The following is a 66,265-nucleotide window of genomic DNA, read 5'->3' as shown; positions in this document are numbered from 1 at the left end:
GTTCAAACCCCCACTGGCAGTTAAAAGGAAGAAACAGCTAAGACCACACATTGCTGCTGGAAGCACGAAGCTGAAAACACCAGCCTGAAGATGACGAATGGGACTTCGTCAAAACGTCGCATATATATATATATATATATATATATATATATATATATATATATATATATTGCAGTTTCCTCAGAAAAACAGAGGGGGAAGGGAGCCAAATTTTGATTTTATTTTTTTTAAAAAAGAAAATGTATCAGTTGTGAATTCTTCTAGCACAGTGGTTCTCAACCTTTTTAATGCCGCGACCCCCAACTGGTCGTAAGTCGAGGACTACTCAATCGGTCGTAAGTCAAGGACTACTCAACTGGTGCAGCACCATTTGCAGAATGGGACTTTTGGCAGGCTCAGCAGGGCAGAGACAGCCTGGACAATTCCTATTGGCTTTTGAAAGCCAATACAATTAGATTCTATTCAAGAGAGTCTATTCTATTGGCTTTCAAAAGCCAATAGAATAAAAGGGAGTAGCACAGCTAAGGAAAAGGGGAAAAAATGGCGGACTGCATTGTTTGGTGACCCCCGTGAAATGGTCATTCGACCCCAAATGGGGTCCTGACCCACAGGTTAAGAACCACTGTTCTAGCAGTTGTCTTGTTTGCTCGCCGTCCGCATTTTTGAGAGAGAGGGTGCCGACGGTCAGGTTTTATTCCCTTCAAAATTGCCATTCCTGATGTGCTATCAAGATGGATGCCTAAGACAAAGGTCCCCAACCTTTTGGGCACCAGGGACCGGTTCCGAGGAGATACAGTTAGTGGCCAAAATTGTGGAAACCTTTTGGGAAAAGTGTACAGTAGAAATGCCACCTTTGATTAAGTTTCCACCCATTTTTCTTCTAATTTCTTTATCACTGTAGCCTTGTTCACTTAATCATACTATTTTACATTGCTTTCTGGGCAACCAGTCAACTCTTTGCACCATTCCTTTAATTTTATTCGGTCTTACAAGCTCACTAAATGAAAGAACACAAAAAAACCCAACCAACTTGATAGTGATCACATAACACACTGACAAATGTCTTCCTCTCAGCTTCAATACGTGACATCAATAACTGAATCTGATCTGATTGGCTCATGGCCAAAACAAGATGACCTGATTGGCTCTCTAAACACTCATGCTCATTGGCTACAATTGGATGAAGGAAAGCTACCGGATATCAACCAAAGCAAGTTGTGCTTCCTTTTTCTGGTTATTTGGCTATACCTTTTCATAGAATACAGTACAGATAACTGAACAAACTTTGTTGCATTACATTCTTGATTAAATGATCTTTCCATTGATATATAATTTTATGATGGCTAATAACCTGGTGTTATTAGCCATCAAACCTCAAAAATACACTTTTCCCAAAAGGTTTCCACAATTTTGGCCACTACTGTAGGTTTTTTCCACGGACCGGAGAGTGCGTGGTTTTGTGTGCTGCCTGCATCCCATGGATGGGGCTTTGCTTGTTTGTGCAGACTGGTTGCTGGCATGCTGTGGCCCGGTACCGGTCCATGGACCGGGGGTTGGGGACCCCTGGTCTAAGACGTGTTTTTCAGTGGCAAGAGTGAGCATCCGAATTTTGATCACATGACCACAGGGATGCTGCCACAGTCATTAAATGTGAAAAACGGTCACGTCACTTTTTTCAGTGATGTTGTAACTTCAAACGGCCACTAAACGGACTGTTGTAAATTGAAGACCAACTGTATCGGCCGAAAGGCTTAAGGGTTGTTTGGGGTCACGGATGGTCAGAATTGGTGAGTGGTGTGGATGGCACGGGGGTGATACGAGGGTTTTCCTTCTCATGTTAGAAAAAAAAATCCATGTTGTAGATTCAGATCAAATCTTTGTAACTCCATAGCTGAGAAAGTAAAGTTGCCCCAAAGTTATCCTAAAGTTACAAACTAGCAATTTGTGGATGGCCAGGAAGCTGAGAACTGTTGTGGGTCCTTTCTGTTTTTAACAACCCTGAATAGAAAATTTGTTTGCAGAAACACTTCTCCAAATATCTTAGTGTTTTCTGGGAATTAAATCTTGGTTCTATTGAAGGTCTTGGACCAGCACAAAGACTGTTTTGTTTATTTCTCCATGCTTCTGGTCTCCTGCAAATATAATCTTTATTTCATGCTGCCACCATTAAAATGTAGAACGATGGACTGTCAGTCTTTTATTCTTTGTCAGTTTACCGGCTCCTTCCAAATTAATCAGAAACTATCATCTCTGCAGACCAGTTCAATAGAAATATGGAGATTGTGGAAGAGTTACCTTTGACAGGTAATTCAGAAAAGTAGATGTTTATTAGATGTGATTGAAATCCTCTTTGGATATAAACAGAAATGCCTGCATTTTCCCATCAGTCCATGATCCTCTATCAAAACAGACAGTGAGTGAAATTACCATATATTCCGGCGTATAAGGCGACTGGGCGTATAAGACGACCCCGACTTTTGAGAAGATTTTCAGGGTTTAGAAAGTCGTCTTATATGCTGGAAAATACGGTATTTACCTGCTTACTATTAAACTATTAAAACTATTAAAAGGGCTGCTTTTATTTTGGTATAAAATTGCCAGAAATCCAGCCTTGAATTTCTCTTTGTTATATAGCAGTGGTGGCGAACCTATGGCACGGGTGCCAGAGGGGGCACTCAGAGCCCTCTCTATGGGCACGCACGCCATCGCCCCAGTCCTAGGCCTTCAGCTGGGTTTTATAAAACCTTTTTGCTTTAGGCCTCCGCTGCTGTGAACAAAAAAAAAGATTCAATCAATCAATCAATTACAACTTCTCACGGGAAAAAAAAGATCTTGCAAAGTTGGAATTGATTGATTGAACTTTTTAGTCCCACCCAGTCTGCCGTTACCACCGCAGCCATGCCCAGCCAATGGGCCACACCCATCCAATGGGCCACGCCCAGCCAATGGGCCACACCCACCCGGCACCCGATGATACATAAGTGGGTTTTGGGTTGCAGTTTGGGCACTCGGTCTCTAAAAGGTTCGCCATCACTGTTATATAGCCACTTCTCCTCCCTAGCAGATCCTGTGGTTTAAGGATGGCAATACCCCAGTCTATTTTGCACAATCACGTCTTAGCAAAATGTTTAATAGCAACCAGGCAAACCTCAAATGATTTCACTCATTGTCTGTTTTGAAAGAGGATCGTGGACTGATGGGAAAATGCAGGCATTGCTGTTTACATCCAAAGAGGATTTTAAGCACATCTAATAAACATCCACTTTTCTGAATTACCTGTCAAAGGTAACTCTTCCACAGTCTCCATATTTCTAATGAGCTGGCTGGCAGAGATGATAGTTTCTGATTAATTTGGAGGGAGCCGGTAAACTGACAAAGAATAAAAGACTGACAGTCATCGTTCTACATTTTAATGGTGGCAGCGTGAAATAAGGATTATATTCGCAGGAGACCAGAAGCATGGAGAAATAAACAAAACAGTCTTTGTACTGGTCCAACACCTTCAATAGAACCAAGGTTTCATTCTCAGAAATCACTAAGATATTTGGAGAAGCGTTTCTGCAAACAAATTTTCTATTCAGGGTTCTTTAAAACAGAAAGGGCCGACAACAGTTCTCAGCTTCCTGGCCAATTGCCAATTTGTAACTATAGGATAACTTTGGGGCAACTTTACCTTCTGAGTCATGGAATTACAAAGATTTGATCTGAATCTATAACGTGGATTTTTCGAATGTGAGAAAGAAAAACCTTCATATCACCCCCGTGCCTTCCACACTACTCGCCATCCATAACCCATTCAGTGAACCCCAAACAACAAAGCAAAACAAGCTTTGTTGTTGTTAGTTGTGATGTCAGGTCTGACCCATCGCGACCCCATGGACAACGTTCCTCCAGGCCTTCCTGCCCTCTACCATCTTCTGGAGTCCATTTAAGCTCATGCCTACTGCTTCAGTGACTCCATCCAGCCACCTCATCTCTGTCGTCCCCTTCTTCTATTGCCCTCAATCTTTCCTGGCATTAGGCTCTTCTCCAGGGAGTCCTTCCTTCTCATTAGGTGGCCAAAGTACTTGAGTTTCAACTTCAGGATCTGGCCTTCTAAAGAGCAGTCAGGGTTGATCTCCTCTAGGACTGACCGGTTTGATCACCTTGCAGTCCAGCAAAAAAAGCTACTTGCCTAAACAGGTAAGTCCTCAATGTACAACAGTTCATTTAGTGACCACTTGAAGTCACAACATCACTGGAAAAAGTGACTTAGGACCATTTTTCACACTTACGACCATTGCAGCATCCCCGTGGTCATGCGATCAAAATTCAGACACTTGGCAACTGATTCATATTTATGACGGTTGCAGCGTCCCGGGGGGGGGGGTCAGACGTTCCCCTTTTGCGACTTTCTGACAAGCAAGGTCAATGGGGAAGCCAGATTTACTTAACAACCTTGGTACTAACTTCACAACCGCAGTGGTTGACGTAGCAACTGTGGTAAGAAAGATCGTCAAATGGGGCAAAACTCACTTAACCAAATGCCTCTCTTAACAACATCAATTTTGGGCTCAATTGTAGTTGTAAGTCAAGGACTGCCTGTACAATTATAGCACTTAGCAATAGCACTTAGACTTATATACTGTCCCATAATGCTTTGCAGCACTCTCTGGGCAGTTTACATATTGCCCCTAACAATCTGGTATTAACACTTCACGTGTTCTTGATTCTATCCCTCTGTTGATGCAGCCTAGAACTGTGTTGGCTTTTTGGGCAGCTAGAGCACACGGCTGGCTCCTATTTAAGTGACTGTCCACTAGGACTTCGAGATCCCTCATCCCACTAAATGAATTCAACACCCTGGAGTACCTTACTTGTGAACTGTAACAAGGGGAGGGAGCGTGAACAAACCATAATCCTATTTCCGAATTTGTCAGCGGGTGTGAAATACTACCCTTAAGCCAAGTTAACAGAGATGCTCAAGGGCTCTTAAAACAAACATTGGAGCTTTTAGTATGATTTACAATCTGTTTCAACCGTGATTTGTTTTGGCTCCCACAGTTATTCTCCCCCCCCCCCAGAGAAGTGTCAAGAAAATTCTATAGTAGTGGCCAAAATTGTGGAAACCTTTTGAGAAAAGTGTATTTTTGAGGTTTGATGGCTAAAAACACCAGGTTTTTTTTTGGGAGTAGCACCATAAAATTATATATCAATGGAAAGAACATTTAATCCAGAACAACAAAGTTTGTTCAATTATCTGTACTGTATTCTATGACAAGTTCTAGCCAAATAATCAGAAAAAGGAAGCACAACTTGCTTAGGTTTATATCAGGTAGCTTTCCTTCATCTGATTGTAGCCAATGAGCATGAGTGTTTAGAACAGCGGTTCTCAACCTATGGGTCGCGACCCCATTTGGGGTCAAATGACCATTTTATGGGGGTTGCCAAACAACGCGATCCGCCATTTCCCCCCCCTCAGGGGGTGGCGCCGCGCATGCGCGCCACGTATGGGGCCGGCGCCGTGCATGCGTGCCACGCATGGGGGCGGTGCCGCGCATGCGCGCCGTGTCCATGTGACCGGGGGTCGCCGTATAAAAAGGTTGAGAATCACTGGTTTAGAGAGCCAATCAGGTCATCTTGTTTTGGCAATGAGCCAATCAAATCACCGTAGGATTCAGTTATTGATGTCATGTATTGAAGCTGAGAGGAGGACATTTGTCAGTGTGTTATGTGATCGCTATCAAATTTGTTGCGGTTTTTTGTGTTCTTTCATTTAGTGAGTTTGTAAAACCTAATAAAATTAAAGTAACGGTGCAAAGAGTTGACTGGTCGCCCAGAAAGCGATGTAAAATAGTATGATTAAGTGAACAAGGCTACGGTGATAAAGAAATGAGAAGAAGAATGGGTGGAAACTTAACCAAAGGTGGCATTTCTACTGTGCACTTTTCCCAAAAACATTTCCACAATTTTGGCCACTACTGTATTATGAGTTTGGAAGTACAAAATAAATCAGAAGCAAAAATAATCGTATTACGAAACTGTTCAGTTGAACACATTCCATGTTCTTCTATAAACAAAATCTAGAAGACAGAGGAGATGGTGCTCCTTTCTAGCATCTGATGTTTGTTAGCTTTCTAAGCCTTATTATAAAAAAGAAATAATGAACCCCAGTTAATACAGTAAAGGTAAAAGTTTCCCTCTCCAGCCACATCCGATCCTAGGGCTTGGTGCTCATCTCCGTTTCTTAGCGAAGGGAACCAGCATTGTCCAAAGACATTTTCTATGGTCACGTGGCCAGCATCACTGTACATCAAAGGTGCACTGAGTGCTGTTGCTTTCCCATTTATCTACTCGCATTTGCATGCTTTCGAATTGCTAGGTGGTGGGAGCTGGAGCAAGGAACGGGAGCTCACTCCATTGCATTTTTGAAAGAAAAGTCTTCATCGTGGTTCAGTCCAAGCTGGGAATAAACATGGTGACTGCTTTAGGAAGAAGGTTGCAGTTTATTGAAGGGGAGAGCCAGACAGAAAGATGGCTCTGGAAGAAAAGAGAGTGAGCACATGTAGGGAGTGGGTTTTTATACCCTCTGGAGCCTTTTGTTTGGAGTTGTTCCTGTGGCATGAACTTTGAGCTGAGTCTGGGTGTGTCCTGTAGTATCTGTGGTTTAATCCTATTATATCCTGTCTTAGAGTTTGGGTGGGGTATGTAGATTTTAGGTGTCTTTGTCTTCTTAATCTTTTAGCTGAAGGCCTCCAACCTTCCTAAATGGTTTACATCTGCATTTCTACAGAGCTAGTTTCTGCTTGGGGGAGGGAGACTTGGGGCTATTAAAAAACTGGGTATGCTTTTTTTAAGATCCTTTGAGGAAATATATTTTTTTTGCCCTTTTAATGTTTCCTTCTCTGGGGGGCTGACTTCCCACAGCATGGCGCTGGGTCTCAGACCTGATCTGTCCTCTTTCCAGCTGACAAGCTCAGTGTCTTTAACCATTGAGCCATCACACCCTCATTAATATAATGCCTACATTCAAACACTGAGTTTATAAATATTTCAGAGTCTCTTTTTGAGCTGCTACTAAGAGTTAGTTCTGTATGCCACTGTGAGGTGGGTTGTCTTTGGGTTGTTGTTTTTTTAGCTTTTTAAATAGGTTGTTTTAAACTCCAAAGTTATGTCTTACAGCCCAGTTCAGCCAGTTTGTTGGTTAATAGGATTGGACTGCAATCTTGTTATTGCGTATAGGCTATGTCCCAACAAAACACTTAACTCTGCAGTCATTGATCCAGCCAAAGTCTGTTGACTGACTGTGTTAATAATTATCACTTGGGAAACCTAACAATTCCTACTCACTGCTTCTTTCTTTGGGATTGCATGAATTTTGATGCAAGAAGTAAAGATCTCCGATAAGTGTTCCTGGAAAATTGACCCCTTTCATGCAATCTAAGTTGTATTGTTTATTTTCCAACAGTTTCCGACTTATGAAAGCAAGTAGGAGGCAAAGGTTAAGCCAGTGATGGCGAACCTTTTAGAGACCGAGTGCCCAAAATGCAACCCAAAACCCACTTATATATCACTGGGTGCTGGGTGGGTGTGGTCCATTCGGGCGCAGCTACAGTGGGTTTGGCAGACTGGGTGGGCATGGCCATTGGATGGGTGTGGCTGCAGTAGTCATGGCAGATTGGGTGGGCATGGCCACCTCGATGTTGCTTATGGGGAGGGACACCTGTGGGAACCGGGCAGGATTAGGAGAGATCCAGGGGGTCTCTGGCGGGTGGGATGGTGGGCTCCCCAATGGCGGCTCCAGGCTGGCTGGCCTTAGGCCAGTGATGGCGAACTTTTAGAGACCACATGTGCTGGGGCAACGGTGCATACCCACAGAGAGGGCTCTGCGTGCAGCCTCTGGCACCCGTGCCATAGGTTCGCCACCACTGGGTTAAGCCTTCAAACACCCACTCTGAGATTATGTGTCCACCTTGCCCCATCCTATGAACTCAAGCAAAACATAAGATTGCTGCTAGCTTCCCTTTAATTCACCTCCAATTCTCAAATGGGGAGAGTTAAAAGAGTGTGAAGAATTTCAATCCAGCACAAAAACTTTACCCAAGTCTTACAAAGAGGGGTCCTTGATACCCTCCAGGCTTGGTTGTTTTCTTGCAGATGTTTCATTACCCAAACTAGATCACATCATCAGTGCCACCTAGTTTGGGAATGAAACCTCTGCAAGAAAATATCCAAGCTCAGCACCAAGGACCCCACATTTCAACCTTGGACTACAAATATTCTTCTTTATAAACCTTACAATGTCTTGCCCAACTTGCGCTTCCTTTGAAATTGTGCAAAAGTGCCACATTCCCCTCCTAAACAGAAAATTATTTATCATCCACCCTGTCAAAGTCCAGCTTTCCTATGTCTGAGATTTATTTGCTGCCCGGGAGAACGTACTGGTTCCTTTTGTGTCTTGATCGATCAATTACAGAAATTTTCAGAGAATTATCCAGGTTAAAATCCGAAGCAAGTTTTTGAATGTACCTTCTTGTTCTCTCTGAGTAGAAAGAAATTATCTTGGTCACATTTGCATGGTTTACTTGGTAAGGCCACACTTGGAATACGGCATCCAGTGTTGGACACTACAATGTAAAAAAGATGTTGAGATGTTTTAGAACAGTGGTTCTCATGGGTCGGGACCCCATTTGGGGTCGAACGACCATTTCACGGGGGTCGCCATACAACGCAGTCCACCATTTTTTCCCCCTTTTCCTTAGCTGTGCTACTCCCTTTTATTCTATTGGCTTTTGAAAGCCAATAGAATAGACTCTCTTGAATAGAGTCTAATTCTATTGATTTTCAAAAGCAAATAGGAATTGTGCAGGCTGTCTCTGCCCTGCTGAGCCTGCCAAAAGTCCCATTCTGCAAACGGTAGTCCTCGACTTACGACCAGTTGAGTAATCCTCAACTTACGACCAGTTGGGGGTTGCGGCATTAAAAAGGTTGAGAACCACTGTTGTAGAAAGAGGGTAGAGAAGAGCAACAAAGATGGTTAGGGGACTGGGGGCTAAAACATATAAAGAACGGTTGCTGCAATTGGGTATGTCTAGTTTAATGAAAAGATGGACTGGGATGACATGATAGCAGTGTTTCAATATCTCAGGGATTGCCACAAAGAAAAGGGAGTCAAGCTGTTCTCCAAAACTCCTGAAGGCAGGACAAGAAGCAACGGATGGAAACTAGTCAAGGAGAGAAGCAACCTGGAACTAAGGAGAAATTTCCTGACAGTGAGAACAATTAACCAGTGGAACAACCTGCCTCCAGAAGTTGTGAATGCTCCAACATTGGAAGTTTTTAAGAAGAGATTGGACAACCATTTGTCTGAAATGGTATAGGGTTTCCTGCCAGAGCAGGGGGTTGGACTAGATGACCTCCAAGGTCCCTTCCAACTCTGTTATTCTATTCTATACATCTCAGGTATGTTTCCAGTTCTTTTTTATTTTTTATTTCATTTTACTTTACTTCACTTTATTTTACTTTATTTTATTGTTTTACTTTGCTTCGCTTTATATTATTTCATGTTATTATTTTACCTTATTTTAGTTTTCTTCACTTTATTTTGCTTTATTTTATTTTATTGTTTTACTTTAATTTTACTTCACTTTATTTTTTTATTTTACTTTATTTCATTACTTGGAAAAGAACATTGACCTTGGAAACATCTCAAAAGATAAACAACAATCATTTTAATAGCAGAGAAAAAGTTAGCTATGAAAAGCTCTAATAACCTTCCTTTTGAGTTGATTCAAAAGTTTAAAAGGTGATTTAATTGAAGCAGGAGGTATTTGAGAAAATGGGAAGGTCGAATAAAAAGGTCTCCACTGGCTCAACAGTTGATTTTTTTTCCAGCTAGCAGGAATATATTTCTTCCTGACCTTCCACTTAGCTACTAATGAAGGTGATTAAAGAAGGCTGGATAAAATCTGTCTGGATGTGGGAGGGGTTGCATGAGGATCTGCCCAAACTTTTCTGCCAAGATAGAAGGGAAGTAATCCTGTCACATGATATGGCCTAGGGGTAGGTAACCTTGGCTCTTTTATGACTCGTGGACTTCAACTCCCAGAATTCCTGAGCCAGCCATGGTGAGGGGAAAGGGAGAGGTTTCCAAGCTGAGCCATGCTGGCTCAGGAATTCTGGAGTTGAAGTCCACCAGTCATAAAGCGGCCTAGGCCTAGGCCAGAGGTAGGCAACCTGGCTCTTTTATGACTCATGGACTTCAACTCCCAGAATTCCTGAGCCAGCATGGCTCAGCTTGGAAACCTCTCCCTTTCCCCTCAGTATGGCTGGCTCAGGAATTCTGGGAGTTGAAGTCCACGAGTCATAAAAGAGCCAAGGTTGCCTACCCCTGGAATTGGGGCTTGTGCAGTGATGGGATTCAAATATGTCAGTGACGGCAAACCTTTTAGAGACTGAGCGCCCAAACTGCAACCCAAAACCCACTTATGCATTGTTGAGTGCCAGGTGGGTGTGGCCCATTGGCTGTATGTGGCCAATTGGGTGAATGTGGCCCATTGGGTGGGCATGGCTGCAGTGGTAACGGCAGACTGGGTGGGACTAAAAAGTTCAATCAATCAATTCCAACTTTGCAAGATCTTTTTTTTCCCACGAGAAGTTGAAATTGACTGATTGATTGAACTTTTTTTTTTTTTTTTGCACACGGCGGCGGAGGCCTAAAGCGAAAAGGTTTTATAAAATGCAGCTGAAGGCCTAGGACTGAGGCGACGGTGCGCGTGCCCACAGAGAGGGCTCTGAGTGCCGCCTCTGGCACCCGTGCCATAGGTTCGCCACCACTGAAATATGTGAACAACTGGCCAAGGAAGACGTAAAATCTCTTTCTTGAAGAAACCATTAGACCAGATCTGAAACCTGGTCCTGTAAGAGAGAGAAGATGCTTCTTCAGCATGGATCATTTCGTATTTCAAGCCATGAGGGGTTAACACAATAACAGAGTTGGAAGGGACCTTGCAGATCTTCTAGTTCAGTAGTTCTCAACCTGTGGGTCGGGACCCCATTTGTCGAATGACCATTTCACGGGGGTCGCCAAACAACGCAGTCCGCCATTTTTTCCTCCTTTTCCTTAACTGTGCTACTCCCTTTTATTCTATTGGCTTTTGAAAGCCAATAGAATAGACTCTCTTGAATAGAGTCTAATTCTATTGGCTTTCAAAAGCCAATAGGAATTGTCCAGGCTGTCTCTGCCCTGCTGAGCCCGCCAAAAGTCCCATTCTGCAAACGGTGCTGCACCCGTTGAGTAGTCCTCGGCTTACGACCGGTTGAATAGTCCTCGACTTACGACCGGTTGAGGGTCGCGGCATTAAAAAGGTTGAGAACCACTGAGCTAGTTCAACCTCCTGCTCAGGCAGGAAATTCTATACCATTCCAGACAAGTAGCTGTCCAGTCTCTTCTTAAAAACCTCCAGTGTTGGAGCACCCACAACTTCTGAAGGGAAGCAGTTCCATTGATTAATTGTTCTCATTGTTAGGAGGTTTCTCCTTAATTCCAGGTTGCTTCTCTCTTTGATCAGTTTCCATCCATTGTTTCTTGTGTTGCCTTCAGGTGATTTGGAGAATAGATTGACCTCCCCCTCTTCTTTGTAGTAACCCCTCAAATATTGGAAAACTGCCCTCATGTCCTCCCCAATCCTTCTTTTCATTAAACTAGACATACCCAATTCCTGTAACCGTTCTTCACATGTTTTAGCCTTCATTCCCCTAATCATCTTTGTTGCTCTTCTCTACATTCTTTCTAGAGCAGTGGTTCTCAACCTGTGGGTCGGGACCCCATTTGGGGTCGAACGACCATTTCACGGGGGTCGCCAAACAACGCAGTCCGCCATTTTTTCCCCCTTTTCCTTAACTGTGCTACTCCCTTTTATTCTATTGGCTTTTGAAAGCCAATAGAATAGACTCTCTTGAATAGAGTCTAATTCTATTGGCTTTCAAAAGCCAATAGGAATTGTCCAGGCTCTCTCTGCCCTGCTGAGCCCCCCAAAAGTCCCATTCTGCAAACGATGCTGCAAGTTGTCTGCAGCGAAGGCGAGCTGTCTGGAAGTTTCCACCCCTCCCTGCTGAGCAACTACTAAAAATGTAAGTAAAAGAGGGCCAGGGGTGGGAGGTGGGAGGCCGGTGGGCGCAGGGAGGGTTGCTGGCATGCTTGGGGCCCAGCGGGTGCCTTACCTCCCTTGGGCTGGGCCAGTTAGTGGCCCAGCCAGTGGTCAGCCTGCGCCATCTCTGCCGCTTGCCAGCTACGCCTCGGCCGGCGCAGTGGGTGGCACCACTCATGCGCGGCGCTCCCGGGCAGGGAAAGTCCTTGACGTACGACCGGTTGAGTAATCCTCGACTTATGACTGGTTGGGTAGTCCTCGACTTACAACTGGTTGAGGTCGCGGCATTAAAAAGGTTGAGAACCACTGTTCTAGAGTCTCAACATCTTTTTTATATCATGGCGACGTAAACTGGATGCAGGATTCCAAGTGTGGTCATAATACCAAGGCATTATAAAGTGGTATTAACAGGGTTAAGACTGCTGAGTTAATGTTTAAGTCTAAACATCGTTTGGGGTCAAATCCTCTTCTTCTCCCATGTGTTTGCCTATCTCTGGACCTTGCCTTCATCTCAGCCAGGTCAAGGGTATCTGCTCTCTGACCTTTGGGCGGCAATTAATCATTGGTCAAAAAAATATAAAGGGAAGCAAGATATAAACACAAGGGTTTGTTTGTCAGCCCCACTTGCAATTCCAGCCATAGAAAGCACACCTTACATGCGTGACGATCCAGTGTGATTGTTAGGGAACTAAGATGAAGGCTGAGGTTGTAAGCCTCCTGCTGCTCCTGTTCACATGTACACATGGACTTCAGAGAGGTATGGGTTTTTATATTCATCCTCTACTCACTTTAATTCTCTCTGATAAAAAGAAAGATTTTCCTTTCCAACGTAACCAGGCAGAAAAGTGGAGAGAAATTCAGTTGAATGGGTTGGTAAGCTGCATTGATTGTCTTTGGTCTTTATTTAGTTGTTCTTGTTCAGTCACTGTTACGTCCAATTCTTTTTTTAAATATGTTTTATTAATTTTTTTTAACATAATCACCTTAATATTTGTTAAACATCCTGTTGTCCGGGTTTATATTTTAAAAAACAATAACAATTCGTTTCTATAATTCTATAGTCCACCTAACAGCTTTGCTTGACGTTCTCTTCCTCAAGGCCAACCTTGAATTAATACAATTCTTATTATTTGGATAAATAGTAATTAAATATAGGCATTTTTCAAATATTTCTGCAAATAATAGCCACATGGAAATAAAGCTTTTTTTCTAACTGATCATCTTGATTGCCTTAGCATAGATCCTGTTTGAAATTCTTTTATTTAAATTTGTTTTCCCCACAATATTCAAAACATTCTTACTGGTTAAGATTTTTACTACACTTAAGTTATGTCTGATTCTTCGTGACCCCATAGACCAGGGTTTCCCAATCTGTGGGCCATGGACCCTACCAGGCCATGGTCTATTGGCCACCAGACCGCATGAGTAGTTGGTCTGTGGGGCGTATGCCCCACTCACGTGAGCATTGCAGGCGTTTGTGGCCCCATGTGCGCAAGCATCACCACAAGCGTTGTGGGTGTTTGCAGCCCCACTTGCGCAAGCAATGGGTGTTCGTGTGCATGCATACATTCACCCACACACACACAAAACCATCCCTTCTTTTCCCCCTCTCCCCCTGCTCCGGGCTGCCGACCCCGAAAAGTTGGGGAACACTGCCATAGACCATAGTACACCAGCCCCCCTGTCCTCCAGGAGTTCCCCCAAATTCATGTTCATTGCATCAATGACACTATCTAACCATCTCATCCTCCACTGTCACCTTCTCCTGTTACCTTCAATCTTTCCCAATATCAGTGGGGGGAGGGGTTCCCAATGAGTCGTCTCTTCTCATTTGGTGGCCAAATCACCAAATCACTAACTGCCCCTGGACATATCACGGCCCATTCCACCAGGGGTGCCGCTACATCCGCGGCTTGGGTGACCCAGGCATCTATAGGGGAAATTTGCAGGGCGGCTACATGGTCTTCCCCCTCATCCTTTGTCCGTCACTACAAGATTGACAAATATGCCTCTTCAGATGCCTCATTTGGTCGCAGAGTCTTACAGTACGTGTTGCCTTATAGCGGGACACAGGCCCAAACTCATTCCCTCCCTTAGGGACACAAGGTATGTCCCATTTGTGGATTCTCCATCCAATCATGCTGGAGAAAGGGCGCTGTCTTACCTGAACGCCTTTTCTCAGCATGATGATGGAGAATCCACTCCCTCCCAGCTAGGGTCAGTTTGACCCTGGTTCCGATGATAGGAAAGCACATGCGGCGGACTAACGTCTGTGTATTGCCTTAGTCTCAAACTGGGGTGTGAGGACACAGCATAGGCGTGTCTATACTTCAGACTTAGTCTTACTGGAGCAGGAAGATTAAGACAGGATCTGTCCTTCCAAAGAACAGCCAAGGTTGACTTCCATTAGGATTGACTGATTGGAAGTCCTTTCAGTCCAAGGGACTCTGAAGAGTCTCCTCCAGCATCACAATTCGAAAGCGTCAATTTTTCAACACTCAGCCTTCCAGTATTCAGCCAATTCTATCAATAATCTTCTAAATAAGAGGAAAACAGAGTTGGAAGGGACCTTGGAGGTCTTCTAGCCCAACCCCCTGCTCAGGCAGGAAACCCTATGCCACTTCAGACAAATGGTTGTCCAAATAGAAGCCAGTCCTCCCAGTGCTCTTGTTCAGTCTCAGATTGTGACATGATTGATTTTGATCCTAGGTCAGGGGTCTCCAAACTTGGCAACTTTAAGTCTTGTGGACTGCAATTCCCAGAATCCCCCAGCCAGCATGCTGGGTAAGGCATTCTGAGAATTGAAGTCCACAAGTCTTAAAGTTGTCAAGTTTGGAGACCCCTGTTCTAGGTTTTCAAGAAGAGACTGGATAGCCATTTGACCAGAATAGTATAGGGCAGGGGTAGGCAACCTTGGCCCTTTTATGACTCATGGACTTCAACTCCCAGAATTCCTGAGCCAGCCATGCTGAGGGGAAAGGGAGAGGTTTCCAAGCTGAGCCATGCTGGCTCAGGAATTCTGGGAGTTGAAGTCCACGAGTCGTAAAAGAGCCAAGGTTGCCTACCTCTGGCCTAAGCCTAGGCCGCTTTATAACTCATGGACTTCAACTCCCAGAATTCCTGAGCCAGCATGGCTCAGCTTGGAAATCTCTCCCTTTCTCCTCAGCATGGCTGGCTCAGGAATTCTGGGAGTTGAAGTCCACGAGTCATAAAAGAGCCAAGGTTGCCTACTCCTGGTATAGGGTCTCCTGCTTAAGCAGGGGGTTGGACTAGAAGACCTCCAAGGTCCCTTCCAAACCCATTATTCTATGTTGTATTTGTTTGGCATGAATGTTGGGGGGGGGGAAGAGACTTTCACTTTTTAGGGAATCAAAAATGGCCCACAAGAAGAATGAATACTGAGGAGAAACAGAACACTATTCAAGTTAAAAGGACATGACTTCAGATTCAGGTAGTACCAATATCTGTGAACCAATAAATGTAGGTTTTAAAAATCATTTTGTTAGATAAGCCACACTGAGAATATGGAACCTATAAAAAGCTAGCTTGCACCTGAAAATACTTTTGTGGTTCTCCTGCCTGGCTGAGGAATTCTGGGAGCTGAAGTCCACAAGTCATAAAAGGGCCAAGTTTGAAGACCCCTGTACCATAATAACCAACTTACTAGAAAATCCCAAAATCAGAATCTCATTTTTTTTTCTCTGCCTCGAGCACAAAAGTTTAGACATTTTTTCCAAATAGAAAAAAAAAATGGGATATATTTTTTTCTATAATTGTTAAAAAGCAGTCCATTTGGCCATCTCTGGTGATTGCATCCGTTCTTTGTTTTTTTTTTTTCGATCCATTTCATTTGTGAGAATTGTTGCAGCTTTCCATTTTAGAACTGTTGGATTTTTTAATGAGAGAAAAAGAGCAGCCATGAGGCTCCTGATTGTATCATGAAAAATGGGGGAGAGTTCTCCCGCTGATATTTTTCATTAAACCCCAAAGATTTTCTTTTTTCCAGAGCTTAAGGGCTACAAATTACCAGGTAATTAATATTTCCATTATACTGGCCTTAAAGCAGTCAGGGCTCAGCACACACCTCTAATTGGAATATTTTTGATGCGTTAAATGGAAAGGTTGCCCCAAAAAAGAAAAAAGAAAAAAAAACACCTTTCTCCAAATGGGTTCAAAGTCAGAGAACGTTCTTTGAAATAATATCTATAATGTTTCTGATCGGCATGTAGGCCATATCAAAATACAGAATAAAAGATGTGACATTGCGCAATAGAAGCATATATAAAAATGGAATGCAAGAAACAGATTAAATGAAAAAAATACAATAGGACAGTGACGGCGAACCTTTTAGAGACCGAGTGCCCAAACTGCAACCCAAAACCCACTTATGTATCATCGGCTGCCAGGTAGGCATGGCCCATTGGTGGGTGTGGCCAATTGGGTGGGAGGGGCCCATTGGGTGGGCATGGCTGCGGTGGTAACAGCAGACTGGGTGGGACTAAAAAGTTCAATCAATCAATTCCAACTTTGCAAGATCTTTGTTTTTCCTGCGAGAAGTTGAAATTGATTGATTGATTGATTGAACCTTTTTTTTGCACATGGCAGTGGAGGCCTAAAGCAAAAAGGGGCGATGGCACACGTGCCCACAGAGAGGGCTCTGTGTGCCACCTGTGGCACGTGTGCCATAGGTTCGCCACCACAGCAATAGGATAATATCAAGTTCCTGAGTGACACTATAATTTACCCCAATCAGACCCACTGTCATGCCTCCATCAGAGCCTGAATCTGCAGAGGAAAATGAGCTGGGACGGGACCCTATGGAGGTCAAGGGAGAGGGGTCTGTGGCTCCAGAGGAATGTGGGGAAAAGCAGGCCGAGGCAGGCCAGGGCCCTTCAGGATTGGGACAGGAGGAAAAGGGGAGGCAGAGTTCAGGCAATGAGCAAGGGCCACCCCCACCTGATCCTAGAGCACGGAGAGTGGAGAGAAGGAGGGAACAACGCAGGCAGGCTCAATTACCCGGGAGGAGAGCATCCCACCCCTCTCTACAAGGCACACCTGGAGACTGAGATTTAAGGAGACGCTGTGGGGAGAGGCATTTGTCGGGAACAAACACTGATTCCTTGGAGTTTTGTGTGTGTTGCTGCTGATCTCTTGTTCTGTGACTTCTGCTTGGAAACCTGGAAACTCTGACCATTGGACTGGCTGACAACGTTGCTTGGATGTTCAAAGATCTCGGACTGTATTTTGGCTTGCCTTTTGGAAACTGCTCAGGCAAGCGTGCATTCAAACAGACTCATTAGGTTTATAATGTATGTGTCATTCCTTCTTATATCCGTGGCCTTGAGTAAATTCCTCTCCTAATCAGACTGTATGTGAAACTACTTGCAGCCAGAGGCGGCTGAAGGGGTGTGTGTCTTCCTTTGTTTGGAGACTTGCCAGAAATGTGGGAGCATTTGGGGAAAATTTGAAGCAATTAAAGGGCGGTTTGAATTACCAACTGATTGCATTGCCTCTGTGCTGTGCCCTGGGTCATCACACTCACATATATAGATCTCACCTGAACTCTTTTATTCAAATAGAGGGCCAGGTTATATAGGTAGTCCTCACTTACATTGATTTAGCAACTCTTCACAGTTACAACAGCCCTGAAAAAAATGATTTATGACCATTTTTCACACTTACGACGGTTGCAGCGTCCCCCATGGTCACGTGATCAGAATTCAGACACTTGGCAATATGCATGTATTTATGCAACTGACTCATATTTACAACGGTTGCAGCGTCCTGGGGTCCTGTGATCACCTTGTGCAAGCAATGTCAATGGGGGAAGCCAGTTTCACTTAACAACCGTGTTACTAACTTAACAGCTGCACTGATTCACTTCACAACGGTGGCAAGAAAGGTCCTAAAAAAGGGAAAAACCCACTTCACAACTGTCTCGCTTAGCAATGGAAATTTTAGGTTCAATTGTGGTCGTAAATCAAGGACTACTTCTTCGTGATTTTGGATTTGGGATCATATATGAAATGTGTAGTTTTCATGTCAGGATCCCAATAGTTCATTCATATGCGGACCAAGATACAAGTCCCTCTCTTTCTTATACAGCTGACAATCAAATAATACAGAATAACGCTGTTAAAAATCACTGGAGATTTGTCTCTGATGGTATAGGATAGATTCTCCTGCTTGAGCAGGGGGCTGGACTAGAAGACCTTCAAGGTCCCTTCCAGCTCTATTCTATTCTATTCTATTCTATTCTGTTCTGTTCTGTTCTTATTCTCTCTTCTCTTCTCTTCTCTTCTCTTCTCTTCTCTTCTCTATTCCTAATCTATTCCACATGTATTCTATTCCATTCCATTCCATTCCATTCCATATTTTCTATTCTATTCTATTCTATTCATTATTCTATTCTATTCTATTCTATTCTATTCTATTCTATTCTATTCTATTCTATTCATTATTCTATTCTATTCATTATTCTATTCTATTTTATTCATTATTCTATTCTATTCTATTCATTATTCTATTCTATTCATTATTCTATTCTATTCTATTTTTTTCATTATTCTATTCCATTATTCTATTCTATTCTATTCATTATTCTATTCTATTCATCTATTCTACTCTATTCTATTCTATTCATTATTCTATTCTATTCTTTTCTATTCTATTCTTTTCTATTCGATTCTATTCATTATTCTATTCTATTCTTTTCTATTCTATTCTATTCATTATTCTATTCATTATTCTATTCTATTCATTATTCTATTCTATTCTTTTCTATTATATTCTAATCATTATTCTGTTCATTATTCTATTATTCTATTCTATTCTATTAACACAATTGGAAGGGAGTATACAACTTACGACTACAATTGAGTCCAACATTTCTGTTGCTAAGATAGTTGTCAAGTGAATTTTGCCCCTTTGCATGACCTTTCTTGCCCCAGTTGTTAAGGGAATCACTTCAGCTCTTAAGTTAGTGACCCGGTTGTTAAGTGAATCCGGCTTTCCCATCAACTTTGTTTGTCAGGAAGTCGCAAAAGATAGATCACGTGACCCCGGGACATTACGGCGGTCATAAATATGAGTCAGTTGCCAAGAGTCCGAATTTTGATCACATGACCATGGGGGGGGGAAATGCTGCTGCAACGGTCATAAATGTAAAAAAAACGGTCTTAAGTCACTTTTCTCAGTGCTGTTGTAGCTTAAAACAGACACTCAGTGAATTGTTGTAAGTCGAGGACTACCTGTAGTACAGAACGAGAGAGTTGGCAGGGCCTTGGAGTGTGCGTGTGTGTGTGTGTGTGTGTGTGTGTGTTATACTTTCTGTTGCTGCACTGAGCAACTCCATATACAGAAGCGGGGGGGGGGGAATGGAGAAAAACAAGGGATTAATGTGTGTCATGCTGTTTGCCCCCATTTTGATCATCGTGCCGCTGGCTGCAAATGAAGCAGCATTCCTTTTTTTTTTTTTTTAAGAACAGGTGTTGCAAACGGCACTAGCATGGTTGAGCCTTAATTTTCCCCCCTGCCTCACCGTTGTAAGCAATCGAGGCAATTTTGCAAGTATTTTCGTTGTGACTCAGTGCAATTTGGTCTGTTTGATGGGAAGCAAAGTACATCGGCTCCTGGCGGGGGTCAGCTTCCAGTGGAAGAGTCAGATGGGCAAGCTGTGCCTGACTCTTTTCCGTTCCATTTGCTCTGATATAACTCGCCCCTGATTGCAGGGGGTGTTGGCTAAGCTGGCCTTCATTCTCTAGCCAAGGAAAGAACAAATGTGGGGCCCAAGTTAAAAAAACCCGCAATTCGGTGGCTTCCCAAAGGTAGAAGTTGGCCAAGCCAAATCAAAGGTAGTTATCTCCTTGTTTGCTTGTGGTGTTAGGTAACTCATTTCTGGACGGCTTTTTTTTTTTTTTTTTTACTTGTGAATCTAAACTGCCAAATGACAAGCGCCCTCAGATGAGATGATTAAAATAGGTAGGAAAAAAGACAGTGTTTCTTCTTTGGGAAAGATGTATTGAGCAGGGAGGGAGGAAGGAAGAAGAGAGAAAGAATTGGAAAGGGAAGGAGGGAGGGAGGGAGGAAGAAAAGGAAGGAAGGAAGGAAGGAAGGAAGGAAGGAAGGAAGGAGAGAGAGAGAAACAATTGGAAAGGGAGGGAGGAAGGAGGGAAGGAAGGAGAGAGAAAGAATTGGGAAGGGAGGGAGGGAGGAAGAAAAGGAAGGAAGGAAGGAAGGAAGGAAGGAAGGAAGGAAGGAAGGAAGGAAGGAAGGAAGGAAGGAAGGAAGGAAGGAAGGAAAGAGAGAGAGAAACAATTGGGAAGGGAGGGAGGGAGGAAGGAAGGAGAGAGAAAGAATTGAGAAGGGAGGGAGGGAGGAAGAAAAGAAGGAAGGAAGGAAGGAAGGAAGGAGAGAGAGAAAGAATTGGGAAGGGAAGGAGGGAGTGAAAGAGGGAGGGAGGAAGAAAAGATGAAGGAAGGAAGGAAGGAAGGAAGGAAGGAAGGAAGGAAGGAAGGAAGGAAGGAAGGAAGTTAGTTAGTTAGTTCTCTGGTTTTGTAATGGGCTTTGAGAACTGTAAGACCGATGTCCAGATCAGGAAACAAAGTTATGAATACTGTTGGTTGCATGGTCAGCCAGATGTTTGGCATTTTTCTCCATCTTTTGAGTCCTTCCAACAGATGTTGTTGGTTGATGGATGCAAGCTATTACAAATAAAGCTATCTTTTCCAGTTATTGTTATGGTGGGTCACATAGTCGACTAGCCAGATGTTAAGACTGGATTTGGCATTTTTATTCACCTATCAAGTCCTTCCCTAGGACCTGCGATAGGAAGATGTTGTTGTTTGACGGTGTTAAGGGCATCACCACAGGATGTAAGCTATTCCAGATAAAGCTGACTTTTGCAATTGACTGACAGTGATTTTTGTCAAGGCCAGTGGTGTTCAGGTGGTGTCCAGTTGTTATGGCATTGCACCCAATTATTATTGTTATTAGTGTTTATTAAGTTTAAGTAACAGAATCTGGAAAGGATGAGTGAGCCTCTCCCCTCCTTGTCTTTACGTTCACTAGAACTAAGTAGGGTCAAATGAAAAGAAATCTTCCCAAATTACATTCCTGCTTTGGACTCAGATTTCTCTCATCTAACCATTGTTGTGGTTACAGTTCTTCATGTTCCTCAAGGTTACCTTCCTCACAGCCTGTTACAAGATTCTAGCCCAGGGGTCTTCAAATTCGGCCCTTTTATGACTCATGGACTTCAACTCCCAGAAGTCCTCAGCCAGGCAGGAGAACCACAAAAGTTTTTTCAGGTGCAAGCTAGCTTTTTATAGGTTCCATATTCTCAGTGTGGCTTATCTAACAAAATGATTTTTAAAACCTACATTCACCTTAGATTTATTGGTTCACAGATATCGGTACTACCTGAATCTGAAGTCATGTCCTTTTAACTTGAATAGTGTTCTGTTTCTCCTCAGTATTCATTCTCCTTGTGAACCATTTTTGACCCCCTAAAAAGTGAAAGTCTCTCCCCCCCCCCCAACATTCACGCCAAACAAACACAACATAGAATAATGGGTTTGGAAGGGACCTTGGAGGTCTTCTAATCCAACCCCCTGCTTAAGCAGGAGACCCTATACCAGGAGTAGGCAACCTTGGCTCTTTTATGACTCATGGACTTCAACTCCCAGAATTCCTGAGCCAGCCATGCTGAGGGGAAAGGGAGAGGTTTCCAAGCTGAGCAATGCTGGCTCAGGAATTCTGGGAGTTGAAGTCCACGAGTCATAAAGCGGCCTAGGCTTAGGCCAGAGATAGGCAACCTTGGCTCTTTTATGACTCGTGGACTTCAACTCCCAGAATTCCTGAGCCAGCCTGGCTCAACTTGGAAACCTCTCCCTTTCCCCTCAGCATGGCTGGCTCAGGAATTCTGGGAGTTGAAGTCCACAAGTCATAAAAGGGCCTAGTTTGAAGACCCCTCTTCTAGCCGTTCCCACCTCCCACATTGAGACAGTTGTGGAAATTCACCAGATGAAGGATCCTCTGATCTTCATAGGAGGATCAGAGCTGATTGTCCCACCCTCAGAGAATCAGGAACGAGTACTTGACCTCTCCTGTTTTGCAACTGAGCGGAGAATGGGATCTGGCAACTGGTCTTGGCGGGAATCAGGAGAACTCATCCCAAGGGAATAGGATAGCAGTCTTCCAGTACTTGAAGGGGTGTGAGAGAAGTGAGGGAGTCAACTCTTTCTCCAAAGTACCTCAAGTTTGGACAAGAATTAACGGCCGGAGGATCACTGAAGAGAGATGGAGCCTAGAACTAAAGAGAAATTCCTTGTCAGGGAGAACAATTAATCAACCACAGCTTGCCTTCAGAAGTTGTGGGTGCGCCATCACTGAAGACTTTCAAAAAGAGACTGGACAACTATTTGTCTGGAATGGTAAGGGGTTTCCCGTTTGAACAGGGTTGGACTAGAACAGAGGTCCCCAACCTATGGTCCACGACCCGGTCTGGAGCCGTGGCCTGTTGGCCACTGGGCCCCAGGAATAACTGGCAGCCCCCCAACTCACGGTAGCACTGCCACACAGGCACTAGCAGTCCATTTGTGCATGTGTGGGGCACCAGCAGCCCATTTGCGCATACACACCAGTGCTAGCGGCCCACTTGCACATGCACACAGCCACCAGGGCATGCACCATGGGTGCACATCACCTTCTTGTGCAAGCGTGTGCATGCATGTATGCACTAGCACTGCCGTCGTGCACGGGGGACACACTCGCACAATTCGCTGCTGCTCCCTTTCCTTTCGGACCATCAAGCCGGAAAGATCGGAGAGCTCTGGACTAGAAGATCTCCAAAGTCTCTTCCAACTTTATGATTCTATGTTTTGTACTCTAGTTATTCCAGAATCATGACTTTCTGCAGCCTTGTTCCTCATTCTAAGCTCTCCCACAGCTCTGCTAAAAGTTATGGGCTGTATCTTTCCTTAGCTATTTCATGGTAATACAGTTTGACAATGCAATATCAATATCATTGGCTCAACACCTCAGGCCACAACAGAAGTGTTTCTCAATTACCATAGATCAGTGTGCTAATAAACTCCTCATCAAAAGTGCCATCCAAGTATTTCCTTCACATCAGGAGAAAGGCTGTTTTCAGCCCCTCGCTCATCTGAGTAATAGCTTGGGAAAAGCAGACTCTCCTTGCTGTTATTGAAAGAAAGATCTTCATTAGGGTCCAGTCCAAGCTGGGAATAAACAAAATGGAGACCGCTTCAGAAAGAAGGTTGTGGTTTATTGAAGAGCAGAGCCAGACAGAAAGGTGACTCTGGGGAAGCTGACCACATGTAACAGGGAATGGTGGGTTTTTATACCTCCTTGAGCTTTTGTTTGGAGTTGTGCCTGTGGCATGAACGTTGACCTCAGTCTGAGTGTACCTTTCTGGTAATCTGATGGTGGTGGGATAATCCTATTATGTCCCAAAGGTCATGTCCTGCTTCCCTAGGGGTGTAGCTGATGACTATGTCCTGTGCTGGATTTTTTGGTGTGAGGGATTGTTGATTCTAAGGAACTTTGTCTTTCTAATCCCATCAGCTCTAATCTTCCTGGCTCCAGTCTTTCTGAAAGGATTATCAAGTCTGCATTTCTGCAGACCTGATTTCTGTTTGGGGCAGAGAGACTTGTGGGGGGGGGGTTCTGCCTTTAAGATCCTTTGGGGAAATATAATATTCTGCCTTTTAATATTCCCCCAAAACATTTCTTTCTCTCGGGGGGGGCTGACTACCCACACTGTTTTCCCAGCAAATAATTTCCCAAGATTTCAAAAGGTCCATTTAAAATGTTTCGTCCATGGGAAATTTTTTTTAAAAAAAAAATAATCCATATCCTTTTATAAGATAAAGGAATTATAATATCACTGTCACCGTTACTACTTTAGTTTCTACCTGTCGTGCTTGCATTGGATAGTTTATTTTAAATTCTTCTTTTTTTATTGATTAGCCTACTTTTCAGTTTGAGATACAGATAGTCCGAAAATTGGATTTGTTATAGATTGTAAATAGGAAAGAGTGGTTGTGTTCAACTTTTTCTCCTTTAGGCTCAAACTATAGAAAAAGTTGAGTTGGGAGCTTCAGTTCTTTCAGATTCTCAGCCCCTTTTACCTCATCCATCTTCTGTCTGGAATCTTTCTGAGGCCCAGAGTTTGCAATCTCTAAAACAGTCAACTCTGAAGGTTATGAAAAGCTGTTTCCACCCTTGGAAAGAGGAAACAACACAGTTCCTTGCCTTCACACCCAAGACCTTGGAAGAGCTATAAAACTAACAGTGAACATAAAAAAAAAAAAGATAAGGCACAGAAGCAAGAGAAAAGCCAATTATAAATTTATTTACAAAATTTATGGATGCCACGATTACAGCCACCTGCTCAGAGCAATTCAATTAAAAGCATCAAAAAAAAGCAGCAGAAAAAAATTGTTCTGGATATTACACCAAAGCCAAACAAATAAAACTCTCAATAAAAACATTTTGGTTTTTTTTAACCATATATGTACATATACAATGGAGAGATGGGTGAATGGATGGATGGATGGATGATAGATAGATAGATAGATAGATAGATAGATAGATAGATAGATAGATAGATAGATAGAAAGATAGATAGATAGATAGATAGATAGATAGATAGATAGATAGATAGAGATAAATGAGAGACATATGATAGATGATAGAGAATAGATAGGCTGATAGATGATAGATGATAGACCTACATAAAAGATAGAATGATAGATGATAGATAGATGATAGAAATAGATAAATGAGAGACAGATGATAGATGATTGATAGAGAATAGATAAGTCAATCAATGATAGATGATAGACATAGATAAAAGATAGAGAATGATAGATAGATAGATAGATAGATAGATAGATAGATAGATAGATAGATAGATGGATGATAGAAATAAATGAGACAAAGAGATAGATGATAGATGATATAGAGAATAGATAGGTTGATAGATGATAGACATAGATAGATAAAAAATATAGATAGATAAAAGATATAGATAGATAGATAGATAGATAGACAGATAGATAGATAGATATAGATAAATGAGAGACAGATGATAGATGATAAAGAATAGATAGGCTGATAGATGATAGATGATAGACCTAGATAAAAGATAGAATGATAGATGATAGATAGATGATAGAAATAGATAAATGAGAGACAGATGATAGATGATTGATAGAGAATAGATAAGTCAATCGATGATACATGATAGACATAGATAAAAGATAGAGAATGATAGATAGATAGATAGAAATAAATGAGACAAAGAGATAGATGATAGATGATATAGAGAATAGATAGGTTGATAGATGATAGACATAGATAGATAAAAGATATAGATAGATAAAAGATATAGATAGATAGATAGATAGATAGATAGATAGATAGATAGATAGATAGATAGAAAGATAAATGAGAGACAGATGGTAGATGATAGAGAATAGATAGGCTGATAGATGATAGATGATAGATGATAGATCTAGATAAAAGATAGAATGATAGATGATAGATAGATGATAGAAATAGATAAATGAGAGACAGATGATAGATGATTGATAGAGAATAGATGTCAATCAATGATAGATGATAGACATAGATAAAAGATAGAGAATGATAGACGATAGATAGATAGATAGATAGATAGATAGATAGATAGATAGATAGATAGAGATAGATAGATAGATAGATAGATAGATAGAAATAAATGAGACAAAGAGATAGATGATAGATGATATAGAGAATAGATAGGTTGATAGATGATAGACATAGATAGATAAAAGATATAGATAGATAAAAGATATAGATAGATAGATAGATAGATAGATAGATAGATAGATAGATAGATAGATAGATAGATAGATAGATAGAAATAGATAAATGAGAGACATATGATAGATGATAGAAAATAGATAGGCTGATAGATGATATACCTAGATAAAAAATAGAATGATAGATGATAGATAGATGATAGATTGATAGATGATAAATGATAGAAATAGATAAATGAGAGGCAGATGATGGATGATAAATGATAAATGTGGTTGTTTAGCCATGGAAATCCTGATCTCAGTTGTGCTCGTAAATTGATGACTATGTGTATAAAAATTGTTTCAGTTCAGAGATCCAATCGAATCTCCATTTAATTAAAACCTCTGGAACAAAGCTTCCCTCATTTCAAACAATCTGTGGATATTCATTGTGAGGTTGTGCCTTTTATGCACGATTATAAGTCTGTGTTACACTTGAAGTAGGAACGAAAGAAACTTTTGCTGGTTTAGACTTCACTGTGTCCTGATTTATTTGGAAATCAGAGGGGGTTATTTTTGTGTAAATCTCTACAGCTTTGCTTCCTAAGACTGAAATCCCACAGTATATTAAGGCATACAATGGTTTGTTTGGTCTGGTTTAGTGAGATTTTGAAGCGAGATATTTTTGTTTGCTCATGCAGCTGTGATTAAACAAGCAGTGGGTGCTGTCTGAGCCAGCAATATGCTCCAATTTTTAAAAAGAGATTTAGAAAACTGAAATCTAGAAAAACTGCTTGTGCAATAAAGCACAGCTGTTTTGGAATCTGGTTTTCCCACACTGCACAAGAGGTTTGCTTGGTTTCTTAAAAGAAGGAAAACATATTAGGAAGAAATAAGTTTTCTTACAACTGCCTAGATTAATGTTTTGTATTATCAAAACATAGTGGTTTGTTAGCAAACCCACAGAGGTCCGCATCTTACATAAAGTGAAGGTATAAACCAAGGGTAGGCAATCTTGGCTCTTTTATGACTCATGGACTTCAACTCCCAGAATTCCTGAGCCAGCCATGCTGAGGGGAAAGGGAGAGTTTCCAAGCTGAGCCATGGTGGCTCAGGAATTCTGGGAGTTGAAGTCCACAAGTCATAAAAGAGCCAAGGTTGCCTACCCCTGAAACCATTGTTCCAACACTTCAGTGACTAGGTTTGCCATTTGTCAGAAATGGTATATAGGATTTCCTACCTGAGCAGGGGGCTGGACTAGAAGACTTCCAAGGTCCCTTCCAACTCTGTAATCCTGTTATTCTGTTAAATCACATTATGGCTTACTTAGTACAGCCACGTTTCCAAGATGTGTCAATTTATGTAAATATATATATGTATATTTATTTATATTCATCCATAACTCAGTTTTCTAATCTCGGATAAAAATTGAACACAGGCCACCATCACGTTTAGTAAAATGGTTCGGGTCCTGACTTAGAAACCAGGAGATTGTGAATTCTAGTATTGTCTTAAGCATGAAAGCCATCTGGGTGACTTTGGGCCAATGACCAGCAGACAGTGAGTTCTAGTCCCACTTTAGGCATTAAAGTCATATGGGTGACTTTGGGCCAATCACCAGGAGACGGTGAGTTCTAGTCCCACCTTAGGCCCGAAAGCCGGCTGGGTGACTTTGGGCCAATCACCAGGAGACGGGGAGTTCTAACCCCACCTTAAGCACAAAAGCCAGTTGGGTGATTTAGGCCAGGGGTAGGCAACCTTGGCTCTTTTATGACTCATGAACTCATGGCTGGCTCAGGAATTCTGGGAGTTGAAGTCCACAAGTCATAAAAGAGCCAAGGTTGCCTATCCCCAATTTAGGCCAATCCTCTGTCTCAGTGCAACCCACCTCACACAGGTTGTTTTTGTGGGGAAAATAGGAAGAAGAAGGAGTATTAACCTTCTGCTGCCTTAAATTCCTTATAAAGTAATAAAGGCAGGATAAAAATCGAATAGATTAAAAATGAGTAAAATAAAATTCATTTATAATGTAGATTGGTGAGGTGTATCTGAACTCCATTGTGTGGCCACCTTTGAATTAATCCAGATTGTAACTGGCTCTTTCCCTCAAAGAAATGTCTTAATGGCAGTTAATATAAAGATCATGGCTAGATTTTTCCTCTAATTTCTACTTGATGATGATTTAGGAAGCCCAGCCGACTTGCTGTTCCAACTTAATTGATGCTACTTCGTTGGACTAGCCATTTATTAACAAGTCCTTTGACACACACTGAGAAAACATGCATCGGCAACATTTTCTCTGGAGCTTTATTAATAGAGTGGGTTTCTTTCGGATAAGTCAGTCCAGAAGTAAAAGATTTATAAAATCAAATGACAGTGACCAACGCAAGTGTGCCCCCTTCAGGTTGTTGCAAAAACAGCAGTTTTGCTCAATACGAACAAGGTTATCCAATATCCAGCTTGTGGATAGGAATCTCCATATAAATACAGATGGTTCTGGACCTAGGACCAGAATTGAGGCCAAAATTTCTTTTTAAAAAAGTTTTTAATTGGTTTTTTTCCATACATTCAGTAATATTTAATCAACAAATGTGCTGTCTGAGTTTACATTCGCTAATACATATTTAGTTCCTAATCCTTTATTCTTTCCTCTAGCCATCGATAAAATAAGTCCCAAGTTTGGTAATATTCTGTTTCTTCTTTTTCTTTCAGTCTCATAGTCAGTCTACCATCTCTGCACATTCCAGTATTTTTTTTAATTATTTCTTCATCTGGTGCTATTCCTTCATTTTTTTTTCAATATTGCGCAAATATAATTCTTGCTGCTGTTGTAACATGCAAAATCAAATGTATACTTTGTTTATCTGTCTTTTCTGGCATTATACCTAATAAAAAAAAGTTCGGGGGATACAGATGGAAGCGTTCCATAATACGATTCAAAAAGTCAAGAGGGCATCTATATGATCAAAGACCTGGCTCTTTGCAAAGGAATGAGGCTTCAGTCTTGCAGTTACGGAAGCCATCTTGACTTTTTTGGATTCTCTCTGTGGCTTCTCCTGAAAGGGGGAGAAACATGGACAGCCAAAACCATAATGCTCTGCATCACGTGGAAGGTGAGGGGTTGTTGGAACCCTCACTAGAAGAAAAGCTGTGTGCCTGCATCCCAAAGATGCTTTTTCACGAGGCAAATGGACTTTCTTGTTATTCTTTGAAGACGTGTCGCTTCTCATCCAAGAAGCTTCTTCAGCTCTGACTAGATGGTGGGGAATGGGAGGATTTATACTCCTTGCAGACAGCTGGTCATTTGCATTTTTTTAGAGCAGGGCTTTTCAACCAGTGGTACGAGTACCACCTGTGGTACATTGGCACCTGGCAGGTGGTATGTGACCATCCTAGAAAAGTGGTAGCCGGGGAGGGGAATGAGCTGAACCGGTGGCAGCACCGCACAAGCCTGAGAGAGAGATGGCTGGAGCTGCACGGCTGTCAGGGCTCAGCGGAAGCGCCAGGATCAGCGCCAGGCTCCAGCTGATCGATGCTTCTTCGGGGCTGTCAGGGCTCAGTGGAAGCGCCAGGATCAGTGCCAGGCTGCAGCTGGAGCTCAGCGCTGATCCTGGTGCTTCTGCTGAGCCCTGAAGAAGCGCCGATCAGCTGGAATGTTGCAGCATCTCCAGGGTCTTGTGATTTACATTCAGATGCTTGGCAACTGATTCATACTTATGACAGTCACAGTGTCCCAGGGTCGTGTTAAGTGACCAAAACCTGCTGCAACCACCCAGCAGACGGGGGGGGGGTAAAAACCAAACACCCCCCACCCCATCCCCGCTGCCAATCCTCAACAGAAATGCTCACAACAATGCAAACCTCGGACAGGAGGAAGAACGCTGCCGGGTGGGCAGGCAAGTGTCTTGCTCGGCTGTGGCTTGGGGGACACTTTTTTCAGTGCCATTGTAACTTCGAACAGTCACTAAGCGAACTGTTGTAAGTCGAGGACTACCTGTACTTTATCATCTTTTTCCTTTGGGGGGGGTCATCAGGTTTTTGACACCTTGCTAGGCGACTAGTGGTATTCGGATGTTACCATATTCTAAAAGTGGAACAATGGATGAAAAAGTTGAAAAGCCCTGTTTAAGAAAGTCATTGATGCCACTTGGAGGTTTATCTGTGTCCTCAGGGTCACCTGAGTGGTGCAAAAGGGTGTGTAGCCTTCTTGGAACTGTTGAAAGGACTATGTTGTAGACTGGAGATAGATAATGCTGTATGTATATATTGGGAAAGAAAACACAGCTACACAAATAGGCAAAGACTCTACGGCAGTGGTTCTCAACCTGTGGGTCGGGACCCCATTTGGGGTCGAACGACCATTTCACGGGGGTCGCCAAACAACGCAGTCCGCCATTTTTCCCCCCTTTTCCTTAGCTGTGCTACTCCCTTTTATTCTATTGGCTTTTGAAAGCCAATAGAATAGACTCTCTTGAATAGAGTCTAATTCTATTGGCTTTCAAAAGCCAATAGGAATTGTCCAGGCTGTCTCTGCCCTGCTGAGCCCGCCAAAAGTCCCATTCTGCAAACGGTGCTGCACCAGTTGAGTAGTCCTCGACTTACGACCGGTTGGGGGTCGCGGCATTAAAAAGGTTGAGAACCGCTCTACAGCTTTCATTCCCAGGGAGTGGCTGGCTTCTAACTGAACCTGCAAACCATTTTTACATGTTCTTGTCTACTTGGATAATACCATATATTAGATCCATTAGGAACAATGCCTTTTCCAAAACTAAAAATAAAAAATAAACTAGAACTCCTTTTTTTTTTTCTTGCAACCATCCGAACACTTTTACGTTTATTTTTTCCTTCCTTCCTCCCTGAAAAAGGATCCAACTGGCTTTCTATTCCATTTTTTCTCAGTTTGCCATTTGCTCTCTATCTTTCTGTTTGGAAACACAAGCGGATGTACTTTCAGATGAGTTATGATGGCTATTGTGTACTTTAATGCTTCCTGGTTCTTTGGCTTCTTGGTTTTGCCGGCGTTTAACGAGTCTCTCTTTGTTCCTTTATTCCCTCAAGGAATAAAGCTTCCCTTCTTATCCATTTTACTTTCAATTTCTGGAAAACAGTGTCAACCCCTGAGTGAAGCTGATACTTAATCATTTGTCACAGTCAACTGTTTCTTTCTTTTCTCTTCCTTGTCGCTGGCTTGTTGTCTGTTGTAAGCTGCCCAGAGAGCTTTGGCATTTTCAGCAAAGTAAATCAATCAATAAATTTCAGTCTTTTGAATTCAAAGCTGAAAACCTAGTTTGTAGGAAGGGTAGAAGCAAGTAGGAAGATTGAGGAGAAGGAGGAGAGGAGGAGAGTAAGGAATAAGAGGGAGGAAGAGGGAAGTGAGAGAAGAGGTCAGAGGTTGGATGCTGTTTGGGGGGGAAATGGGTGAGCAATTCCGAAAGTTGCGTGTATAAATTTATTTTATTCTTTATCTGAAGTGTTTTTTATGATGTAATGGAAAAATGGAAAATAAAAAAAATTTGCAATAAAAGAAAAAAAAAAGAAAAAAACCCCTTAGATGGGAGCACAGCTCAACTGAAAGCAATTTTTTTTTTCCCCAAGACATTCTTCCTTTTAGAAAGAGGACCTACATTTTAGGGCCACTCTTACCATCCTGAAGTTAATATGATTAATTCTCTCCGGTGATTTTTTTTTTTTCCCCCAAACAAAGAGGCAAACTTCAACAGAGCGAAAAACAGAGAGAACCAGGTTGCAGGAGTTTGTGCAACCCAATGAAAAGGTCGAGTAATTTGTAGTTCAGCAACTGGAAGTAATGCAGCCATTGTCTTCCCGCTTAGCCATAGCAAATTGTTCATCTGCTTCAGTTGAACAGAATGGAATAGAAAATGGAGAATAGAATAGAATAGAATAGAATAGAATAGAATAGAATAGAATAGAATAGAATAGAATAGAAAATGGAGAAGAGAAGAGAAGAGAAGAGAAGAGAAGAGAAGAGAAGAGAAGAGAAGAGAAAATGGAGAATAGAATAGAATAGAATAGAATAGAATAGAATAGAAAACGGAGAAGAGAAGAGAAGAGAAGAGAAGAGAAGAGAAGAGAAGAGAAGAGAAGAGAAAATGGAGAATAGGATAGAATAGATATTGAATATAGAATAGAATAGAATAGAATAGAATAGAATAGAATAGAATAGAATAGAATAGAATAGAATAGAAAATGGAGAAGAGAAGAGAAGAGAAGAGAAGAGAGAATAAGAAGAGAATAGAATAGAAGAAAGAATAAGGAATAGAATAGAATAGAAAATGGAGAAGAGAAGAGAAGAGAAGAGAGAGTAAGAATAGAATAGAATAAGGAATATAATAGAATAGAAAATGGAGAAGAGAAGAGAAGAGAAGAGAAGAGAAGAGAAGAGAGAGTAAAAATAGAATAGAATAGAATAGAGAATAAGGAAGAGAAGAGAAGAGAAGAGAAAATGGAGAATAGAATAGAAGAGAAAATGTAGAAAAGAAGAGAAAATGGAGAATAGAATAAAAAATGGAGAAGAGAAGAGAAGAGAAAATGGAGAATAGAATAGAAAATGGAGAAGAGAAGAGAAGAGAAGAGAAGAGAAGAGAAGACAAGAGGTATTGGATCTAGAAGAGAAGAGAAGAGAAGAGAAGAGAAGAGAAGAGAAGAGAAGAGAAGAGAAGAGAAGAGAAGAGAAGAGGTATTGGATCTAGAATAGAATAGATTCTATTGTTCAGCGAATCGTTGCAGAATCAAGTGCCCGTTAAGCGAACTCAGTCTTCCACCATGGACTTTGCTTGTTGGAACTGCTTGAGAAGATCGCCAATGGCAGTCACGTAATTCCAGGATGCTGCAACTGTCATGAATACAGGTGGTCCTTGACTTAGAACCGTTCGTTTAGTGACTGTTCAAAGTTGCAACCACAACTGAGCCCAAAATTTCTGCCGCTAAGTGCATGGTTAAATTTAAAGATGCCAATTCTTTTGTCATTGTTGCTCTCTACCACTGTCTCATGAAGATGGTCCTCGACTTACGACCACAATTGAACCCAGAATTTAGATTGTTAAGTGAGACAATTGTTTAAATGAGTTTTTCCCCATTTTACGAGCTTCCCCACCACCGTTGTTAAGTGAATCACTGCAGCTGTTAAGTTAGTAACACGGCTGTTAAGTGAATCCAGCTTCCCCATTGACTTTGTTTGTCAGAAGGTCACCAAAGGGGATCGCGTGACCCTGGGACACTGCAGCTGTCGTAAGTATGAGTCAGTTGGGAAGCGTCTGAATTTTGATCCCGTGAGCCTGGGACTGCTGCAAAAATGGTCACGTCTTTTTTTTTCCAATGACATTGTAACTTCGAACGGTCACTAAATGAAGTGTTGTAAGTCGAGGACCACCTGTCCATCCACACAACAAAGGGATAGGTCTTTAATATGCCTCAGTTAAAAAATTAAAAGAAAATTAATATTCAAGCTTGACTTCCTTCCATCCTTCCGAGATCGGTAAAATGAGGATCCAGGTTGTTGGGGACAGAATGCTGACTCTGTAAACCGCTTAGAGCGGGCTGTAAAGCACTATGAAGCGGCATATAAATCTAAGTGCTATTGGGAAGGAAGGAAGGAAGGAAGGAAGGAAGGAAGGAAGGAAGGAAGGAAGGAAGGAAGGAAGGAAGGAAGGAAGGAAGGAAGGAAGGATCAAGGGAGGGAGGGAGGGAGAGAGGAAGGATGGATCAAGGGAGGGAGGGAGGGAGGGAGGAAGGAAGGAAGGATGGATATAGGGAGGGAGGGAGGGAGGAAGGAAGGAAGGAAGGATCAAGGGAAGGAGGGAAGAAGGAAGGAAGGATGGATAGAGGGAGGGAGGGAGGAAGGAAGGAAGGATCAAGGGAAGGAGGGAAGAAGGAAGGAAGGAAGGAAGGAAGGAAGGAAGGAAGGAAGGAAGGAAGGAAGGAAGGAAGGAAGGATCAAGGGAAGGAGGGAAGAAGGAAGGAAGGAAGGATGGATAGAGGGAGGGAGGGAGGAAGGAAGGAAGGATCAAGGGAAGGAGGGAAGAAGGAAGGAAGGAAAGAAGGAAGGAAGGATGGATGGATCAAGGGAGGGAGGGAGGAAGGAAGGAAGGAAGGAAGGAAGGAAGGAAGGAAGGAAGGAGCTATGGTGGTGCAGTGGTTAGAATGCAATGCCACAGGCTACCTCACTACTCACTGCCAGCAGTTCGATCCTGACCAGCTCAAGGTTGACTCAGCCTTCCATCCTTCCAAGGTCTTTAAAATGAGGACCCAGATTGTTGGGAGCAACAGTCTGACTTTGTAAACCGCTTAGAGAGAGGGCTGTAAAAGCATTGTGAAGCGGCATATAAGTCTAAATGCTATGGCTAATATGCTTCCAGTAAAAAGGGGCAGAGCTTCAATCAACCAATTACACTCATTTTGACATCATCGACCCTCCCACCCCCCCAGGACACCCTTGAATGACCCCCCTCCGCGCACACACACACACACACACACACACACACAGAACTGCAACATTCTTCTTATTTTAATTTGGAAAATAACTCATTGCAATAGGTGTCTTACATCCACCAGCTTTACTTGGTGGATGTAAGACACCTTGTATCAGCCTAATTTCTAGGGATGGTGCATTTCAGCCACCTGCCTCTGAGCATTTTGACAGAGGAGGAAATTCTTTTCCTTTCAAATTTTCCTTTTTTTTTTTTTTTTTCAGAGTTACTGACTTTGCACCGCATGGGCTCCATGCAAGAGAGAGCGCAAGCAAGGTCTTTTTAAAAAAAAAAAAAAAACTAAGCATTGTTTTGATTTCCCAGGTGAACCTTGAAGATAAGAGAAACTCTGAAGGAGGAGTTTAAAATTTCTCCTTTCTCCGTGGTTTTAATAAATCAGGGAAGACAGCAGAACACTAATGGGAGGAGTATCTCTAAAGTAGCTGGAGAGAGAAGAAACAGAGGGAGGCCTTCATTTAAAAGGCTCTTTTCCTGGGGGGGGGGGTGGATGCTCAGACTGCATTGAGCGGCCTGAAGTAACCAGAAGCAATCATTTCAATGGATGTTCTCCATTTAAGCCAAGATTTATAATCTCTCTCTAAAGGAGGAACTTATCTAGGCAAAGCCATCGCTAAACAGATAGAAAGAAAGCTTTAAGAGATCGGCAGGGCGATTGGGAGGAAGTTTCTAAACTCCATTTCTATCAACTCAGCTGTCGGAAGAAGAAAGGTCAATGTAATCTTTTTATACTGTGGCGCTGTTTTAAAAAATAGACATTTATTTGTTCACCCAGTATGATTTATGACAGATAGGATGAATGTTCAAAGAGCTTTTCTGATCTGCTTGTGATGAAAGTGATAATAGAATTTGTTATGGCAAAGAGGCTGCTGTTCCTTCTGGCCTTGCTTAGTGCAAAAAGCAAGTTCTCCTCCTCCTCATTCTTCTCTTCTTCTTCTTCTTCTACTACTACTTATTACTTACTTCTACTTCTGCTTCTATTTCTTCTTCTTCTTTTCATTCTTCTTCTCTTCTCCTCCTCTTCTTCTCTTTCTCTCTTCCTCCTCCTCCTCCTCTTCTTCTTCTCCTTCTCCTCTTCCTCCTCTTATTCTTATTCTTATTCTACTTCTCATTATTCTTCTCATTCTTCTTTTCCTCCTTTCTCCTCTTCTCTTCCTCCTCTTCTTCTCATTCTTCTTCTCCTCCTCTTTCTTCTTCTTCTTTTCGTTCTTCTCTTCTCCTCCTCTTCTTCTCCTTCTTCTCCTCTTCCTCCTCTTCTTATTCTTCTTCTACTTCTACTTCTCATTCTTCTTCTTCTCCTTCTTCTCCTCTTCCGCCTCTTCTTCTCATTCTTCTTCTACTTCTACTTCTCATTCTTCTTCTCCTCTTCCTCCTCCTCTTCTTCTCCTTCTCTCTTCTTCCTCCTTCTTCTTCTTCTCCTCTTCCCTCTTCTTATTCTTATTCTTTTTCTACTTCTCATTATTATTATTCTCATTCTTCTCCTCCTTTCTCCTCTTCTTCTCTTCCTCCTCTTCTTCTTATTCTTCTTCTCCTCTTCCTCCTCTTCTTATTCTTATTCTACTTCTCATTCTTCTTCTCCTCCTCCCCTCCTCCTCCTCCTCCTCCTCTTCTTCTTCTTCTTCTCCTCCTCCCCCACTCCTCCTCCTCCTCTTCTCCTCTTCCTCCTCTTCCTCATCTCCTCCTCCTCTTTCTTTGTTGAAATGTGAATTGTAAAGAAGGGAGGGAGGGAGAGATGGAAGAAGGAAGGAAGGAAGGAAGGAAGGAAGGAAGGAAAGAAGGAAGGAAGGAAGGAAGACAATAGGAATGTCTTTCCACTTCAAATATAGGTAGCCCTCAACTTATAACTGCAACTGAGCCCAAAATTTACATTGCTAAGCGAGACGTGTGTTAAGTGAGTTTTGCTCTATTTTATAACTTTTCTTGCCACCGTTTCTAAGTTAGTAACACGGCTGTTAAGTGAGTCTGGCCCGTCGACTTTGCTTGTCAGGAACATGGCAAAAGCAGATCACATAATCCCAGGACTCAGCAACCGTCATAAATATGAGTCAGTTGACAAGCATCCGAATATTGATCACGTGATCAAGGAGATGGGGCAATGGTCAGGAGTGTGGAAAACGGTCATAAGTCACTATTTTTCAGTGCCATCGTAACTTTGGATGGTCACTAAATGAACTAGTGTAAATCGAGGGTAATCCGTGACCATTCTGGAGTTAGCTGGAATGTAAATGGGAATTCTGCCTTCTATGCAAAGCTGATGGCAAGCATCAGAATCGTCACCAAGTCTCACCTAGAGCAGGGGTAGGCAACCTCAGCTCTTTTATGACTGGTGGACTAACTCCCAGAATTCCTGAGCCAGCCATGCTGAGGGGAAAGGGAGAGTTTCCAAGTTGAGCCATGCTGGCTCAGGAATTCTGGGAGTTGAAGTCCACCAGTCATAAAGCAGCCGAGGCCTAGGCCAGAGGTAGGCAACCTTGGCTCTTTTATGACTCGTGGACTTCAACTCCCAGAATTCCTGAGCCAGCCATGCTGAGGGGAAAGGGAGAGTTTCCAAGCTGAGCCATGCTGGCTCAGGAATTCTGGGAGTTGAAGTCCACCAGTCATAAAAGAGCCAAAGTTGCCTACCTCTGGCCTAGGCCTAGGTTGCTTTATGACTTGTGGACTTCAACTCCCAGAATTCCTGAGCCAGCGTGGCTCAGCTTGGAAACTCTCCCTTTCCCCTCAGCATGGCTGGCTCAGGAATTCTGGGAGTTAAAGTCCACGAGTCATAAGAGAACCAAGGTTGCCTACTCCTGGTGTAAATCCTTGCTGGATCTGCTGTTTTCTTTCTCTTCCACATCTGAATGATTACTAACCCACCTTTCATCTTTTGTTTTGACAGGCAAGGATTACTTCAAAGAAAAAGTCTGCAATGAATACAACACATTTGGAGAAAGGAATTTTCGCTTCTTGTAGGTGTTTTGAAACCAGATTCTTTTCAGCTTTCGGAGTTCAGAATATTGGCGTAGCATTTTTAAATATACTGTATACTTGCTGTGCATAGAAAACTTCGGTGCCCCAAAAGATGGCATCAAAGTACAGATAGTCCTGGATTTACGACCACAACGGAGCCCAAAATTTCTGTTGCTAAGCGAGATGGTTGTTAAGTGGATTTTGCCCCATTTTACAACCTTTGTTGCCACACCTGTTAAGTGAATCACTGCAAATGCTAAGTTAGTAACTCGGTTGTTAAGTGAATCCGGGCTTCCCTCTTGGCTTTGCTTGTCAGAAGGTCACAAAAGGGGATTATCACATGACTCCAGTTGCCAAGAGTCCAAATTTTTATCACGTGCCCATGGGGATGCTGCCAAGGTTGTAACTGTGAAAAACGGTCATAAGTCACCTTTGTCACGGTTCCGACAGATGAAACTCTTCAAAAGAACTTTGAGGCATTGTTTTACCTTAAAGAATCTTTTATTCAACAAAACAAAGTATCGGCACTACATAGTTAAAGCCAAAAACTGAATTCCCCTCCCCTAGGCACAAAGTAGCAAAGCACAATTCCATCCTCCAATTAACAGTCATAAATCACATTCCCCAATTAGCTTGAAGTGCAGGCTTTCTCCCAAACTGTATCAACTCTGGGCCCAATGACCTTGAGTTCCCAGGCTGAGTTATTATTGTTATGACTAGCTGGACTCTTACCCACATTCCCCCTCCCAGCATCAACTAACTCTAAAAGCGACAGAGGAAAAACGGCTGCATTTCTATCTGTTGTCAAAGCAAGAACATCCGATGTTAGTAGCGTTGACAACCTTTTTCAGTGCCGTTGTAACTTCGAACAGTCACTAAATGAACTGTTGTAAGTCGAGGACCACCTGTATCAGCAAGAAATAAAAAATACAGGTAGTCCTCAACTTACAGCTGATCGCTTACTGACTGTTCTAAGTTACAACAGATTTCCTCAATCTGTTATGATCTGATTTCGAAGTTACAACAGCCACACACACAAACACAAATACACATATCATGGTCCTACGATCACATTTTGGGCACTTGGCAACCAGACTCCCCTTTATGGCTATTTTTGAGTTACATGACCACTATTGTCGGTGATTTTTTTTTTGCCAGTTTCCGGCATTTACTTCCTGTTTCCAGCAAAGAAACACCCATTGCGTAAAATAAATTCACTGAACTACTACATTCGGTTAACAGCTGCTGCAAAAAAAAAATGCTGCAAAATGGGGAAATCTGGTCATGTAAGTGACCCACTTAACAACTGCAATGATTTATAATCATCCTTCCATGCTCAATTACAGTCATAAGTGGAGGACTAGTTGTATAGCTAAGGGATACATAGTGTCTGCAAGATTCTAGAGCAGACATGTCAAACACAAGGCCCGGGGGGCCGGATGCAGCCCACAAAGTGGTTTCATGTGGCCAGCGAAGCCATCCTGGAAACAGTGAGGGAACGGCCCTCTGCTGCCTTGGCCCTGGCCCAGGCCACCCGGAAGCCAATGTACAATTTTGTGGTGGCCATTTATGCTGAAATGCATTCAGTCTTAGCTCCACAAGGCCGTTTGGAAACAGCGAGGAAACAGCCCCTGCTGCGTTGCCCCCGCCCCCTGGGTGCATGCTGGGGAGGGGTCACCCTTTGTGAGGAATGAAGAAATGCATCATCGCCTGGAAGTGGCCAGCAAATGGCCCTCACCTACTTCACATATCTGGCGCGAATGATGTAGAGCTGGCCATGCCCACCCAATAGGCCACACCCACACCATCCACACCTACCCTGGCCACATCCACCTGCCCCCCCTGGGGGCAACCGCAATGCAGATGCGGCCCTCAAAGAAATTGAGTTTGACACCCCTGTTCTAGAATATATGGGCTTTTCGGGCCAGGGATATCGACAAGGAAAGACTCCAAAAAGTTAAGATAGTGACTGCCTTGCAGTTAAAGCTGTGACTCTTTTTAATATGCATCTGCTCTGGGGGGAAAAAATCTCTCCATGGTGGCCCAGCTTTAGCCCCACAACTGCAACAAACAGACCTTTAAGTTCAGGTCAGTTCAGGTCAGTTTTCTTTGAAGAATAGTATAGAGCTCAAAGGGACCTTGGAGGTCTTCTAGTCCAGCCCCCTGCTCAAGCAGAAGACTCTAGTCCAGGGCTTTTCAACCAGTGGTACGGGTACCACCTGTGGTACATTAGCACCTGGCAGGTGGTATGTGACCATCCTAGAAAAGTGGTAGCGGGGGAGAGGAATGAGCTGAACCAGTGGCAGCACCGCACAAGCCTGAGCGAGAGACAGTTGGAGCTGCAGGGCTGTCAGGGCTCAGCGGAAGCGCCAGGATCAGTGCCCTTTCCAGCTGATCGGCGCTTCTTTGGGGTTGTCAGGGCTCAGCAGAAGCGCCAGTATCAGTGCCAGGCTCCAGCTAGAGCTGAGTGCTGATCCTGACACTTCTGCTGAGCCCAGAAGAAGCACCGATCAGCTGGAATGTTGCAGCATCTCCAGGGTCTTGTGATTTACATTCAGATGCTTGGCAACTGATTCATATTTATGACGGTCACAGTGTCCCAGGGTCATGTGAAGTGATCAAAACCTGCTGCAACCACCCAGCAGACGGGGGGAATAAAAACCGCACACACCCCCACCCCATCCCTGCTGCCAATCCTCAACAGAAATGCTCACAACAGTGAAAACCTCGGACAGGAGGAAGAGCGCCACCAGGCGGGCAGGCAGGTGTCTTGCTTGGCTGTGGCTTGGGGGGGCACTTTTTTCAGTGCCATTGTAACTTCGAACAGTCACTAAGCGAACTGTTGTAAGTCGAGGACTACCTGTACTTCATCACTTTTTTCCTTTTTTTGGGGGGGGGGTCATCAAGTTTTTGACACCTTGCTAGGCAACTGGTGGTACTTGAATGTTACCATATCCTAAAAGTGGTACAATGGGTGAAAAGGTTGAAAAGCCCTGCTCTAGTCTATACCATTTCAAACAAGTGGCTGTCCAGTCTCTTTTTAAAAATCCCACCGCTGACCCAAAGTAATACAGAATAACAAGAGTTGGAAGGGACCTGGGAGGTCTTCTAGTCCAACCCCCTGCTCAGACAGGAAACCCTAGACCATTTCAGACAAATCATTGGCCAATCTCTTTTTGAAAAATCTCCAGTGATGAAGCACCCACAACCTCTGAAGGCAAGCAGTTCCGCTGGTTAGTTGTTCTCACCGTTAGGAAGTTTCTCCTTAATTCCAGGTTGTTTCTCTCCTTGATTAGTTTCCATCCATTGTTTCTTGTCTTGCCTTCTGGTGCTTTAGAAAATAGGTTGACCCCCCTCTTCTTTGTGGCAGCCCCTCAAATACTGGAAAACTGCTGTCATCTCAACCCTGTTCCTTCTTTTCTTTAGACTAGCCAAACCCAAGTCCTGCAGCCGTTCTTTGTATGTTTTAGTCTCCAGACCTTTGATCATCTTAGTTGCTCTTCTCTGAACTTTTTCCAAAGTCTCAACATCTTTTTTGTAGTATGGTGACCAAACCTGGTTGCAGTATTTCAGGTGTGGTCTCACTAGGGCTTTATAAAGCGGTACTAATACTTCGCGTGATCTTGATTCTATGATCCAGTTTTGGTCACCACGATATAAAAAAGATGCTGAGACTCTAGAACAGTGGTTCTCAACCTTTTTAATGCCGTGACCCCCCACCGGTCGTAGGTCGAGGACTATCAACCGGTCATAAGTTGAGGACTACTCAACTGGTGCAGCACCGTTTGCAGAATGGGACTTTTGGCGGGCTCAGCAGGGCAGAGACAGCCTGGACAATTCCTATTGGCTTTTGAAAGCCAATAGAATTAGACTCTATTCAAGAGAGTCTATTCTATTGGCTTTCAAAAGCCAATAGAATAAAAGGGAGTAGCACAGCTAAGGAAAAGGGGGAAAAAATGGCAGACTGCATTGTTTGGCGACCCCCGTGAAATGGTCGTTCGACCCCAAATGGGGTCCCGACCCATAGGTTGAGAACCACTGCTCTAGAAAGAGTACAGAGAAGAGCAACAAAGATAATCGGGGGACTGGATGCTAAAACATATAAGGAACAGCTGCTGGAATTGGGGATGTTTAGTTTAACGAAGAGAAGGACAAGGGGGGAAATGATAGCAGGGTTCCAATATCTCAGGGGCTGCCCCAAAGAAGAGGGAGTCAAACAATTCTCCAAAGCACGGGAAGACAGGACAAGAAACAATGGATGGAAACTCATCAAGGAGAGAAGCAACCTGGAACTAAGGAGAAACTTCCTGACAGTGAGAACAATTAACCAGTGGAACAACTTGCCACCAGAAGCGGTGAATGCTGTGAATGCTATACCTCTGTTTTATACAACCCAGGATATTACTTTGTTTGCAGGTCAATCACCATAAACAGCAGGAAGTATTGTAATGCCACCTTTGAACAAATCATCAGCCTCGTCAACGACATGGTGGACTTGGCCAAAAAATGTTGTACCGCAGGAGCTGCTCCAGACTGCTATGAAAACGAGGTAAACTTCGGCGTCCGTGAAGGCCGATCCAGCCTTTCTCGGACCAGAGATGGCTTCATGAGCACCAATAGGAGAGAATATTTGTAGCTCAAGATTCAACCATGGGGCACCTTGCTGGCCTCTGAGGTTGGTTGTTTTCTTGCAGATGCTTCATTGCCAAACTAGGTAACGTCCTCGGTGCTAGCAGTCGTAGTACTGATGACGTTACCTAGTTTGGTAATGAAACGTCTGGGAGAAAACAACGAACCACAGAGAGCACCAAGGACCCCATGGTTGAATTCCTAATAGGAAGCTGGGAATAGTTGTTTATGTTAGAAAACTAGCACAATGGGATTGCACATCTCCATATACCCTGGAATTCAGATAGCTTTAACATCATCTAGGATTATTTACAAAGACTGTCTATATGTACTCCATGTTTGAAAGAAACATATCATTGAAAACTGTGGTCTAATCTCCAGCTAGATTCTCTCTCTCTCTCTCTCTCTTCTCTCTCTCTCTCTCTCTCTCTCTCTCTCTCTCTCTCCCTCTCCCCCTCCCCCTCTCTCCCTCCCTCCCTCCCTCTCCCTCTCTCTCTCTCTCTCTCTCTGTCTCTCTCTCCCTCTCCCCCCTCTCTCTCTCCCTCTCTCTCCCTCTCTCCCTCCCTCCTGCTCTCTCTCCCTCTCCCTCTCTCTCCCTCTCCCTCTCCCTCTCCTTCCCTCCTGCTCTCTCTCCCTCTCTCCCTCCCTCCCTTCTCCCTCTCTCTCCCTCTCTCTGTCTCTCCCTCCCTCTCTCCCTCCCTCTCCCTCTCTCTCTCCCTCTCTCTGTCTCTCTCCCTCCCTCTCTCCCTCCTCCCTCTCCCTCTCCTTCCCACCTGCTCTCTCTCCCTCTCTCCCTCCCTCCCTCTCCCTCTCTCTCCCTCTCTGTCTCTCCCTCCTCTCTCCCTCTCCCCCTCCCCCTCTCTCTCTCCCTCCCTCCCTCTCCCTCTCTCTCTCTCTCTCTGTCTGTCTCTCTCTCCCTCTCACCCTCTCTCTCCCTCTCTCTCCCTCTCTCCCTCCCTCCTGCTCTGCTCTCTCCCTCCCTCTCCCTTCTCTCCTCTCCTCGCCTTCCCTCCTGCTCTCTCTCCCTCTCTCTCTCCTCCCTCCCTCCCTCTCCTCTCTCTCTCCCTCTCTCTTCCTCCCTCCCTCTCTCCTCTCCCTCTCCCTCTCTCTCTCCCCTCTCCCTCTCTCTCTCCCTCTCTCTGTCTCTCTCCCTCCCTCTCCTCCTCTCTCCCTCTCCCTCTCCTTCCTCCTGCCTCTCCTTCTCTCCCGCCCTCCCTCTCCCTCTCTCTCCTCTCCCTCTCCCTCTCTCTCTCCCTCTCTCCCTCTCTCTCTCCCTCTCTCTGTCTCTCCCTCCCTCTCCCTCTCTCTCTCTCTCTCAGAGCAAGAAGCAAGCAGTGCAGACCTAACACAGAAACACACACACACCCAAAAAACAATAATAATAATCCCTGCGACCTTTATCTGTCTCTTCCCAAGAGAATGCAGCCAGTCTGAAGAGATTCTTGTAAGTAGGTTGAGAGCAATAAAGAAGCAACTCTGATCAGCTCACAGTGTCCTCCTGGTTCCCTTGTGCATGACAAAAACCAACTGCTGGGAGCCAGCATGGAAGACAGATCCTGCCTTCAGGGCCAGCTTGTGATCTTTCTTAAGATAGCTAGCTGGCTTCAGTGGAAAATAGGACAGTAAGCTAAATGAAACTTTGCTGATATAGAATGGAACTGACTTCCCCTTCTTCCTCTCCGGAGAAAGTTGGGGGAATAAAGGAGAAAATGTGTAGCTCGGAATGGAAACGGGGGCTCCTTGGTGCCCTCTGAGCGTGGTTGTTTTCTTGCAGACGTTTCATTACTCAAACTAGGTAACATCGACTTAAAAGGGAATGGGGTTTGCAGAGAGGAGGAGGAGGAAGAGGAGGAAGAGAGAAGAATGGGGAGAAGTAGAAGTAAAAGAAGAAGAAGAGGAGGAGGAGAAGGAGGAGAGAAGAATGGGGAGAAGTAGAAGTAGTAGTAGAAGTAAAAGATGAAGAAGAGGAGGAGGAGGAGGAGGAGGAACAGAAGGAGGACTATGTGGTCCTTAGTGTTCTCTAAGCTTGGTTGTTTTCTTGCAGACGTTTCATTACTCAAACTAGGTAACATCGACTTAAAAAGGAATAGGGTTTGCAGAGAGGAGGAGGAGGAGGAGAGAAGAATGGGGAGAAGTAGAAGTAGTAGTAGAAGTAAAAGAGGAGTCGGAGGAGGAGGAGGAGGAGGAGGAGGAGGAGGAGGAGGAGGAGGAGGACTATGTGGTCTTTAGTGTTCTCTGAGCTTGGTTGTTTTCTTGCAGATGTTTCATTACTCAAACTAGGTAACATCGACTTAAAAGGGAAAGGGGTTTGCAGAGAGGAGGAGGAGGAGGAGGAAAGAATGGAGGGAAGAAGAAGTAGAAGTAAAAGAAGAGGAGGAGGAGGAGGAACAGGAGGAGGACTATGTGGTCCTTAGTCTTCTCTGAGCTTGGCTGTTTTCTTGCAGATGTTTCATTACCCAAACTAGGTAATATCATTAGTGATAGAAAGGAATGGGATATGCTCTCTGTTTATATATATATATGCAAACCTTACTCCCTTCTAGCCCTGATGATGTTACCTAATTGGGTCATGAAACGTCTGCGAGAAAACAATGAAGCTCAAAGAGCACCAAGGACCCCTCAAAGTCAGATGGGACTAATAACCTACCCTTCTTTCTCTATCTTCCCCCTCTCTCCCATTCCCACCAACCCTAATCCCCCCCCCCAAAAAAAAGTCGACTGCTTTCTCTGAAAAATCCTGCCGCCCAGATGCTCCCTTCCCAAGACATCCAGGGATAGCTGGATGCTGCAGGGAACAAGGACTTTCTCGAAAGCTGTGCCTGGCGGCCTTGAAACACATACCTAAGGAGTTCCCGACCTACGTGGAGCCATCCAATGAGGAAATATGTGATGCCTTCAAGAAAGACCCTCAGGGATTCGAAGAGAGGTGAGATGCAGAAAGCATCGACCGTCTTCGTTGTGTGGTGAACTTCTGCATGTCTGTGATGACCCAGGGAACAGCACAGAGGCAATGCAGTCAGGTGGCAATTCCAACAGTTCTTTTATTGCTCCAACTTCTCCCCAAATGCTCCCACTTTTGCTGGCAAGCCTCCAAAAAAAAAAGAACACACACCCCCCTTCCGCCGACTCTGGCTGAAAGTAAGTTCCAATACAGTCTGATTAGCAAGAGAGTACTCAAGGCCATAGAGATAACAAGGAAGAAAACATAACCTTAACGAGAGTCTGTTTGAATCCTAGCTAGCCTGAGCAGTTTTCAAAAGAGAGAATTCGAAATACAGTCCGAGGTCTTTAAACATTCAAGTAACGTGGTCGGTCAATCCAGTGTCAAGGTTTCCAGGTTTCCAAGCAGAAATCATAGAACAAGAGATCAGCAACAATACACAACCCTCCAAGAATCAGCCCCTCCCCACAACGTCTCCTTAAATCTCAGTCTCCAGGTGTGCCTTGTGGAGAGGGGGGAGGATGCTCTCCTCCAGGGTAACTGAGCCTGCCTGTGTTGTTCCCTCCTTCTCTCCACTCTCCATGCTCTAGGACAGTGTTTCTCAACCTTGACAATTTTAAGGCATGTGGACTTCAACTCCCAGAATTCCACAGCCAGCAATGCTGGCTGTGGAATTCTGGGAGTTGAAGTCCACATGCCTTAAAATTGTCAAGGTTGAGAAACACTACTCTAGGATCAGGTGGGGGTAGCCCCTGCTCATCGCCTGAACTCTGCCTCTCCTCTTCCTCCTGTCCCAATCCTGAAGGGCCCTGGCCCCCCTCGGCCTGCTCTTCCCCACATTCCTCTGAAGCCACACACCCCTCTCCCTCGGCCTCCATAGGATCCCGTTCCAGCTCCTTTTCCTCCGCAGATTCAGGCTCCGACGGAGGCATGACAAGATCTTTTTTCACGAGACAACTGGACTTTCTTTGTTTTTCCTTGAAGACGTGTCGCTTCTCATCCAAGAAGCTTCTTCGGTTCTGACGGAACGGTGGAGAATGGAAGGATTTCTCTTCCTCACGGTCATCTGGTCCTTAGGTCTCTTTCTGAGAGTCACTGAGGCCACTTGGAGATTTATCTCTGCTCTCGGGGTCAGTTTCCACTCTCCACCATTCCGTCAGCACTGAAAAAGCTTCTGGGATGAGAAGTCATAAAAGGGCCAAATCTGAAGAGCCCTGGAGTAGCCAGAAATGATGTACTTCTTGTGTGTGTCTGTGCGGAATGAAGAGTTCCTAAAGGAAATGAGGCTAACTTTGGTATAAAAAAATTAAATTGATTTAACAAAATTAAATTTAAAATTTAACGAGGATAAGAGTAATAATCTAGCACGGTGTTTCTCAATCTTGACAATTTTAAGGCATGTGGACTTCAATTCCCAGAATTCCACAGCCAGCATTGCTGGCTGTGGAATTCTGGGAGTTGAAGTCCACATGCCTTAAAATTGTCAAGGTTGAGAAACACTGATATGCTAGCAAAAGCTGTGAAGTACAGGTAACCCTCAATTCACAACACTTAATTTAGGGACTATGCACAGTCACAACGGCACTGCAAACAGTGACCGATGACCATTTTTACAGCCCTTGCAGCATCCCCAGGGTCACGTGATCAAAATTCGGAGGCTGGGCAACCAACTCATGTTTATGACGGTTTGCAGTGTCCCTGGGCCATGGGATCACCTTTGGTGACCTTCAGACAAGCAAAGTCAATGAGGAAACCAGAATCACTTTATACAACCAAGTTGCTAGCTTAACAATTGCAGTGATTCACTTAACAACTGTAGCAAGAAAGGTTGTAAAATGAAGCAAAACTCACTTAGTAAATGTCTCCTTTAGCAACAGAAATTTTGGGCTCAGTTGTGGTCATAAGTCAAGGACTACCTGTACTTACTCAACTAGTCTTCCATGTTATTCCTTTGTGTTCTTTTTTTCTGACCTGTCTTCTAGGTTTTTGGCTGAGTATTCCAGTGACTACAGCTATGCTCCTTTGCCAATCTTGCTGAATGCTACAAGAAATTATTTGTCCTTTGTGAGAACTTGCTGTGCCAGCACACAACGTAACATCTGCTTTTTGAAAGAGGTCAGTGCAATTCTTCTCCCTGTTCTTATCAGCTGCCCTGCAAACTGTAATCTCACTTCATCCCACCTCCATTCTGGCCTTCCATTGCATTAAAAAAAAAACTGGTTATATTTCTGTTCTTTCATCCAATGATTCTTCTGTGTTAAGACTATCACAGTTGACCCAAAGAATAGAATATTTTTAAAGCAGAGCAAAGCCAAGGTTTCAAATATTCAAGCTATCTATATATAATATATCATTGATAGAGATAGATAGATAGATAGATAGATAGATAGATAGATAGATAGACACAGAGAGAGAGAGACAGACTGATGATAGATAATAAATAGATAGATAGATAGATAGATAGATAGATAGATGGATGGATGGATGGATGGATGGATGGATGGATGGACGGACAGACTGATTGATGATAGATAGATAGATAGATAGATAGATAGATAGATAGATAGATAGATAGACTGAATGATAGATGATAGATAGATAGATAGATAGATAGATAGATAGATAGATAGATAGATATGGATGGATGGATAGATAGATAGATAGATGAATGGATGGATGGATGGATGGATGGACGGACAGACTGATTGATGATAGATAGATAGATAGATAGATAGATAGATAGATAGACTGAATGATAGATGATAGATAGATAGATAGATAGATAGATAGATAGATAGATAGAGATGGATGGATGGATGGATGGATGGATGGATAGATAGATAGATAGATAGATAGATAGATAGATAGATAGATAGACACAGACTCATGGATGATAGATCGATAGACAGACAGACAGATGATAGATAAGAGAGAGAGAGAGACAGACAGACAGACAGACAGACAGATAGAAAGACACAGACAGACTGATTGATGATAGGTAGGTAGGTAGGTAGGTAGATGGATGGGTGGATAGAAAGAAAGACAGACAGATAGACAGACAGATTGATGATAGATGATAGATAAATAGACAGAGAGAGAGAGAGACAAAGAGACAGACAGACAGATTGATGATTGATGATTGATGATAGATCAATAGACAGACAGACAGATGATAGATAATAGATAATAGAGAGAGAGAGACAGACAGGCAGACAGACAGACAGAGACAGACAGATTGATGATAGATGATAGATAGATAGATAGATAGATAGATAGATAGATAGATAGATAGATACACAGAGAGAGAGAGATGATAGAGAGATGATAGAGATAGAGAGATAGATGATAAATAAATAGGTGTGTGTATGAGAGAGAGAGAGGGAGAGAGAGAGAATTGATTAATTTAGCAGCATATTCTAAGATGCTCGCCTCCCACTTGGAAGGTTGAGAATTCAGTAGATGTTTTTCTCTCTCTGGGCACAAAGAAAAACAAATCTGCTGCAAACTCCATGTGGCATCAGGAAGGGCATCCAGCCAGTAAACGCTCAGCTCCATCCAGTTACCCCAACTCTATCCCAAATTAAGGGATTACAGGCTCATAAAAAACGGAGTTTTTTATTCTATCCAGTGAATGTGTTGTTTCCAGGTTATAGACAATGTTTTAAGAAAGTATCCCAGACCTCCTAAAGGGTCCCACAGCTCTGTGCCTTGAATCAGGAATCCCAGATCAAAATTCCTGTCTGTTAAGTTGAATAAAAATGCATTGTTGCCCCACCCAATTAGCTGAGGCTCTATTCATTTGTTTGGGAAGCGATTACCCATCTAAAGTACAAGTGTGGTCTCCATCTGACCGTCTTCAATTCCTTTTCTTTCGCAGAGGTTACAACACAAACGTGTCCAGACATTTGCCCACCTGTCAAACAAAGCCTGCGCTCTCCACGCCTTGCTTGGGGAAAATAAAACGAAAGTCAGGTAGAGTGGAAATCCTTTTGTCTCGCACAACTATGTTAGGTCAGAAGGATAAGGTTTTAGCCGTTGAAAATTCACACAATTGAGTCCTGAAATTGACGGTGCCGTTGGCTACCATCTCTATACGTGCATCTTTCCATTTTGATTAGGTGCCATCAAGATAGTATTGACTTTTAGTTGATCTCATATATAGATTTTTCTCTATGAACGTTTCAATTACTATTCCACAGAACATGGCCCTGAAAAAACCATTGTTGTTTTTTTTCCCTTCTTCTCTTTCGCCTCCTCTGTCTCCTCCTTCTCCTCGTCCTTCTCCTCCTCCATCTCCTCCTCCTCCTCTTTCTCCTCCACCTCTGCTTTCTCCTCCTCCTCCTCCTCCTTACTCCTTCTACTTCACCTTCTCCATCTCATCCATCTGCTCCACCTCAGAATAACAAAATAACCAAGTAGGAAGGGGTCTTGGAGGTCTTCTAATCCAACCCCCTGCTCTAGCACCATTTCAGGCAAATGGTCACCACGATGTAAAAAAAATGTGGAGACTGTAGAAAGAGTGCAGAGAAGAGCACCAAAGATGATCAGGGAACTGGAGGCTAAAACTTACAAGGAATGGTTGCTGGAATTGGGGATGTCTAGTTTAATGAAGAGAAGGACGAGGGGGGACATGATAGCTGTGTTCCAATATCTCAGGGGCTGCCACAAAGAAGAGGGAGTCAAGCTATTTTCCAAAGCACCTGAAGGCAGGACAAGAAGCAACAGATGGAAACTAATCAAGGAGAGAAGCAACCTAGAACTAAGGAGAAACTTCCTGACAGTGAGAACAATTAACCAGTGGAACCACCTGCCTCCAGAAGCGGTGAATGCTCCAACACTGGAAGTTTTTAAGAAGGGACTGGACAGTCATTGGTCTGAAATACTATAGGGTTTCCTGCCTGAGCAGGAGGTTGGACTAGATGACCTCCAAGGTCCCTTCCAACTTTTTATTTATTTTTTATATTTATTTATTTATTATTGTTATTATCATCTCTTCTTAAAAACTTCCAGTGTTGGTGCACCCACAACTTCTGAAGGCAACCCCTTCCACAGGTTATATTTTTTTAAAAAACAAAAAATTGAATGGCTTTCTCCAGACCCGCAGTTTAAATTTTTGTTTCGAAACCTGATTATATGCCCCCCCCCCAAAAAAACAAGGTAGAATTGAGCTAGCAAGGAATCCTACAAAAGGGGATTGTGGCGATCCAATCACATGGGTGAATGAGTATTGGGTTGGGAGCCAGATCGATTGGAGCAATCATTTTGGGGAAGGGAAATTGCATTTTAGTGGGTTAAATTTTGCTGGGGTGCCTACTGCATGCTTTCCAAATCTCAGCTCTGCCCAAAAGTCAGCTAAAATTCAAGAATTCCTTGCTTTTCTTCTCTCAGTGTTGGCCTTTAATTCGTTGCCTAGCAACCTAAATGCTATATCGAATAAATAACAAATGGCTACCTCTAAGAATTACAAATGGCTACCTCTAAGTTCGACATCAGGGGTGTCTAATCTTGGCAACTTTAAGACTTGTGGACTTCAACTCCCAGAATTCCCCAGCCAGCCATGCTGAGGGGAAAGGGAGAGGTTTCCAAGCTGACCCATGCTGGCTCAGGAATTCTGGGAGTTGAAGTCCACGAGTCATAAAGCGGCCTAGGCCTAGGCCAGAGGTAGGCAACCTTGGCTCTTTTATGACTCGTGGACTTCAACTCCCAGAATTCCCCAACCAGCCATGCAAAAACTTTCCATTTGGTCTCACAGGTTATAGTTACTGATGAGGATTTAAGAAGCCTGTGGGACATATGAGCTCACAAGATCCAGATATACCACTGTGGCTTTATCAATTTCCTGCATAGCTACTAGTGAGGTCTAGAAACTGCTTTATTTATTCTTGTCTATCTCATTCCCTGGAGAATTTAATCTATTTATTTATTTATTTATTTATGAGGCTTAAGTGCAAGCACTCTCTAAGCGGTGTACACCAGTAAGCAGTGTATATATATATATATATTTACATTGCCCCCAACCATCTGGGTCCTCATTTTACCTACCCCGGAAGGATGGAAGGCTGAGTCAACCTTGAGCCGGTGAGATTTGAACCGCTGACCTGCTGAACACAGTCAGCTAAAGTGGACTGCAGTACTGCACTCTAACTGCTGCGCCACCTCGGCTCATATTCCTCTAATATGGATGGCAGTGAATTTTATGCTTTTCCTACCTGTTTCTCAAAGGTAACCATTTTAGCATCCCTAGATATTGCTTTATTCTCTATTTCTACTAATTTTATTCAGTTTATATCTCAGGTTTTCTCAACCTTGACAACTTTTAAGACCTGTGGACCTCAACTCCCAGAATTCCCCAGCCAGCCAGCCATGGCTGGCTGGGGAATTCTGGGAGTTGAGGTCCACAGCCTTAAAAGTTGCCAAGGTTGTACACTCTGTTCTACAGCATCAAAAATGCTTAGGAAAGCCGGATATTTTTGATTGGCTAATTCAATGCTTTGTTAGCCAAATCCTAATTTATTTTTTTTCTTCTCTCCCTAATGCTCCAGCTACTTAATAAAATTTACCCAGCAGACTCCAAGCCTGCCTTTTGAGAACGCCATGACCCTGGCTGGAGAAGCATCCAAAATTCTTTCCAAGTGCTGCGCTAGTTTGGAAGAAAATTGTATCCAGAATGAGGTGAGCGATCTGGAAAGGCAGACTGCCCATCTTAGATCTTTATTTTCTACAATTTGTAGGATTAGACTAGAGGATGCAGCTCTTGCTGGACTGGACTTCCAGCAGTGCAGCGATGAAGAGGAGAAATAATTATATGGGGGCAGAAGAATTCTCTACCCTTATCTGAAGATATTATAACGTCAGAACTTCTAACTTACAATGATCAAGCGCTGGTCATCCTGTATGGTTCACTTGCGATGCCCTAAGCCAGGGGTCCCCAACCCCCAGTCCGTGGACCAGTACCAGGCCACAGCATGCCAGCAACCGGTCCGCACAAACAAGCAAAGCCCCATCTGTGGGATGCAGGGAGAACGCAAAACCCCGCACTCTCCAGTTTGCAGAAAAACCTTTCTCCATGGAACTGGTCCCTGGTGCCCAAAAGGTTGGGGACCTCTTCCCTAAGCTATAGGTCAGTGGTGGTGAACGTATGACACGTGTGCCAGAGGCGGCACTCAGAGCCCTCTCTGTGCGCACACGCGCTATGCCCTGGAAATGGCAACTGTCCCTCTTCAACCAGCCGCCCGCTAACTCGCCGAGGTGCCATGTGGCCAGATGCATCCCAGCATAGCTGGTTTCCCTCCCCCCCCCCCGGTCCCTCATGCTCTTGCATGCTCTCTTTTTCCCGGGCATGACCCACTGCATCACTTCCACAGCTGTCGGCCAGACGGCCAGCTCAGAGGCAGCTTCTCTGAACTGCTGGCAGTGGGCTGCGGAGCCCCAGAGTGCGCCAGTCAAGGGGCCAGCAGGCTGTGGCTGCTGACGGACACCGTCGGCCCCCATGTGCTTGCTGGCCTCTGTGTGCGAGGGTTCATGGTGTCAGACAGCAGCCACCCTGACCCCTGCCTCGCTTTGCTCTGTGACAATGGCACCCCTGCCCTGCCTCACCTCATCCCGCAGGACGAGCCTCCTGCCCACTGCCCCACCTGCCAGAGACCCCCTGGATCTCCCCCAACCCTGCCCAGCCCCCACAGGCGTCCCTCCCCACGAGCAACATCGAGGTGACCATGCCTCCCTTGGCCACACCCACCCAGTCTGCCATGACTACCATAGCCATGCCCACGCAATGGGCCACACCCACCTGTCACCCGGCGATAAATAAGTGGGTTTGGGGTTGCAGTTTGGGCACTCGGTCTCTAAAAGGTTCGCCATCACTGCTATAGGTAGTTCTCAGCAAACAACCATGACTGAGCCCAAAGTTTCCATGGGCTAAGCGATATAGCTGCTAAGTGAGTTTTGCACCCATTTTATCATCTTATTGCCAGAGTTGTTAAGTGAATCTGCAGTGAATCTGAAATCCCTGCAGTTGTTACGTTAGAAAAACAGTTGTTAAGTGAATCTGGCTTCCCGCTTGACTTTGCTTGTCGGAAGATCGTGAAAGGGGATCTTTGTGTGACCCCCCAGGACACTGCAACCCTCATGAATACATTGCCAAGCATCCGAATGTTGATCACGTGATCATGGGGATGCTGCAATGGTCATCAGTGTGAGAAGTCGCTTTTTCAGTGCTGCTATAACATCAAACAGCCACTAAAACAGTGGTTCTCAACCTGTGGGCCGGGACCCCATTTGGGGTCGAACGACCATTTCACGGGGGTTGCCAAACAACGCAGTCCGCCATTTTTTTTCCCCTTTTCCTTAGCTGTGCTACTCCCTTTTATTCTATTGGCTTTTGAAAGCCAATAGAATAGACTCTCTTGAATAGAGTCTAATTCTATTGGCTTTCAAAAGCCAATGGGAATTGTCCAGGCTGTCTCTGCCCTGCTGAGCCCGCCAAAAGCCCCAGTCTGCAAACGGTGCTGCACCAGTTGAGTAGTCCTCGACTTACGACCGGTTGAGTAGTCCTCGACTTACGACCGGTTGGAGGTCGCGGCATTAAAAAGGTTGAGAACCACTGCACTAAAAGAAATGGACATACGTCGAGAATCCCAAAGGTGCTTTTTCACAAGACAACTGGACTCTCTTGTTTTTGTTTTGAAGACGTTTCGCTTCTCCTCCAAGAAGCTTCTTCAGCTCTGACTGGATGGAGGGGAAGGGAAGGATTTATATTCTTTGCAGACAGCTGGTCATTTGCATTTTTAGAGTGTCGTTGAGGCCACTTGGAGGTTTATCTGGGTCCTCAGGGTCACCTGAGTGGTGCAAATGGGTGTGGAGCCTTCTTGGAACTGCTGAAAGGACTGTGCTGTAGACCGGAGATAGATAATATTGTAAAACCTCCCCCCTCTGTTGAGAGAGGACTGTTCAATTTTGACACAGATGGCCTCTTTGACCCCCTTTCAAACCAGTGGTCCTCTCTGTCCAAAATGTGGACTTTGCTGTCTTCAAAAGAGCGGCCTTTGTCATTTAAATGCAGAAACATCTTCAAAGAAAAACAAGGAACTCCAGTTGCCTTGTGAAAAAGCACCTTTGGGATAAGTATGACCTGGATGGCTGAAAATCTCCATAGACCACAGGTTGGCAGCCCGCGGCTCCGGAGCCGCATTTGGCTCTTTCAGCCTTCTCCTGCGGCTCCCAGCCTCCGCCATTTGCAGAGAGAGAGACAGAGAGAGGCACTTGCGCTTCCCTTCTCTCTCTCTCTCTCTCTCTCTCTCTCTCTCTCACACACACACACACACACACTGAGTGGGGGAAGAGGACTGGCAGACCAAGGGCAGGAGAGAGCCAGCCCAATGAGAATTTGTGTCAGCTTGTCTGAGAACAGCATGAAGCCAGCCTGCCAGAAGATCGGAGAGGGAGAGAGGGGGGAAGAGAGAGAGAGAGAGAAAGAGAGAGGGGAGAAGAAAGAGAGGGAGAGGAAAGCGAGAGAGAGAGAAAGAGAGAGAGAAAGAGAGAGGGAGAGAGAGAGAGGGAGGAGAGAGGGACAGAGGGAGAGAGAGAGGAGAGAGAGAGAGAGGGAGAGAGAGAGAAAGAGGGGGGAGAGAGAGAAAGAGAGAGGGAGAGGAAAGAGAGAGAAAGGGAGAGGGAAAGAGAGAGAGGGAGAGAAAGAGAGATAAGGAGAGAGAGAAAGAGAGGGGGGAGAGAGGGACAGGGAGAGAGAGAGGAGAGAGAGAGAAAGAGAGAGGGGAAGAGAGAGAGGGAGAGGAAAGAGAGAGAGAAAGAGAAAGGGAGAGGGAGAGAAAGAGAGAGGGAGAGAGAGATAGGGAGAGAGAGAGAAAGAGAGGGGGAGAGAGGGACAGAGGGAGAGAGAGGAGAGAGAAAGAGAGGAAAGAGAGAGAGAAAGAGAGGAAGAGGGAGAGAAAGAGAGATAGGGAGAGAGAGAGAGAGAGAAAGAGAGGGGGGAGAGAGGGAGAGAGAGAGGAAAGAGAGAGAGAGAGAGAGAGAGAGAGAGAGAGAGAGAGAACTCATGCACAGCACCATCTATTTCTTTTTAATTAAACTCTTTAATCAATCCTCCCCTCCGGCGTGCACGCATGCGCGCACGAGTTTTGCAGCTCCCAGTGTTTTCTGTGGGAAACGGGTCCGAGTGGCTCTTTGAGTGTTTAGGGTTGCCCACCCCTGCCACAGACATATAGGTCCACCTGTATAGAAGAATGGAGGTGGGCTCTTCTCACTTACCAACGGAAATTGTGGGCTCTATTGTGGTCGTAAGTCGAGGACAATCTGATTTTTTATTTTTAAAAAAAAAAATCAAAAAGAAGGGGTTTTCTAAGGGAGTCAGGATCCATTCAATGCAGCTCTCTCAATCCAGTCGGCCTGCCTTGCTTGCGTCGTAAGGGCCATGTTCTCCTGTCTTCCAGCTCAAACGTCACATCGCCCACATCTGCAACACGGCCTGTGCTGGGAATGAAAGGATCAGAACCTGTTGCACTACGAAAGATGACGTGGGAAAATACTTGTGCATTTACTCGCTCCCGTGGGCCAAACGTTCAGAAGCCCCTCAGTCTCCCAGTTTGATTGATGAAGGTGTTTGCAGAGAAGGTGGTGAAATAGACGTTTATCGGTAAGTGGATTTGGAACTGTTTTTTTTCTCCTTCTCTAGGGACAGGATTTGCCTGCAGTGCTTTTTAACCATTTCATGGGGATTTGAGGAAGACAGTCATTCTCTCTGGAACCCAGAGATGCAGTGCTTTTTTTCTATAAAAAAAAAAAAAAAAAAAAGATGCCAGAACTCACACACATCATACAACCCGCCTTGACTACTCTACAAGGTTCCATCCAAAAAAGGTGCCGGAACTCCGTTCTGGCCGTTCTATGAGAAAGAAAGTCCTGCAGAGATGTATTTATTTTTTTAGATTTAAAACATGATAAACAGGAGCCAGACATACCAAATGTACAGGTATAGTATAGGGAGTACCTTGCTCAGTAGTAGCAACTGTGAGAGGGAGTCCTAGTGGACAATCACTTAAGTATGAGCCAGCCGTGTGCTGCAGCTGCCAAAAAAGCTAACCCAGTGCTAGGCTGCATTAACAGAGGGATAGAATCAAGATCACGTGAAGCGTTAATACCATTTTACAAGGCCTTGGTAAGGCCACACTTGGAATACGGGATCCAGTTTTGGTCATCAGAATGTAAAAAAGATGTTGAGACTCTAGAAAGAGTGCGGAGAAGAGCAACAAAGATGATCAGGAGACTTGAGGCTAAAACATATAAGGAACGGTTGCTGGAATTGGTATGACAAGTTTAGCGAAGAGAAGGACAAGGGGGGACATGATAGCCGTGTTCCAATATATCAGGGGCTGCCCCAAAGAAGAGGGAGTCAAGCTATTCTGCAAAGCACCTGAAGCCAGGACAAGAAACAACAATGGAAACTAACTAAAGAGAGAAGCAACCTAGAACTAAGGAGAAACTTCCTAAAAGTTAGAACAATTAACCAGTGGAATAATCTGTCCCCAGAAGCGGTGAATGCTCCAACGCTGGAAGTTTTTAAGAAGAGACTGGACAGCCGTTTGTCCGAAATGGTATAGGGTTACCTGCCTGAGCAGGGGGTTGGACTTGATGACCTCCAAGGTCCCTTCCAACATTATTATTAGTATTAGTATTAGTAGTAGTAGTAGTAGTATTGAAGTGTGCGGCAGCAGCCAAAAAAGCTAACACAATCCTTGGTTGTATAAACAGAGTCAAAATCACATGAAGTATTAGTACCACTTTATAAAGCCTTAGTAAGGCCTGTTTTGGTCACCACATGACCAAAAAAGTTGCTGAGACTTTGGAAAAAGCGCAAAGAAGAGCAACTAAGATGATTAAAGGCCTGGAGACTAAAACAGCCTAGAGAAAAGAAGGACTGGGGGGACACGATAGCAGTATTCCAGTATCTGAGGGGCTTCCACAAAGTGGAGGAGGTCAACCTATTTTCCAAAGCACCTGAAGGCAAGACAAGGAACAATGGAGGGAAACTAATCAAGGAGAGAAGCAACCTGGAAATAAGGAGAAACTTCCTAACAGTGAGGACTATTTACCACTGGAGCGGTTTGCCTTCAGACGTTGTGGATGCTCCATCACTGGAGGTTTTTAAGAAGATACTGGACAGCCATTTGTCTGAAATGGTAGCCAGCCATGTTCAGGAATTGGAGGTCTTCCACTTCAACCCCTTGATCCTGTAGGAGACCCTATACCATTTCCGACATCTCTCCTAAAAATGATATATGTTACTGTCATTAATTTGTAGCTGTCAAGACTGCAATGGATGCCAAAGTTCCACCTTTCTACCTTACCTTTCTTTCTTTCTTTTGCAGAAATATTTTTGACGTGGCTCGGATATATACCCGTGCTCCAGAGGCTCTTATCATTACTTTGTATTCTGCCAGCCAAGCTGCCGCCACTGACTGCTGTGACTTAGTAGACGTCAGACGTTGTTTTGCGGAAAGGGTAAAAATTCAGAATCTTCTGAGATGATGTCAAAGCACAAAAGATCAGGTCCATGTGTGAAGGTCCAAATAAAAGTGATTTGTCGCTCAACAGCCTTATCCTCAGAAATCTTCTCAATTAAGGGTCAGCACCTGTTTGGAGTTAGATAAAAGTCAAAGGAATTCAAGGGAGATTGGACTTAGATTGCTTGTGGCTATGTAGGGATTCTAGGCTGATTCCTCTTTTAACTCCACCCCTAGGTTCTGCCACTGTTTCTCCTACAGATATAGATGTAGAGATAGATGTGTGTTTGTGTGTGTATGTGAAGATGTCAGTGTGTGTGTGAGAGAGAGATGATAGAGAGAAAGAGAGAGAGAGATGATAGAGATAGTGATAGAGATAATAGAGATATCAATAGATAGAGATAGAGAGGATAGAGATAAGATGATAGATAGAAATAGAGATAGAAAGAGAAATAGATAGATAGAGAGGATAGAGAGAGATGATAGAAATAGAGATAATCAGGGCTTTTTTTCTCATAGAACGCCCAGAACGGAGTTCCGGCACCTTTTTTGGATGGAACCTTGTAGGGTAGGCAAGGCTGGTTGTATGATGTGTGTGAGTTCCGGCACCTTTTTTTAAAAAAAAAAAAGCACTGGAGATAATAGAGATAAAGATGATAGAAATAGAGATAGATAGAGATGATAGAGATAGAAACGGAGATGGAGATGATAGAGATAGAGATAGAGAGATAGAGATAGAGAGTCAGGCATAGATGGCCAGATCCACATGTGAAAGTCCAATTAAACTGATTTATTGCTAAAACCTATGCAAATAACAGTTAGCACCTGCTTGGAGTTAGATAAAAGTCAATATAATTCAAGGGAGATTGGACTTAGATTGCTTGTGGCTATGTGGGGATTCTAGGCTGATCCCTCTATTAACTCCACCCCAGGTTCTTCCACTCTTTCTCCTACAGATGATGTCACTTGTTCATCTGGGGGCACGCATGCGTGAGATGCTATCTTCAGGGAAGCAGGACATATTTTATTTCCAGACCTCCTTACAATTTTACAGAAGACAATTGGAATCAGACCAGATCTCATAGATCAGAGGTCTTCAAACTTAGCCCTTTTATGACTTGTGGACTTCAACTCCCAGAATTCCTCAGCCAGGCAGGCGTGCCTGGCTGAGGAATTCTGGGAGTTGAAGTCCACAAGTCATAAAAGGGCCAAGTTTGAAAACCCCTGTCATAGATCAGGCAACTTTGCTAGAATACTACATCGTGTGGCAATATTCTTCACTAACGCATCGTGTTACTTTCTCCTGACTTCTAGGACTCCACAATAGCGCCTTTGCAGGCTTTGGTAGAAAAAGGGAATGAGATTTGTGGGGAATATGCAGATCACACTTATGTGGAATTCCTCAAGAGGTAAAGTTTCCACCATTACTTGCGTAGAAATCTGATTTCTGTCACGCCGCAGGGGTTGGCTATCTGACCAACATGTTCCTGTATCAAACTGCAGGCTAAAAGCAAATGTATTAACCCTGCTCCCGGCTGGTACTTTGAACACAGAGGATCAGGTGTCTACTCTGCTTGAACAAAGGATTGGTTACGCTACCAAGTGCTGTCATCTGAACGCACCTCCAATATATTGTGGGATACAGGTAAGGTCCGAGCTCTCCCCATTTAGCAAAAGAGTTTTTTAACTCATGAGGACTCCCAGCCAACTTGCTAGTACAGTATGTTCTTCTGAACAAAGAACATAACCATACCTCATATTCCGCACCTGACAATTCACCGTAACTTATTCAGGTTATTCAGGAAATCATCTGGACTACTGCAACGCGCTCTACATGGGGCTACCCTTGAAAAGTATTCGGAGACTACAGTTGGTCCAGAATGCAGCCGCGTGAGTGATAGTGGGTGCTCCTCGATACACCCACATTACACCTATCCTCCGTGAGCTGCACTGGTTGCCTATTGGTCTTCGGGTCCAATTCAAGGTGTTGGTCATTACCTTTAAAGCCCTATATGGCTCAGGGCCAGGCTATTTGCGAGACCGCCTACTACTTCATAGTTCCCTACGTCCAGTTAGATCCCACAGGCTGGGTCTCCTTCAGGCCCCGTTGGCCAAGTAGTGCCATTTGGCGGGGCCGCGGAGGAGGGCCTTCTCTGTGATGGCGCCCACGCTTTGGAACTAGCTCCCCCCGGAGATTAGGACCGCTCCCACCCTGTTGGTCTTCCGTAAGCTACTTAAGACCTGGCTTTTCCGGCAGGCCTGGGGTTTATAAAACCTGACCCCTGGATGACTGTCTTTGTATTGTTTGTTTTGTTATGTTTTATGTGTTTTTTATTGTTAGCCGCCCAGAGTCGTTCGGGAGTGGGGCGGCTTATAAATTTTATAAATAAAGAAATAAATAAATAAAATCTTAGTGAAGGATCACAAACCCCCTGTTCAGAATCAGGCCATGCAAAGCAGCTGGCCAGCACAGGTGTGCGTGCCGCAGCTCGACTTGCAGAAGTAGCGGGCCGGCGCACACACACGCACCTTGATTTACACAAGCACTGAGGCGGTTCCCCTCTCCCCCCCTCCTCGCTGGGCCACCAAGCTGTAAAGATTGGGGACTGCTGTCCTCGTGGACATTCTCTTAAATATGAGCCAGCAGTGTGAGGCAGCTGCCAAAAAAGCCAACACAGTGCTAGGCTGCATTAACAAAGAGATAGAATCAGGATCACGTGAAGTGTTAGTAGCACTTTACAAGGCCTTGGTAAGGCCACACTTGGCATGCTGCATCCTGTTTTGGTCACCACAATGTAAAAAAGATGTTGAGATTCTAGAAAGCGTGCAGAGAAGAGCAACAAAGATGATTAGGAGACTGGAGGCTAAAACATATGAAGAACGGTTTCAGGAATTGGGAACGTTTAGCTTAATGAAAAGGAATAAGGGTGAAATGATAGTTGTGTTCAATATCTAAGGGGCTGTCACAGAGACGAGGGGGTCAACCTATTTTCCAAAGCACCTGAAGGCAGGCTAAAAAGCAACGGATGGAAAGTAATCAAGGAGAGAACCAACCTAGAACTAAGGAGGAATTTCTTGACAGAACAATTAATGAGTGGAACGGCTTGCCTTCAGAAGCTGTGAATGCTCCAACACTGGACGTTTTTAAGAAGAGATAGGACAACCATTTGTCTGAAATGGTATAGGCAGAGGTAGGCAACCTTGGCTCTTTTATGACTCATGGACTTCAACTCCCAGAATTCCTGAGCCAGCTATGCTGGCTCGGGAATTCTGGGAGTTGAAGTCCATGAGTCATAAAAGAGCCAAGGTTGCCTACCCCTGGACTATAGGGTCTCCTGCTTGAGCAGGGGATTGGATTAGAAGACCTCCAAAATCCCTCCCAACTCTGTTATTCTGATCCTCCTTCTACACACTGCACTTTTGGAGAACTTAGCAATAACAATAGCACTTATATACCTCTCCACCGTGCTTTACAGCATTCTCTGGGCAGTTTACAGAGTCAGCCTATTGCCCCCAACAATCTGGGTCCTCATTTTATTGACCTTGGAAGGATGGAAGGCTGAGTCAGCCTTGAGCCCCATCAGGATCGAACTCCAGACAGTGGACAGAGTTAGCCTGCAATACCACCAGGGTTCCTGGTTCCATCCTTAAATAACTGGGGACATCCAAAGGCCTGGCTCAGCAATAAAATTCCAAAAACCCTTTCCCTTGCTGCTTGTAGGCATCGGCAGAGGTTAAGTCTTCTGATCATTTCAAAGAATCAAAGAAAGAGAGAAGACTCTACACTTTGAAATTATAGTCGTTGACTTAAGCCATTACATGTTTTATTTAATTTGGGGTTATTAGTCTTCAAATCTTACTATTATGGTTGGTCAAACTGAGGTTTAGGATTTAGCAAGTTGTGTGAACCCACCTAATAGAATAGAGATTGATTAAATCAGCTATGAATGAACCACTCCTCCCCCCTTAGCACCCAATTATGTAGGTCAGAGGGTCTTCATACTTGGCCCTTTTATGACTTGTGGACTTCAGATCCCAGAATTCCTCAGCCAGGCATGCTGGCTGAGGAATTCTGGGAGTTGAAGTCCACAAGTCATAAAAGGGCCAAGTTTGAAGACCTCTAATCTAGGGGAATCAGGTCACCATCACTGAAATTGAGAGGTGTTAGTTAATTGGGATTGATTGACAGGGTTCAAAAAATGGTCAGACCTCGTTAATACATGGATCAGAAACCAGGGAAGAAGTATGCACTAGATTAGGAATTCAGAAAAACATTTAAGAAGAAGCTATATGTGTTTTGTGTGTAAAATGTGTTCTGTTTAGAGAATATTCATCACATAAACCCTTGTTTCTTTACAGCAATTAATGAGTCAAGTTTAACTGGATGAGACTTGATTAAGTGGAGATGGAACAGGTGTTCCAAGTCCCTGCTCCCCAAAATGTACACAAAAGAATTAAAAACTGTAATTGAATTAATCCATCAAGGTGTTGTTGCTGTTTTTCAGGTCAAAGACCCAATTGCTACCATTTGTTTCCTAATTGACTGCATAGAAAACAAATCCTGAGAACGTTCTCTTTTTTAAAAAAAATTGTCAGGTAGGTGGGAAACTAGAAAAAGAGTGAGCCTGGGCCAGTCTAGCGTGCCAACCTCTTAATGTTGTTAAAGAAAACACAAGTGCTTTGGTAGTATTAAGGTCATGTGAAGAGTTAGTACCTCTTTACATTGCTTTGGTAAGGCCACACTTGGAATCCTGCATCCAGTTTTGGTCACCACATTATAAAAAAGATGTTGAGACTCTGGAAAGAGTGCAGAGAAGAGCAACAAAGATGATCAGGGGACTGGAAGCTAAATCCAGTGGTGGGATTCAGCCAGTTCGCACCACTTCAACAGAACCGGTAGCTAATTTTTTTGTTGCCCAGGCCCACAATGGACATCCGGAAGCGGCACCCACACAGAGAACCGGTTATTCAGTTATTTGAATCCCACCAGTGGCTAAAACAGATAAGGAACGGTTGCTGGAATTGGGTATGTCTAGTTTAATGAAAAGAAGGACTAGCGGGGGGCATGATAGCAGTGTCCCAATATTTGAGGGGCTGCCCCAAAGAAGAGGGAGTCAAGCCATTCTCCGAAGCACCTGAAGGCAGGACAAGAAGCAATGGATGGAAACTAATCAAGGAGAGGACCAACCTAGAATTAAAGAGAAATTTCTTATCAGTGGAAACAATCAGTGAAACGTCTTCCCTCCGGAAATTTTAGGTTCTGCATCACTGGAGGATTTTAAGAAGAGATTGGACATCCATTTGTATACAGTCTCCTGCTTGAGCAGGGGGTTGGACTAGAAGACCTCCAAGATCCCTTCCCAACTCTGTTAGTCTGTACTGTATTCTGTATTCTCAACCATAATATGACTTACCATGATGGAAACAGGTTCAGACAATGGCTGAGCTATCACATTATAGCCCAAGCTATCCAACCCCATTTTTTGTCTAAACCAGGGGTAGGCAACCTTGGCTCTTTTATGCTGGGCTTTTTTTCTCAAAGAACGCCCAGAACGGAGTTCCGGCACCTTTTTTGGACGGAACCTTATAGGGTCGGCAAGGCAGGTTGTATGACGTGTGTGAGTTCCGGCACCTTTTTTTTTTTTTTTTTTTTAGAAAAAAAGCACTGCTTTTATGACTCGTGGACTTCAACTCCCAGAATTCCTGAGCCAGCCATGCTGAGGGGAAAGGGAGAGTTTCCAAGCTGAGCCATTCTGGCTCAGGAATTCTGGGAGTTGAAGTCCACAAGTCATAGAGCGGCCTAGGCCTAGGCCAGAGATAGGCAATCTTGGCTCTTTTATGACTCGTGGACTTCAACTCCCACAATTCCTGAGCCAGCCATGCTGAGGGGAAAGTGAGAGGTTTCCAAGCTGAGCCATGCTGGCTCAGGAATTCTGGGAGTTGAAGTCCACAAGTCATAAAAGAGCAAGTTTGCCTAGCCCTGGCCTAGAAGCTTCACTTTATTACATGTCAAGATGTGAATAATTCAGACCAGGGGTAGGCAACCTTGGCTCTTTTATGACTCATGGACTTCAACTCCCAGAATTCCTGAGCCAGCCTGGCTCAGCTTGGAAACTCTCCCTTTCCCTTCAGCATGGTTGGCTCAGGAATTCTGGGAATTGAAGTCCACGAGTTATAAAAGAGCCAAGATTGCCTATCCCTGGCCTAGACAAATGATTTTGTGAACCCAGCTAGCCCTTATATACTCTGCTACTCCCCATTCAGGATTCTATAAATGTTTTTTTTATAATATGTTTATCTTATTTGAACCTCAAACGTTAAAATGCAAACTAAACTAAAAGGGAAAGGGAATTCAGTAACAAAACAAATTAAAAGTGACCCCCAAAAAATTATACAGGAAACCAATTTATAAGAAAAACGAACCCAAATTCCCTGCTTGAACAGGGGGATGGACTAGAAGACCTCCAAAGCCCCTTCTAACTCTTTTATTCTGTTAGTTGGTCTGGAAGTGGAAGCACCCTGTCCCACACCATATATGTTTTGTTAAATTCCTGCCTTGACCTGAACACAGACAGGGAAAATTAGATTGCACATTAAAAAACAGACTGAAATCTCCCAGCCATCAGAGACGTTGCTGGTTTTTTTTTTAGACTGATCTTCCAGTCTGGACCGTATTTTCCATTTCAAACTGATTTTACAGAAGCACCCATTCACAAGTGAACAGCTGTCCTCATTGTAGAAAGGTGTTTAATCTTTATCACCAGCTGGTCTGAGGAACAAAATTGCCTCTTCAAAAGATCTTGGCGCCTTCAAAAATTGAGAACGGATTTATTGCATGCCAACATTTGCCTGCTTTCAAACTGCTAGATTAGTGTTTCTCAACCTTGGCAATTTTAAGGCATGTGGACTTCAACTCCCAGAATTCCACAGCCAGCAATGCTGGCTGTGGAATTCTGGGAGTTGAAGTCCACATGCCTTGAAATTGTCAAGGTTGAGAAACACTGTGCTAGATGGATAGGAGGTGAAGCAAGGAACAGGAGCTTGCCTGGTCTAGCTGACAAAGCTCAGTGTCTCTAACCACTCAGCCATTGCATCCCCAGTAATCCTAGTATAAGTACTGTGGTTTATTAGTAAGCATACCACCACACAATGCCTTGGTAAGGCCACACTTGGAATCCTGCATCCAGTTTTGGTCACCACGATGTAAAAAAGATGTTGAGACTCTAGAAAGAGTACAGAGAAGAGCAACAAAGATGATTAGGGGATTGGAGGCTAAAACATATAAGGAACGGTTGCTGGAATTGGGGATGTCTAGTTCAGGGGTAGGCAACCTTGGCTCTTTTATGACTCATGGACTTCAACTCCCAGAATTCCTGAGCCAGCATAGCTGGGAGTTGAAGTCCATGAGTCATAAAAGAGCCAAGGTTGCCTACCCTTGGTCTAGTTGAATGAAGAGAAGGAGGAGGGGGGACATGATAGCAGCCTTCCAGTATCTCAGGGGCTGCCCCAAAGAAGAGGGAGTCAAGCTATTCTGCAAAGCACCTGAAGGCAGGACAAGAAGCAACGGATCGAAACTAATCAAGGAGAGAAGCAACCTGGAATTAAGGAGAAACTTCCTGACCGTTAGAACAATTAACCAGTGGAACAACCTGCCTCCAGAAGCAGTGAATGCTCCAACACTGGAGGTTTTTAAGAAGAGACTGGACCGCCATTTGTCTGAAATGGTATAGGGTTTCCTGCCTGAGCAGGGGGTTGGACTAGATGACCTCCAAGGTCCCTTCCAACTTTATTATTATTATTATTATTATTATATGCTACATTGATAACATTTCAAACTTTGATTGGAGGCCTGATTCATAGAATTGAATTCTTCTCCATTTCTAACCCTCTCCTAAGAATAAGGGGAGGAAATGCATACCAAAGAAATACGTAGGGTTTTTTTTAATGCTCAGGAGTTGTTGTTGTTGTTGTTGTTAATTGCAAAATCGTGTCCGACCCATTGCGACCCCATGGACAACGTTCCTCCAGGTCTTCCTGTCCTCTACCATCTTCTGGAGTCCATTTAAGTTCACGCTCAGGAGTACTTTTTCCTAAAAGAACATTTTGTGTTATATTCCTCCATCCTCCTGTTATTGATTTTTCCCTATTTTTTTTTTACTCTCTACCCCAGAAAAAAGAAGGAATCGACATTAAAGGGATACAAGGGGAAAGCTCTACCATAAAGCCCAGAATTATTTCTGAAATGTTTGCCCCAACCAGTTGGAATAGACGTCGACCTAGAATTATGTCATAGCAAAATACTTCCTCTTTCAGCCTGCGGGTGGCAGTAGTGCACCGTCTATCAAACCTTATAACTTTCTACCCTCTTGCGTTCTGTGGGTTTCTTGGGGGGTTGGAAGATACAACGACACTAAGGGGGGGGGTCCTTGGTGCTCCCTGAGCTTGGTTCTTTCCTTGCAGACATTTCATAAGTCAAAGTAGGTAACATCGTCGGTGCTAGGGGTCAAATTATTCTCCAAAGCACCAGAGGGCAGGAGAAGAAACAAAGGTTGGAAACTGATCAAAGAGAGAAGCAACCTGGAATTAAGGAGAAACTTCCTGACAGTGAGGACAATCAACCAGTGGAACAGCTTTTCTTCAGAAATCGTGGGCACTCCATCACTGGAGGTTTTTAAGAAGAGGCTAGACAGTCACTTGTCTGAGATGGTATAGGTTCTCCTGCTTGAGCAGGGGGCTGGACTAGAAGATCTCCAAGGTCCCTTCCAGCTCTATTCTATTCTATTCTAGTTTG

General features: G+C 43.8%; 1 protein-coding gene across 1 annotated transcript; it reads left to right on the top strand.

Moving 5' to 3' along the window:
• Window positions 1–12,748: 12,748 nt before the first annotated feature.
• GC (GC vitamin D binding protein) lies at window positions 12,749–61,958 on the top strand. The gene is made up of 12 exons (XM_039350342.1): window positions 12,749–12,885; window positions 37,319–37,388; window positions 41,806–41,938; window positions 44,733–44,944; window positions 46,942–47,074; window positions 48,837–48,931; window positions 51,502–51,631; window positions 55,405–55,607; window positions 57,340–57,472; window positions 58,789–58,883; window positions 58,978–59,119; window positions 61,834–61,958. Exons 1-12 carry the CDS (start codon window positions 12,822–12,824, stop codon window positions 61,852–61,854), a joined length of 1,431 nt encoding a protein of 476 aa, XP_039206276.1. The 5' UTR covers window positions 12,749–12,821; the 3' UTR covers window positions 61,855–61,958.
• The last annotated feature ends 4,307 nt before the right edge of the window (window positions 61,959–66,265 follow it).

The sequence above is a fragment of the Crotalus tigris genome, unplaced genomic scaffold (assembly GCF_016545835.1).
Source record: "Crotalus tigris isolate CLP2741 ecotype Arizona unplaced genomic scaffold, ASM1654583v1 scf7180000018322.853269, whole genome shotgun sequence".
NCBI lineage: Eukaryota > Metazoa > Chordata > Lepidosauria > Squamata > Viperidae > Crotalus > Crotalus tigris.
This window is presented reverse-complemented; position numbering and strand designations above follow the sequence as displayed.

What these genes read in the sequence shown, in the direction of transcription:
- GC (XM_039350342.1), top strand. Translation starts at nt 12,822, where the DNA reads ATGAAGGCTGAGGTTGTAAGCCTCCTGCTGCTCCTGTTCACATGTACA. An exon ending in CCTCAGGGATTCGAAGAGAG is followed by an intron (nt 44,945 to 46,941) that starts GTGAGATGCAGA and finishes CCTGTCTTCTAG; the next exon opens with GTTTTTGGCTGAGTATTCCA. An exon ending in GAAAATAAAACGAAAGTCAG is followed by an intron (nt 48,932 to 51,501) that starts GTAGAGTGGAAA and finishes CTAATGCTCCAG; the next exon opens with CTACTTAATAAAATTTACCC.